Source organism: Lithobates pipiens, unplaced genomic scaffold, assembly GCF_037356315.1.
Source record: "Lithobates pipiens isolate NorthernLeopardFrog02 unplaced genomic scaffold, aLitPip1_a1.2 Scaffold_22, whole genome shotgun sequence".
NCBI classification, from domain to species: Eukaryota; Metazoa; Chordata; class Amphibia; order Anura; family Ranidae; genus Lithobates; species Lithobates pipiens.
In genome coordinates, this window is record NW_027507784.1 from 127,680,981 (window position 1) to 127,753,069 (window position 72,089).

Genomic DNA, 72,089 nt, shown 5'->3' on the forward strand with positions numbered 1-72,089 from the left:
TTCAAAAGTACGGCCAATAGTCCGGAGGACTTAGTACGCCGTATTACTCCGCTGAAAAAGTGCCGTGTGTGGGCAGGTAGCTCGTTGGGAAAGACCGGCGGACAGTCCAGCGGGAAGTCCATCAGACTAAGTTCGCCGGATAGTTGGCTATGTGTGTATGCGGCATTAGTCAACCTGTAAATTTGCACTGTACTGTGTATAGAAGCTGCTGCAGCAATAATTGCATTTATAAAGCCAAAAAAAGACATTTTCCCTGCAAGCTTTATTTATTTTGTAAGCAACAGCTTGTGGAGCCAGTCTGTATGATGAGGCTACAATGTAGTACACTGGGAATAAGATTAGAGCTTTTTTGGATAAATTCTGGTGTCTTTTCCACAGTCTTTGGATAGAAGTAACAGGTGTGGAAAAATTGGTATTTGGCTGTTGGTGGTGCCTTCACACTGTAACCTTATAGAGGTACTCTTGATGAAAGCAAGAATTGTCCTTACTGTCAAAAATTGCAATGATATGCACCTGTCAAACAGGTGTGGAAAAATTGGTCTTTGGGTGTCGTGGCACCTTCACATTGTAACCCTATAAAGGTGCTGTTGATGAAAGCAAGAATTAGCCTTGCTGTCAAAAATTGCAATGATATGCACTTGTCAAACCGGTGCGGAAAAATTGGTCTTTATTTGGGTGTTAATTGTGCCCATGAAACTACACCAAAAAAATTCTGCCAGATCAATTCAACATCCACAACACTAGGCAGCCTAGAAGTCCTGCAGAGATTCCACATCCCAAAAATGCTTAATCAGCGACATCGGCATCACGGTCTTCATAGCTGCTGGTAATCCAGGACTGATTCATTTTTATAAATGTCAGACGATACACCGAGACTTTCCCCTTGTAACGTTGGTCAAGAAGGGTTGCCAACCAATAGTGATACTTCTCCTTTATGCCACGTATTCTTGGATCCTTTGAAGTATGAAACAAATTTGCAGAGGCATGCGAAGCAGACTCCTTGAGGTAACTGAGGATTATAGCATCTGGAACTGTCTCCTCCCAGCCACATACTACTCCCAAGGGTCCTAGGGATGGAAAACCATCTCTTACTGTTTGACGTACAGTACTGGGCACTACATGGCAAATGAGGTTAAATGTAGAAAAACATAAAATAATGCATTTGGGTGGCAAAAATATGAATGCAATCTATATACTGGGGGGAGAACCTCTGGGGGAATCTAGGATGGAAAAGGACCTGGGGGTCCTAGTAGATGATAGGCTCAGCAATGGCATGCAATGCCAAGCTGCTGCTAACAAAGCAAACAGAATATTGGCATGCATTAAAAAGGGGATTAATTCCAGAGATAATATGATAATTCTCCTAATCTACAAGACTCTGGTCCGGCCGCACCTAGAGTATGCTGTGCAGTTCTGGGCACCAATCCTCGGGAAGGATGTACTGGAAATGGAACGAGTACAAAGAAGGGCAAAGCTAATAAAGGGTCTGGAGGATATTAGTTATGAGGAAAGGTTGTAATTACTGAACTTATTCTCTCTGGAGAAGAGACGCTTGAGAGGGGATATGAATTCAATATACAAATACCACAATAGGGACTTTTTTGCGGGAGTTTAACAAGACTCGTGGCCACTTAAACTACGTAGAGGGTTCTTTACTGTAAGAGCGGCAAATATGTGGAATTCCCTTCCACAGGCGGTGGTCTCAGCGGGGGGCATAGATAGTTTCAAGAAACGATTAGATAAGCACCTGAACGGCCGCAACATACAAGGATATACAATGTAATACTGACATATAATCACACACATAGGTTGGACTTGATGAACTTGTGTCTTTTTTCGACCTCACCTACTATGTAATGAAAGAGGAAGTTGCTCACTAAGCCTCCGGACCTTAACAGGTGCTCCTGCCCTACTAGGAACTCTCAGTTGCTGGCACTGCATAAGTCTCTAGAAACAAGAATGTCCTGGACTGTCGCACTCCATAGAAAAGGCATCTTTATTGTGAAAAATAAAATCCATAGCTATGAGTAAGCATCAAACGATGTGAAATGCATTAGCCATTGATCCCTGCTTTGTTAACGTTTTGATTTGATTGTATGTTGGATTTTATTTTTCACAATAAAGATGCCTTTTCTACAAATGTGGCAGTCCAGGACCGTCACCTACTATGAAACTATGTATGTCTTCCTCTGCTTCAATGCCTCCAAAACTGGCAGAATCCTCCTCCTCCTCCCTCCCCTTTTGTGTGTTCTGTGGCATAGGAACAATAGCTTCTGCATAAAGTGGGCCTGTTGCTCTGTTTTAAGTGCCCTGTCCATAATGCCACGCAGAGTCTGCTCCAGCAGGAACACAACAGGGATTGTGACACTTATGCGTGCATTGTCACTGCTCACCATCCTCATGGCCTCCTCAAATGGTGACAGCACGGTGCATGCCTCCTTTATGAGCAGCCATTGGCGTGGGGAAAAAAAAGCTGAGCCAGCCTGAGCCTGTCTTTATGCCATACTCACACAGGTACTCGTTGATGGCCCTCTGCTGCATTTTCAGCCACTGCAGCACTGCCAAAGTCGAGTTCCACCTGGTGGGCACAAATCAGGCAGTTTACGGCAGGTGGAATTCAGGCTGAATTGCAGCCAACCAAGCACTGGTTATGTATATCCACCTGACTCTTCTGGCCTGCTTTAGCAGATCTTCTAACTCTGGGTACCTGTTTAGGAAATGCTGCACCACCAAATTGAGCACACGTGTCAGACATGGCACGTGTCAAATTTTCCTGCCTGAGGGCGGACAGGAGGTTTGTGTCATTATCTAACACCACCATTCCTGGTTCTAGCTGGCATAGTGTGAACCACCTCTGGGCCTGCCCCTGCAGAGCTGCAAGAATCTTTGCTCCGGTGTGGTTCCTGTCCCCTAGACAGACCAGCTGAAGCACTGCATGGCACCTTTTAGCCTGACTCATTGAATAGCTCCTTGAACACTGAGGGGGTACTAGTGGTTCATAGGAAAATTCAGCAGAGGAGGGCATGGAGGAGGAGGAGGGGGTAGAGTCGACAAATCTCACATCATCACCACTAGCTGTATGGAGATGTGGGGGCACGACAAGCTGCAGCACTGAGCCCTGTCATGAATCCTTCCGAGTGGCAAGCAGAGTCACCCAGTGTGCTGTGAACTAAATATATGGTTCTTGACCACGCTTGCTGGTCCAAGTGTTATGCTTGAGACAAAGTTTGCAAACTGCAACAGTGCGATCAGCTGCACATGTGCTAAAAACTGCGCAGACAGCTGAGCTGTGGGAAGTGGGCTGGGAGATAACAGCTCCACAATGTGACGGGGTGGCTACTCTTCCATGATTTTGATGATATACTGCGTTAAGTGGAAGATAACGCTCTGCAATATACAGCGTTAAACTTGCCGTAATGCACTGAACTATACTGCGTTAAACGGAAGGTAACGCACTGAAATATACAGTGTTAAACTTGCAGTAATGCACTGAACTATACTGCGTTAAACAGAAGATAACGACCTGAAATATACAACGTTAAACCTCCAGTAACAAACTGAAATACACTGCATTAAGCATGCACTAACGCACAGAAATACTGCGTTAAACAGCACTTAACGCACTGAAATATACTGCGTTAAATTTGCAGTAACGCACTGAACTACACTGCATTGCACATGCATTAATGCACAGAAATGTACTGCTTTAAGCGGCACGTAACAAACTGAAATATACATTAAACTTGCTGTAACACACTGAACTACACTGCGTTGAACTGAAGATAACACAATGAAATCTACGGCGTTAAATTTGCAGTAACGCACTGAATTATACTGCATTAAACGAAAGGTAACGGACTGAAATATACTGCGTTAAGTGTGCACTAACGTACAGGAATCTACTGCGATAAACAGCACGTAACGTACTGAAATATACTGCCATAAACTTGCACTAACACACAGAAATGTACTATGTTAAATGGCACAAATGCACTGAAATACACAGCTTTAAACTTGCAGTAACGCACTGAAATATACGGCATTAAACTTGCAGTAACGCACTGAAATATACTGCATTAAGCATGCACGAAAGCACTTAAATTTACTGCGTTACATGTGCACTAGCAGAAATGTACTCTTTCAAACGGCATGTAATGCGCTGAAATATACGGCGTTAAGTTTGCAGTAATCCAACGAAATATACGGCGTTAAACTTGCAGTAATGCAATGAAATATACTGTGTTAAACGGTCACTACACTGGTGGTCACACTACACTCACACTGACTGAACTATCCCTAGTTTCACACTAATGTAAACATGAATGGTGGTCACTACACTAACACTGACTGAACTATCCCTAGATTCACACTAAACTGATATTCTAAACTGACAATAGAATCAGAATAGCACAATAACTGTCTAATAGCACTAAACTGAGCCCTGTTCTATCTCTTTCCATGCCGATATCACACTAAAAATGGCCGCTATTGAAGGAATACTTTTAGAGTGTGGGGCGGGACTAAGAGAAATGAGCTATGATTGGATAGAGTCATCATGAAAGCGTCCAATCATGTCTCCGACAGTGTTCTGTGCCCTTATTGGGCAAAGCTTTCATTGCTTCAGCCAATCATGGCTTTCAATGCACTGTGCAGCGGCGCAGTGCATTGTGGTCATTCGGCAGGCCAAACAAATGGTCAAATGACTCGATAATTTGGTTGTTCGGCAAACATGCAAACAGCCATTGTTCACCCCGAACTCATGCTTGGGCCGAACCGTTTGCCCATCCCTACAGGCTAACAAGAATTTGTTTAACCCTTTCCAGCCTGCCTCTGCGTTATTTAAAAAAATTATGAATTGCTAGGGGGTGGGAAAGATCGGCCGATCATGCCACCACTGAGACTGGCTGTCAGAGTGTTCACATGTTCAGGAACAGGCTCTGCTGGCTACTGATTATTGGTGGGGACCAAAAGCTGTCTTTGAAAGCTCAGTCTCTGTGCTTGGAGTGAACTGTCAGCACAGAAACATCGGCCGGCCCAGCAATGCATATGGGTGGCATGTGGACGCTAAAGCCCACCCTTTTGCCACTGCACACATGTGTTGCAAGGGCAGCAAACGATTAACCCCTTCCTGCCCGTGCTATAGTCAAAAGACGGCTACAACATGGCTCTTCAGTTCTTGGGGCATCAGACTACATAGATCACGGTAAAGGGCCAATCACAGCTGGTCACATGTAAACAGACTTTCCGGTTATCTGCATTCCTTTCCTCACATTCTGTCTCTGTGTGAGGAAAGGAGAACTGATACCTGGCAAGTCTGACAGGGCACAGTGAGTACATTATTTACACTGATAATCAGGTCACTGGATTATCAGTGCAGCCCCATCAGTGTCAATTAGTGCAGGTTATCAGTGCCCTTCAGTGCAGCTTATCAGTGCTGCCTCATTAGTGGCCATGAGTGCCACCTCATCAGCACACATCAGTGTGAAAAATTACTTATTTGTAACATTTTATACGAGACATTAAGAAAAGGGTTTTCATGCTCCGATGGGAGAGGGCGCTGGCAGAGGAACTCCTGAAAGAGACGTGGCAGGGGATCTGGAACCAGGCGGCAAAGAGTTCCTACTGCACTCTGTATAAGGAGAACGCATATAAAATACTGTACTTTTGGTATTTAACGCCGGACAGACTCCATGCCATATACCCCACTTGCTCATGTTGGAGGTGCCATAGAGACAGGGGCACCCTTCTTCATATATATTGCAGCTGTCCCAAGATTACACCTTTTTGGATAGAAACGCAGAATCTGATGATCCGCCTTTTGGGTACTCAGATCCCTTTATCTCCTAAACTTTTTTTGCTGGGGGCCTCGCCTCCTAGGATCTCAAAACCCGCCAGAAAGTTGCTCAGGCACATTCTTTCAGCTGCCCGGTGTCTAGTGGCTTTATACTGGAAGAGACAGGCCCCTCTCTCCCAAGCGGATCTATACTCCATAATAAAAGATATGGAAGTCATGGAAAAAATTACAGCAAGGTTGCAGGATAGGTTGGAAAAACATAACTTGGTCTGGGATGCATGGCATCGCCATGAGGATCCACCGTGAGCCAGAGGGGGGTCTTTCACCCCTACACCCTACCCACTCCCTCCCTCTACCCTCCCCCTTCTTTCTCTCTCTTTTTCCTATTCTATTTGTCTGTTTACTTGTTTCTCCCACTCCTCTGATCTTTCTTGATCTGGAGAGGGTAGCCCATAGTTCGCCTTTGCAACTGGTTGTACTGTACAGTACCATGATTTCATGTACTCACGTGTTACTATACCATAAGCTGTTATTGAGTTTGCACTGGTTAAATAACTGCTTTATTTACGTATGTATGTCATGCTATTCGGATAATGTACCACTGCCTCATGATACCTTTAATAAAATGTTATTTGAGAAAAAGAAAAGGGTTTTTTTTTTTCTCAAAAAATTCTGTCTTTTTTCATTTGTTTAGCAAAAAAAAAAAAAAAACTGTGGTTATTAACCACATCAATACAGAGCATTTCCACCCCCTTCCTGCCCAGGCCAATTTTCAACTTTCATTGCTGTAACATTTTAAATGACAATTGTGCGGTCATGCAATACTACACCCAAATAATTTTTTTTCCCCCACAAATAGAGCTTTCTTTTGCTGGTATTTATTCACCTCTGCGTTTTTTTTTTTTGCGCTATAAACAAAAAAAGAGTTACAATTTCGAAAAAAAACAATATTTTTTTACTTTTTTGCTATAATTAATATCCCCAATTTAAAAAAAACAAACACATTTCTTCATCAGTTTAGGCCAATATGTATTGTACATATTTTTGGTAAAAAAAAAAAATCGCAATAAGTGATTGGTTTGAGCAAAAGTTATGGCGCCTACAAAATAGGTTATTGCTTTATGGCATTTTTATTATTATTATTTTTTTTACTAGTAATGGCAGTGATCTGCGATTTTGACTGTGACATTTCGGCGGACGGATCGGACACTTTTGACACTGATTACTGTATAAATGTCACTGGCGGGGAAGGAGTTAACACTTTTGGGCGATCAAGGGATTAAATGTGTTACCTAGGGAGTGATTCTAAATGTGGGGGGATGGGACTGACTAGGGCAGGAGACCAATCAATGTTTCTAGATTCTAGGAACACAGGATCTGTCTCCTCTCCCCTGACAGGACATGGATCTGTGTGTTTTACACACACAGATCCACGTTCTTGCTCTGTCCGAATGATCGTGTGTGCCAGGTGGACATCGCAGCCATCGTGCATGCGCATCGGCCCCTCAGTGACAAGGCGCTCACGCCCCCTATACTGCCGGGCCCACCCAGGATGGGAGATCCCATCTGCTGACGTCATATGACTATGAGCGGAGAAGGAAGTGGTTAAATACCAACAGGAGAAAGCGCTGTCTCAAAAAAATGATAAAAATATCATATGGATACGGTGTTGCGTGAATGCCATTCAAAGTGTGAAAGCTCTGAAATCTGAAAATTGGCCTGGGCAGGAGGGGGGTTAAAGTGCCCAGTATTGAAGTGGTTAAGGTAAAACTTATTCTTTAATGGCTTAATCAGGAGTGACAACACTGGAGCACAATTGGGAGACAGTTGTCACGCTATTACAGGAAGTGCCATTATTAATAGGGGTGCACCGAATGGGTTTTTTGGTGCCGAAACCGATACCGAAAATGAAAAATACACTAGGCCGAAAACCGAAACCGAAACAGCACCTATACCGAAAATGACTGTTTTTAAAAAATATTTTCATACAGCAGATGGTCAGAGACTGGGGACATATTACAGGAGATGGTCAGAGACTGCAGGCATGGTACAGGAGATGGTCAGAGACTGAAGGCATGGTACAGGAGATGGTCAGAGACTGCAGGCATGGTACAGGAGATGGTCAGAGACTGCAGGCATGGTACAGGAGATGGTCAGAGACTGCGGACATGGTACAGGAGATGGTCAGAGACTGCGGACATGGTACAGGAGATGGTCAGAGACTGCGGACATGGTACAGGAGATGGTCAGAGACTGTGGACATGGTACAGGAGATGGTCAGAGACTGCGGACATGGTACAGGAGATGGTCAGAGACTGCGGACATGGTACAGGAGAGATCAAAGCAGCCTCACCAGTTCCCCTCAGATGCAGCCTGCCTGATAAAAATACATGCAGAGTGTTTTCCATGTATTCCAATGGCTTTAGTTCACACCATGCAGTCAGTTTCCGGTGCGGAAACTGACTGCATGGTGTGAACTTGAGCCATTGGAATACATGGAAAACACTGTGCATGCATTTTGTGCAAAAAAAAAAGCACACGGAACTGCATCTGGTGTGAACTGGCCCCAAGCAAGCTACCTGGTTCCGTTCCAACAGACTTCTATTGGGAATGCTCATATTGTTACCTCTACTAGCAATAACTTAACCCTTCCCCATTCTATCACATGGTGATAAAAACCTAGCTGGGTCAAAATCAAGATTATTTTTTTTTTTTTTTTATATATGGCCAATAAAGGGAGTACAGCCTTTGTCCTGTGACCTGGTTTATATAGCATGGCTACATTTACACAAGTGGCCAGAGGTAGATAGTTTCAGACTTGTACTTTATTTTTATTTTTTTTTGGGCCAGTTTGATATATGCAGTAAGCAGCATGTTGCATCAAGTACCAATGTGGTCTCTGCAATCAATTTGATTAGTTCTATTACTTTGTCCTAAAAAGGGATGATTAAGGCACACTGCCACCAAATATGTATTAAGGATCCAATGTAACACATGCATCTCCACTTACCCATGCCCGGATCAGTGCGGTGATCTCCGTGTGTCATGGAGCTGTGCATTGAATTTCCCGGGCAGCTGCAGTAACAATGTCCCGCCTCCTGTAATCACGTCACGCTGATTCAATGTCCCGCCATTGGATCAGTGTACCGTCTGTCACAGGAGGCGGGACATTGTTACTGCAGCCGCCCAGGCAATTCAATGCACAGCTCCGTGACACACGGAGATCACCGCACTGTCGGGTGGGAGGAAAGGAGGAGGGAGGACGGAGGAGGAGCCAGGAAAATACCCGTGCAATGGGCGGCACCAGGGGGGTGGAGCCCCGCACAGGCCCCACCCCCATTTCCGGCCCCGTTATCGGCAAGATTTTCCTTTCGGCAATTTGCCGAAAACACCATTTTCGGCCGATATGTTTTCGGTGGCCGAAATTTCGGTGCATCCCTAATTATTAACCACTTGCCAACCTGCTCACGCAGCTATATTGCGGCAGGTCGGCTCTCCTGTGCAAACTGATGTACCTGTATGTCATAAAAGCAGGATAGCGGGTACGTGCCCGCCGTGTGCTGCGGGAGCGTGCCCGCGAAACTCGATATCTGCCGGCGGTCTACGATTGTGGCAAGGAGAGGCAGAAAGGAGAACTGCCTATGTAAACAAGGCATTTCCCTGTTCTGCCTATTGACATCACAGAGATCTACTGCTCCCAGTCATCACGAGCAGTTATCTCTGTCATGTTTCATTAAGCCCACCCCCACTAGTTAGAACACGCTTAACCCCTTGATGGCACCCCCTTGATGGCACCCCCTAGGGTTAACCCCTTCCCTACCAGTGTCATTTTTACATTGATAAGTGTATTTTTACAGCACTGATCAATGTATAATGTCCTTGGTCCCCAAAAAACGTAATGTGGGGTCAGATTTGTCTGCCACAATGTCGCAGTCCCACTAAAAATCACAGATCGCCGCCATTACCTGTAAAAATAATTAAAAAAATAAAAGTCCCTAAATCTATCCCGTAGTTTGTAGACGTGATAACTTTTGCGTAAAACAATCAATATACGCCTATTGCGATTTTTTTTTTTTACCAAAAATATGTAGAACATATATGGGCCTAAACTGATGAATACATTTTTTTAGGATATGTATTATAGCAGAAAGAAAAACATCTTTTTTTTTTTCAAAATTTTATTTTTTTGTTTATAATTGTAAAAAAGAAAAACCGCAGAGGTGATCAAATACCATCAAAAAAGAAAATTCTATTTGTGGTGGAAAAAAAAAGATGTCAAAAGATTTTTTTTGGGTACAATGGCGCACGACCGCGCAATTGTCAAAGCAAAGCAGTGCAGAATCGCAAAAAAATGACCTGGTCATTAAGGGGTCAAATTCTTATGGGGCTGAAGTGGTTAAGGCTATAAAATGATTGGAAAACAAACACTGACATGCCAAGGCTCATTATAGAGGACTAAGTGATTGGGCACATGTCATGATATCCCACATTCTCTCTCAGAAGCAGCCCCACCATGACTGCTAATTACAAATATATAAAATGTAGGCAGAGATGTAACACACTATCTCTACAACACCCTCCCCCTTGTAATATCTCCACAGCGAATGTACATTGTGTCCTGTATTCTCCCGTATTATCATGCAATATGTATTTGTGTTTTAGAAAATGAAACCATTCAGCATCTCCTCCTTGTACACGAGGACGCCTGAACAGAACACCAGCTAACCCTTCTGAGGAGGAAGCGGGTGCGTTCCACGCTCTCCTCCAATCAGAGCCCACTCGCTATCACCCAATCTACAGGCGACGCTGCTGACGTGCCCTCACCCGGAAGCGGAAGTGTGCAGCTGCTGTGCAGGACGGAGGCCCTGGGGGCCCGCGGGGAAGATGCCAGTTGCCGTGATGGCGGAAAATCCGGTGTCCTATCAGAGGCTTCTAGAACAGTGCGAGGAACAGGAGCTGGAGGTGTGTGATGTGTGTTCATAGAGGGGGAGGGGTGCGTTCTCCTCTGTGGAAGTCCTGTGTACAGGGAGGGCTGGCTGTGGGAACTCACACTATGGACACATTTGTAGTAGAATGATTAGTAATAGCAAAGCTCAGTGTTCCATAGCAGCCTGTGAGAATGGATCTGTCATTGTGTGACTACTGGGCGGTGATAGGTGTGTGCTCTGTGTTAACCTTTAACCACTTGCTTACTGGGCACTTTCAGCCCCTTCCTGCCCAGGCCAACTTTCAGCCCCTTCCTGCCCAGGCCAACTTTCAGCCCCTTCCTGCCCAGGCCAACTTTCAGCCCCTTCCTGCCCAGGCCAACTTTCAGCCCCTTCCTGCCCAGGCCAACTTTCAGCCCCTTCCTGCCCAGGCCAACTTTCAGCTTTCTGCGTGTTGTCACACAAATAGAGCTATCTTTTGGTTGTATTTAATCACTTTTTTTTTTTTTAACAGATGAAAAAAGACCAAAAATCTTGAACACCCCCACCCCCCAAAAAACAAAACAAAAAAACAAAACCTTTTCATAGTTTGTTATAAACAGGTAATTTTTCTCCTTCACTGATGTGCGCTGATGAGGCTGCACTGATAGGTTGCTACTGGTGGGCAATGAGTGGCAGCACTGATGGGACTGCACTGATGTCTCTTTCACACAAGCAGCCAGTTATCGGCTCTACTCGAGCTGTAAGCGTGAGGAAAGGAATGCCGATAACTGGATTGTGTTTACGTCATGATCAGCTGTGATTGGACACAGCTGATCACATGGTAAAGGGCCACTGTTAATGGCCTTTTACCCTGATCTGTGACCTAAGGACACAGCGACCACAGAGTGTGCCGCTCAGCATATGATGTCCTCCCATACTGGCCGGCCATGCTGTAGCTGTCATGCGGTTGGCAAGTGGTTAAAGTTGAAGTTTAAAGGGATTGTAAAGTAATTTTTTTGCCTTAAAATAACAAACATGTTATACTTTCATCCACTGTGCAGCTCGTTTTGCACAGAGTGGCCCCGAACCTGCTCTTCTGGGGTCCCTCGGCGGCTGTCTCGGCTTCCTCCCTCAGGTGCTTCTCACATTCATGCAAGCTCCCTCGCATGGTGAGAAGCACCTGCGGGCGCGCTCCTGTGATACAGCCGGCGGCTATAGCCGCTCGCTGTATCACACGGCCCCGCCCCTGGCACGCCGCGTAATTGGATGTGATTGACGGCAGTGCGAGCTAATGGCTGCGCTGACTTCAATCCATCTACTCCAGCCAATCAGCGGCCAGGCTAAGTGAAGAAGAGGGGCGAGCGCAGGACTTTCGAGGGGTCAGGTAAGTATAAGGGGGGGGGGGGGGCTGGGGGCGCTGGCACTGTGAGATGGTTTTTCACTTTAATGCATAGAATGCATTAAGGTGAAAAAACATTTACCTTTACAACCCCTTTAATGTTTTGCCTTCCCTCTTCCCTTCTATTTTTATTACACACCTTATTATAAATCCTCTAATGTCTTCACTGAATCTCTGTACACCTATATGCGATACAGGCAGATCATGGCTGATGGAAGGAGCTACTAGGTGTGGGCTGGCTCTTGAGAAGAGTTATGTAAATATTAAAGGATAGGTTCACCTTTTAGTTAGGGTATAACATATTGCTTCACAGCAGCCCCCCTCCCCATGACAGCGGGTGGGGGATTCTCTCCACCTGCATAGCAGCATCATGCATTCATAGAGATCTGTGAATGAATAAACTTCAAGCCCGCCTGCCACATCGGCCTCCAGCTTGTAGTTCTCAATGGAGTACAAATGCACTGATCATTGAGCTTGTAGTCCATTCACTCCAAAATCATGTGCATTTATTATTATTTTTTTTTTTTACAAAGGTGAACTTATTCTTTAAAATGCTTTGATGTTTAAAAGTCAGTTTGGAGGAGTGGATGTTCCTAGTTAGGCTTTGTTTGAATGCAGACTATCCTAGGTAACGCCCATATGTGATGCTGAACCTCAGTGAAAGAGCTTAAATCTAATGAATGAAGGGGACAGACAGGATGGGGAGGAATGAGCCAGGAAATGAGGCAGGTCCTATATGATTTGATGCAGCTTCTAATGTACACTGCTGGCTGGGGTTCAGCTTTTAAAGTAGATTCAAAGCCAAAACTTTTCATAGGGGAAGGTTTAAAACTTCTGCCCGGTTATCTTTTTTGCTGTCTGTATGCCACTGAAGATCTTTAAAAGAGAAGTATGTTGGTTTTTAAGAATCATCCTTACCTAGGTGGATGCTGCATCTGTCCCCCGGCACCTCTAACACTGAGAGCCGAGCGATCAAACACCGCCGATGGCTCAGTTCTCACAGCTCCGTGAGCAGAGATCTGATGACTGTCAGTCAGCGGCTCTCTGCTTACCCAACATGTACAGTGTACAGCAGGGCTCGACAAACCCCAGGCGCCAAGTCACCATGGTGACAAGAAATTGCATCCTGTCGCCTGGGCTGCAGCTCAAATGCTCTACACACCCAGTGAGCACTTGAGGTAAATCATCCAATTTGTCCCATTGGATGACTTGCCTCAACATGGGAGAAGTCAAAGATCACCAGGCACAGTGTCGCCCCCTCACATCTGCTTTAAACCTCTATTTGCTGTACTACCATGTTGCAATTGCGTGCATTGCACTGCAATCATGGGTTCAAATAGGTTGTCTCCTCACCCCCCAATCGCCTTCTCATCACGTCAAGCACTGATGAGAAAGCAATACAGAGCTGCCTGCTTTAACCCCTTGTTTTTTTTATACTGCACAACATTGCAGGGCGCTTGCAGAGTGGCCTCATTCACTTTATTGGGTCATGCTTGGCAGGTGCTACACCCACCAACCATGACAGGGCGTATAACTTCTGCTGTGACATGTGTACACCCCTGGCCACTGCAGCTTAAGAGGGTGTGGTTGGGAAAGGGAAGATAATACAAAACCTCTCAACTAGGGATGAGCTCTGGCGTGTTCATACTCCAGGTCCAGAGCCTGCCAGGAAGTTGGCGCAGCTCTGCGCTAATCACAGGCAGTGAGTCATTTCCCGATTTCTGCAGCCGCGCATCGGGGCAATGTCTCACTGCCTGTGATTAGCACAGCGCTGCGCCGACTTCCTGGCGGGCTCTGCACGTGGCGTATGCGAACACGCCGGAGCTCATCCTTAATCTTAACTATGGGGTTTTACTACCCAACTGCAAATATAAATGAACCCTTACTCTTCTTAGCCCCCTTTAAGTCTGCTTTCACACTGAAGTGCTGCCAGTACATCTGCAACTTTTCTGGGTTAGCAACGCTTTGCCATAGGCTTCTACTTTATACTGCAGGTGTGGTGCACTTTCTGAAAGTGCACCAAAACTCCTGCATTCAGAAAGTGCACCAAACTTGCAGGAGATAATAGAAGTCTATTGCTAAGCACAGTAAAGCTGCGGGTACACTGCACCCGCCGTGTGGGTAAACTGCAATTTATCAGTGTGAAAGCAGCTTTATACTATTATGCCCAGTGTATTGTTTCACTGACCTGAAGATCTTTGTTTCTGCTGCTGGCACCACTCTGTAGACCGCTAGCTGAAATAAGAGGTGGAGTGCAGTTGGTATCACTCCACATGGAACAGGGGCCAGCACTACAGAGGAGGCATCGGCTTACGTGGCTGTTGCTCCCTACTACAGCTCCAACTTTATAAGTAGTCCCTCTGCATTGCATTCTGTTTGATGCTCTGGAATGGTGGGCCAGCAAGCCCAGACTGCTATCTACCAGTCACTTGTCTGCGATCTACAGGTTGCTGACCTCCGGCCTAACCCTGCCTGACAGATAAAATGTTATCTATACTTAAACGTTGAATTTTTATTTTTTTCTATCTGCAAACATAAAACAAAATAATTTCATGCAAAGACAAAGCAGATTTCATAACCAATGTTTCTAGTGAATACGTTTTTCTGCTCTCTGTGGGTAATGAGTGTTGGATCCCATTGACCTTACCATATGCATATTCAGATTATCTCCCACTGCCTTCTCTACATTGCTCAGCTTCTTTTATCTGTTTCTGTTGCCCAGGCTCCTGGAGGTGTGGCTACTCCCAACGTCTACAGCCAGCTGCTGGTTCTGTATCTTTTACACAATGATATGTAAGTGGTTTCATTACTTTATTATCTATATTAAGTTTTTTTTATAATAAATTACATTTAATGCTTTTGTGCCTTTTTATAGGAATAATGCTCGTTATTTGTGGAAAAGGATCCCACAGCCTGTTAAATCTGTAAGTATTCCATTAACCCCCCCCCCCCCCCCCCAAACAAAAACGGATTATTATCAAGGTGTGCCACGAAGTAGCGCAGCAAGGGGAAAACTATTATAAATGGCAAATTTACAAAAGCAAATCTATTGTGGGGCTCTCTGGTCATGTCAGGGGGAAAAAGGGGGTTATGTGGTGGTGCTGTACCTAAGACAATAGAAATATTAATTATTTGCAAACTTTTGGACTTTCTCCTTGATCTCTTTATATGAAGGATAGAATGCTTGTTCACAGTGAAAGACTCACTGAAGTGACTAGCTCCAGGTGATATACAACGAGGAAACAAATCCTCCTAATCCTAAGCTGTACCTGTTTATCTGCAGCTCTCTCTTCTATAGCCATCTAAAGTACACAGATCAGATGGTAGCTGCATAGGGAAACATGCACATCTAAGCCCACGTACACACGGTCAGAGATTTTGCCAACCAAATCCATCGGATTTTGCCCGTCGGATTTAGTCCGACGGATTGTGTCCGAAACTGTTGCATACACACGGTCGGGCCAAGTTGACGAAAAATCAGATCTTTCAGAACGTGATGGGACTACATTCAGGCTAGTAGCCAATAGCTTTGATGTAGGAATTTGATCTGAGCATGCGTGGCACTTGGTCCAATGAAAATGCTCTACACATGATCGGATTAGGTCCGTCCGGCCCAGTTGGTCGGGAAATATTTCCAACAAGTTGGAAAATTGGGTTGGACGGAGATTCGGACGGAATCAGTCCGATTCATACCACACACAGTCGGATTATCTGACGACACGGTCCGATAAGACTCATTCCGACAGATTCTCCGACCGTGTGTACAAGGGCTAAGAAGACAAAATAGAGGGTTAACTGCCCGTTAACACCAGAACGCTGTGCGGGAATCCCACAATCCGTGCATGTTTCTTGCACCATGTATAAAACCCATCGCAGTTGCCATCTGCAGTGGATGTCAATGTTAACACCTCATTCGTAGGTCACTAATGCAGTACAGAAGTACCATGCAATCTGGTTGCAGTGTTTTTTATTTTTTTTTTTTTTTTTATTTTTTTTATTGTAGTGCATGCACTACTTTGAGGCAGTCCAGGCAATTCAAATCATTAAAAATGACTGGGCTCAAATCACACTGCTCCACAAGCAACACGTTCATGTGAGATTCCTGGTGTGAGCCGGCCCTAATATCCCTACCACCCCCCTCATCCTCACTTTCTTATAAAGGTAAGGACTGTCACCAGTATGCACGAGGGAAAAATTAGGATGAAGCAAAACTATAAAGCAGAAAATATGGTTTTGAAATATAGACCCTGTCATGGAAGACATACAGAAATACTCTAACCAGTAAATGTAACAGTTTTTTGCTAATCGTCTTCCAGGACAGCTACCTGATATGATAAACAAGAACTTGTCATACCTTAGGGAGGGAATACAACCTGTAAAACTTTCAAAGGCCAAATCTTGGCTAGATATCAATTCCACTTGGTAACACTCTACCAAAGCACAGTTTGTAGACCATACAGTAGTTTTGGAGATCTCTTCTTAAGATAATGCTGCACTTGGACCCCTTTCACACTAGGGCATTTTGCAGGCGCTGTAGCGTTAGAAATAGCGCCTGCAATCCACCCTCAAACTGCTGCTCCATTCATTCCAGTGTGAAAGCATGAGGGCTTTCACACTGGAGCGGTGTGCTGGCAGGACGTCAGGAAAAGTCCTGCCAGCAGCTTCTTTGGAGCAGTGTGTTTACCGCTCCTCCACCGCTGCTCCCCATTGAAATCAATGGGGCAGCGCTGCATTACCTCCGGGAAAACGCTGCTATTGTGGACGGTTTTAACCCTTTCTCGGCCGCTAGCAGGGAAAAAAGTGCCCCCCGCTAGCAGCCGAAATGCGCTGCAAATCCGACAGTAAAACGGCGCTAAAAATAGCAGCGTTTTACCGCCAATGCTATGGGCGTGGCAGTGTGAAAGGGGTCTTATGGTCCACAAAGTAATCGGAGATCTTGTGGAATGTGCCTTTATCTTAGACAGAGTCTGAAGACTTGTGCTGTCATGTGCATAAAGGATCGCTTCCCTAATCCATCTAGCTTTGGAACTTTGAAAGTCTTAACCACTTCGGCTTTCACACCTCATTACCCCTTATGGACCAGAGCAATTTCCAAATTTCTGCTATGAGCCCATTTGGCGATAACTTTGTCATTACTTAAAGGGTAAGTAAGTTCACCTTTACAGAAAAATCTGTGAGGTGAACTTACACAGGACCCCCCTCCTCATCTTCTCCACCCCCCCCCCCCACACAGGACCCCCTTCTCTTCACACCCCCCCCCCTTACACAGGACCCCCCTCCTCATCTTCTCCACACCGCCCCCCCCCCCCCCCAAGTCCTGCTGACCTGCATGGCGACGATCTGCTGTTATGAGCCCTGGTATAGCCCCACCTCACGGTTCTGGGGCTTAGAAATCCCCAGAGCTTAATCTCCCAAACATACCGTATCAGGAGGGATGTTTAAGAGTATTTTAATTGGTCTGATTGATTGGCACCGATCAGTCAGAACCTGCATAACCCGCCCTCTCAGCAGTTAAGAAGGTGAGAGAAAGCTGAGGATTTCTAAGTACCGGAGCTGTGAGGTGGCTGTACCAGGGCTCATAATGTCAGATTGCTTCCATGCTGGTCAGCTGGGCTGGTGGAGGAGGAGAGGGGGTCCGGTGTAAGTTCATCTTAAAGATTTTTCTGTAAAGGTGAACTTGCACTTTAGCATAACAACGTAATACATATATTGTTTTTGTAAGGACAAACACGGCCTTTTTTGTGACTATCGCAACAATAATATTTTTTTCACGATCTTTACACAATTAAACATAATAAAGCTAAACAAAAGCATTTTTTTTGAGCAGTGTTAGTTTAAACATAGTGTTACTGCATATAAAGTGTGCCTTTTATTCTTTCATTTGTCCTGTTAAAAACAAGACTAAAATATATCATTTTGGTACAAAGCATTGCAAAGTTATTTACAAATGAAGTAAAGTGGGTTTTTTCAATTTTGCACTTTTTTTCAGTGTGATGCGTGTAAATATATGTAAAAGGTGTAAAAATATTATTAACTTTCAGACCGGACCATTTTGCTGGCTTAAGACCAGACCACTTTTTATGATTCGGCACCGCGTCGCTTTAACTGACAATTACGCGGTCGTGCGACGTGGCTCCCAAACAAAATTGACGTCTTTTTTTTCCCCCACAAATCGAGCTTTCCTGACAGACTCCATGGCAGCAACGTGTGGGTTAAGTCCCGCCTCCACTACCCTATAGGACACTACTCCCATAAATCTTTGCTCCCTGCCCATGGCCGTGTTCTTTTTTTGTCCTCCTCCGTAGGACCAGACGTATGGTCTTTCTACCTGAAGATTGCTCCCACACGGTTCCGTCGTTGGTTTGGCCGAAAAGCGACTGTGGACGAAGTTGTCGCATATCTCCGTTAAGCCCTAGCTACTAGCGGGGTATGGAGTGGGCAGTTGGATATAAGCGCTGGAGGAAAGCCAGGAGCCTAGCCACTGGCAGGCAGGCTGCGCATTTGGTCGGATAGCCCAGCTAAATAGCAGGTGACCTATTGTGCCCTAAGAAGTCCGGTATGTATTTTGCTTACCTTCGGCCTGGAGACGTTCGTGTGGGAGCGGTAAGATTGTTCCTCTTTTTTCATGGCAGCAGTTTGTGTTTGTTCTTTGCCTTCTTCCCTTCTTTTCTGTTCGTTTTTTCCTGTGTATAGGTATATGGGTTTAGACATTGCGGTCGGATTAGCCTGCGTTCCAGCCGTCGCTCACTTCCTGGTTTTTCGTTAATACGTTCGTTCTGCGCATGCGCGAGTACGACTCAGGATCGAGGCTTGGTTCGCGCATGCGCGATAGCGGCAAAGTGACGCTATTCGCGCATGCGCGGTAGCGGCGCACGGGACGCGGTGATGACGTCATTAAGGCGCCTTATTTAAACATGGGATATAGCCTGCAAGCCTTGGGAATGCTTGCAGGTTATTTCGTGACTTCCCCTTGTCCAGGTTCTCTGCTGTGGAGGTAGGTGGCCTTCTGGGAAGATGGGGGTGGGCATGTGTGTGTGTTTATAGCATCCTCAGCCTTACTTATATGTCTTTGCAGCAGTTATGGAGACCCTTAGAGATACGGAATCACATCCGCCTCTATGTGGCCAGCCCTCTCATAATAGGTACTGTCTGGGGGGGAAGTAAGGGGGGGGGGGAAGTAAGGGGGGGGGGGGGAGGGGTCCGGTATTAGTCAGTCTGTTATCTTTCCTTATCTGTATGTCTCTTCTATCTCTGTCTTAGCCCATCTAGATCAGAACAGCAACGCAGCTCAACGCACAGAGGAAGCGATTCTTCTAAATCTTACCACCGGCACTCATATTCCAAGTCTAAGCATCACGGCTCACCCTCTAGATCTGGGCGCCGTAGCGAGGATCGATCTCGCTCCTCCAGGGCTCATTCCAGCCACTCAGTTATCAACTCTTGCTGGGGATGCAGATCACAAGTTCCCATTGGAAAATCCCTGTGTGACCTCTGCTTTTCCAAAGCCTCTAGTGAGAGAGGGGGTACGGACCAGCAACTAAGATCCCTTGTGGAAAAAGTGGTGAAGGAGTCCCTCAAGGGGATCGGGGCCAATCAGACCCCTGTGCCTCAATCAGAGTCACCTCAGTCACCAGTCAGGGAGTCGCATGCTCAAGAGCTCTGGGAATCCTCTTTAACCAGCCATCATTCAGCTGCTGCTTCAGACAGTGAATCTGAGGAAGATAGTCCCTGTGTGGGTTTTGATTTTGCTTTACTTTCCCCCTTGGTGAAGGCCATCAGAGAGGCTTTGAACTGGGAAGATGAGGTGGCTAATCCTTCCAAGCAAAGGAAGTATTTTAAGCAACTTAAAAGGGAGCGTCTTAACTTTCCATTTCTGTCTGAACTTGGTGAGGTCATCACCGATGAATGGAGTAAAGTGGAGAAAAAGAATAGTATGCTCTCAAAAGTCCTAAGGTTATATCCCTTTAAGGAGGATGAGGTCAAGCATCTGGAATCGGCTCCTCTTGTGGATGCAGCGGTGATGAGACTAGTAAAACATGTGACCCTTCCTTTGGAGGATACAGTTTCATTTAAGGATGCTTTAGATAGACGGATTGATTCCGATTTAAAGAGAGTCTACCTCACTGCCGGTATGGCATGCAAGCCAGCATTGGCTTTAGCGGCAATGTCCAAAGCCATGGAAGTCTGGACGGACGGTGTGGATGATACCCTCAGAAACATTTCGGAGGAAGTCGCTAAAAGTTCTCCTATTCAGGAGTTACGGCTTGCTTCGGCTTTTCTGGGGGAGGCTTCGATTGACATCATCCGCCTAGTGTCCCGGGTTATGCTTTCGGCTGTAACCGCAAAGCGGGCCCTATGGCTCCGTCCCTGGCTGGCTGATCCAGCTTCAAAACAGGTGTGGTGCCGTATCCCTTTCGAAGGTTCTTCCCTTTTTGGGAATAAATTGGATAGCGCCATATCCCGGGCCACTGGTGGTAAATCGGGGTTTCTTCCTCAGGACAGACGTCTAAAAAGCCAGAAGAGATTTTTTCCTAAAAAACAGTATCAGGAGCAAGCCAGGGAGGCCCGTAGCTATAGACCGGGTCGGGAATATTCTAGATCATGGAAATCAAGGCAGTCATCCTTCAAGAAATCTGCCAAGAGCAGTGCGACAGGAGAGAGGGAACCAACCAAATCTTTTTGAGATTGGGCCCGCTCAGATAGGCCAGGTGGGGGCTCATCTTCTACATTTTCGGCATGTCTGGGCGGCCTCAATCAAGGACTTCTGGACCGTCAGAACGGTCTCTTCAGGCCATTCTTGGACCTTCAGCAGGTCCCCAAGACTAAAGTTTGTTCCCACCTCCCTTCCAGCCTCAGAAGAAAAAAGGCAGATCTTGTTGGCCTACGTGAAATCTTTATTGGCTCAAGGCGCTGCCGTACCCGTGCCAGACGATCAACGAGGGAGAGGAATTTATTCTCCTCTTTTTATGGTCCAAAAGAAAAACGGTTCTTGGAGACCAGTCATAGACCTTACACATCTGAATTATTTTATCAGAAAGGAAAGGTTCAAGATGGAAACCTTGTCGACAATACAACAGTCAGTCCAGTCAGGCGACTGGATGATTTCAATAGATCTAAAGGACGCGTACTTTCATGTCCCTGTGGCAGAAGATTTTCAGCAGTTTCTGCGATTTTCAGTAGGAAAACTACATCTCCAGTTCGTTTGTCTCCCGTTCGGACTTTCAACATCCCCCCCGAGTGTTTTCAAAAGTGTTGTTGGCCGTAGTGGCTCTATTGAGAACCAAGGGAATTCGTCTTCACCACTATTTAGACGATCTTCTGCTGCTAGCCCAGGACAGAGACCGTCTGTTAGTGCACAAGGAGCAGGTCATCTCCACTCTTCAAGAATTCGGTTGGATCCTGAATCTAGAAAAGAGTCAGTTAATTCCTTCCCAGTCTCTGGTATTCCTAGGCGCACTCTTCAACACAGTGAGGGGTACCATCTCATTACCCGAGGAGAAAGTAGTGGTAATTCGGGACAGAATCCGTCCGGCCCTCTCAGCCTCCCATCTTCCGGCTCTTCAGTGCTTGAGAATTATTGGCACCATGGTGGCAACGATTCCGATGGTGAAGTGGGCCCAATGGAAGATGAGACCGTTTCAAAAAGGTTTTCTTCACCAATGGCTAGGCGACAAGACTCAACCTATCCGGATCACATCTTCAATGAGAATCTCTCTGCCCTGGTGGCTTCAGAAGGTGAACCTATTCAATTGTCATTCCATTCTCCCCATCTCGTGGATAACAATAACTTCGGATGCCAGCAACAGGGGCTGGGGCGCCCACTGTTTGTCGGAAGTAGCACAAGGCACCTGGGACTTCCCTTCCAGGGGGACGGTGTCGAATATTCTAGAATTGATGGCATCCTTTCAGGCACTCCTGGCCTTTCGTCATCTGGTCTCAGGAACCTCGGTCCTACTCAGACTAGACAACACAACAGCAGTGGCATATATAAGGAGACAAGGAGGTACTCGGAGTCTCTCCCTTCTTCAGGAGGTAGAGCCAATCATGTCTTGGGCTCAGAAGAACCTGGTCAACATTACAGCAACTTATGTTCCAGGAACACAGAATGTCCAGGCGGACTTTGTCTCGAGTCAGTCTGGACAACAACGAATGGTCCCTTCACGTAGAAGTTTTCAGGTGGATTCTAACATTGTGGTTCGTCCCAGAGGTCGACCTATTTGCCTCCCCTTGCAACAAGAAACTGGCAAGATACTATTCCAGGTTTCGGGATCCTCAGGCCTACGGAGTGGATGCTCTGACGGATCGATGGTGGTTCAACAAAGCCTACGCCTTTCCTCCAACTCCTATTATTCTACAGTTCCTGCGGAGACTCAAATCAGAAGCAGTAGAGGTGATAGCTGTAATACCTTATTGGCCCAACAGGCCATGGTTTCCGCTTCTAATGCTCCTCAGTGTCAGGGATCCGATTCCCTTACCTCTCAGATCCGATCTTCTGTCCCAGGGCTCGAAGCTCCATCCCTGCCCGGCCCATCTATGTCTGAGGGTCTGGTTTTTGAGAGGGGAAGGTTAGAGGCTCTGGGTTGTCCAAAGGAGGCCATCCCTACTCTCATGAGTGCTAGAAGGAAAAGTACCAACCAGGTGTATGAGAGGATTTGGTCTAGATTCACAAATCACTTATCTTCCAGGTCTTGCTCCAACGGTAATTTGACGGTTCAGGATGTTCTGAGTTTCTTACAGTCCGGACTAGACATTCCCCTATCTGTCAGCGCTCTTCGTGTGCAAGTCTCGGCAATTTCAGCCTTTTCTGGAGTATCTTGGGCTAAACATCCTTTGGTTCAGCAATTTTTTAAAGGAGCAATTAGACTTAGACCACAGAGGAAACCCAGATTCCCCAAGTGGGATTTACCCTTAGTTCTCGACTTCTTCTCTCAACTGGACAGATCACTTTCAGTCAAAGAATTGTCCCTAATGACATCTTTTTTGGTAGCCATATCCTCAGCGAAGAGAGTCTCTGAGATTCAGTCTTTAGGATCAAAGGAACCTTTCCTCACATTCTTCCCTGACAGAGTGGTCCTAGTGCCAATGCTGGGTTCAAACCCAAAGGTTACCTCGGTCTTCCACGAAAATCAGGACATTACTCTTCCTACCTTTAATTCTGCTGGGAGTCAGGATCTTCATCCTCTCGACATGGGAATTATTCTGAAACGGTACCTGGAGGCGACAGCTTCTTTACGGCAATCGGATTACCTTTTTGTTCTTTTTCATGGCAAAAACAAAGGCCTTAGGGCTTCGGTCAGATCCATCTCCACGTGGGTGGTTCAGGCGATCCAGTGGACTTATAAAGAGAAGGGCTTGGCTCCTCCTGAGGCGGTTACGGCACATTCCACGAGAAGTCTCTCTACTTCTTGGGCAGCTTCACGTCATGTGGCTCCTGAGGTTATCTGCAAGGCTGCCTCTTGGTCGTCCATTCATACATTTATGGCTCACTATTGTGTCGAACCTGCCAGTTTATCTTCTGTTGATTTTGGTTAAAGGTGCTGTCAGTGGACAGTGTTAAATAAATCTTGATTCAGCATTTTTGCCCACCCGAGTGTGTTTGGCGAGTTATTTCCCACACGTTGCTGCCATGGAGTCTGTCAGGAAAACGGAAAATTCCTATCAAAATACTTACCGTAATTTTCCTTTCCTGATGGACTCCATGGCAGCAGGAGTTCCCTCCCAAAATGGCTGGAGTAGGCTAGTTATCGAACACGGCCATGGGCAGGCAGCAAAGATTTATGGGAGTAGTGTCCTATAGGGTAGTGGAGGCGGGACTTAACCCACACGTTGCTGCCATGGAGTCCATCAGGAAAGGAAAATTACGGTAAGTATTTTGATAGGAATTTTCCATTTTTCTTTGGGTGGTATTTGATCACCCCTGCAGTTTTTATTTTTTGCGCTATAAACAAAAATTGAGCGACAATTTTTTAAAAAACACATTATTTTTTACTTTTTGTTATAATAAATATCCCCCAAAAATATATAAAATTTTTTTTTTTCCCCTCAGTTTAGCCGATACGTATTCTTCTACATATTTTTGGTAAAAAAAATTGCAATAAGCGATTATTGATTGGTTTGCGCAAAAGTTATAGCGTTTACAAAATAGGGGATAGTTTTATGGCGTTTTTATTAATAATTTTTTTCTACTAGTAATGGTGGCGATCAGCAATTTATTTTTTATTTTTTTGTGACTGCGACATTATGGCGGACACATCGGATATTTTTGATACGTTTTTGGGACCATTGTCATTTATACAGCAATCGGTGCGATACAAATGCACTGATTACTGTGGCGACTAGAGGCGGTTCAGTTTGCACTGTGTGCTATACAAGTATTTCATTCATTCCATTCATAAATGACACTGGCAGTGAAGGAGTTAACCAGGGGGTGGCAGTGTAGGGGTTAAATGTTCCTAGGGCAGCGTGTTACTAACTGTGGGGGGCTGGACTTTGTGTTAGTGAACACTGATCTCTGCTCCAATCACATGGAGCAGAGATCAGTGTCACTTGTTGCTAGGCAGAACGGAGAGATGCTGTTTACCATGGCATCTTCCCGTTCAGCCTCCCCATGAGACGATCGCGGGTATCCCCGCGGGCGGCATATAGAAATAGACATACCTGTACGCCAATATGCCTGCCCCTGCCGTTCTGCCAACGTACATCGGCGTGGGCCGGTCGGGAACTGGTTAAATAAAGCAAACAAAAACAGAAAAAAAGTTTAACTAATGGTCAATAAAATTGACTGAAGAAGGAGAATATGGAGTTAATTATTGCTGTTTAGAGTAAACTAAGGGGTTCAACAGAGGAACTTTTAATTAGAAAAAAAAAAAACATTTTATTTTTATTTATTTTTTTTGTCAAGGTTGCTTCAACTCTCTTCATCTGCAGATCGAAGTTCATCCCTTTGATCTGTAGATGAAAAACACAAAGTTACAAATAATACAATGTTCCAATGTTACTGTCTGCATCTTTTTTTTTTGACAGCTCCTGCTGCCGACCTTCTCTCTGTACTCGGCATTGCAGCTATGATTCATTAGAGCTGGGTACTGGGACAGGGAAGTATCCAGGCAGAAGGACTGGATGTACAAGACACGCCCTGTGTACAATGATGAATTTTTTTTTGGGGGGGGGCAGTGTCTACTACACTCAGAGTCTGCAACTGGTTAAGGCCCTTATTCAGTCCACAAAATAGAAGTAGAGTTGACTAGTGATTTCAGATCTCTTGAGAAAAACCCTTTGAATCCACCCCGGATACCCAGGGACTGGCTTAAAGCGGTACTAAACCCAAAAACAAAAATGTGATATATTGCGGCTCACCAATTCTTATATGTGGTGGCTGCCTTGGTTTTATTTTTTTCCTTTTATTTTCTTCTGATGTTCCAACCAATAAGTCTGTTATTTTTGTACTTGCTTTAACAGACCAAGCTGTCTAGCAAAATAAGCAGTTAGAGGGTGCAAGCCAATTATTTAACACTGACAGGCGTGCTTACACCGGTCAGCTTTTATTTATTTATGTAAAACCTTTATTCCAAAAGCATAAAAAAAACCTGTTGCTGCTTAAAACTTGTTAGCTGGGTTTAAATTTTAATCAAGTTAATCTAATACCGTCTGCCCAGAATGACAAGACTGCTGTCCAAAAGTGTCTATGCTGATCCCCCTTCCAGAGTGCAGACACTCCAACTCAGGCAGTGTGTTAATGGCTGGATCACCAGGTAAAAGGGAAAAAAGTCTTAATAAATAAAGCAATTGCAGTCATCACATCTAAGGATTGTAAGCTGCAGTATATTACATTTTTGTTTTGGGTTTAATGCTACTTTAAGGATCACCCCATCTTTTTTGTATGTGTTCTTATTTGACAGGTTTTAAAAGTTTTCTATCCCTCAACGCATGCAACGGCTAATAAGAACATTATCTTTAAGGGTAAAACTTTTGGAGAACGCTCCCAAATGGGGTCAGAAGGGTTCTGTAGTTAGGACATACAGAAATAACAGAGTTTAATTCCAGAGAGCAGTATTCTTAATCTGTGGTGTGCAGAGTTATCTGGATAAAAAATAAACTCTTGAGAAATGGGATCCTTTGACAACTAAGCTAACAAAGAAAATTTAAAAAGGCTGATATTTGTACATGAAGGGTACTTTGTGGCAAACCTTAATCTACCTCAATTTGAAGTCTAGAATTGCAGGTATTGAACAATAAACCTTGTGTATACTTTTCACTTTCCAAGTAAAAAATGACTTCCAAGTATAGCATATATTCTCCTTGTAGTCAAATTACTACTACAAAGAAGGGTATCAAATTTGTGTCCATGAGATTACACTTTCTGGTTCTGAGAGCTTGGGTATACTACCAGTGTTTTGAGGTAGGGGATCTAGTTGAATCAGTAGAACTCCTGGATGAGAGATTGACAGACATGTTGGTTGAGAACCAACTTCTTTTGCACCATTGTGCCACTAAAATGATCTTCACCCTGTCCTGAAGTATCTTCCTGATCAGAAATGGTAGCAAAGAAAAAAGGATAAAAAGCATACCCCAGCCTGAAATCTGAGTGTTATGGAGTCCATCCTCTGAGTTGATGGCTTCCTCTCTACAGGGAAGTAATTCTCCACTTTTTTGTTGTATTAGAGGCAAAGAGATCCACATCCAGTATCTGCCATCTGTCTGTGATCCCTTTAAAAAAAAAAAACAGTGGGCTCAGTTCCTAATCTTCTTGCTGTACTTGAAAATCTGGAATGCTTCAAGAATATGTATGTTATCCTTATGCAGGGATCATGCTAGTCTTATTTGTATCATTCCAATTTTAGCATATGCCCCCCCCCCCCCCCCATCATTTTGATATACGCTGCTGTTGTGTCATTGTCTCGAGACAACTGATACTCACTGAAGGGCAACATTTCTGTACATGGAGGATTGAATAAATCACCATTAAAAAAAAAAAAGTCAGTTTCAAATGGACCTCTTATCTTGGTCAAAAGACCATTTATTTTCAGTGTTCTGGCTTTCAAAGTTCACAGAAAGTCATTTAAGACTTGTTTTGCTGACCTCAAAGTGTTTTTTGTTGGAGACTAGGAAACACAGCCATTAATGTCTAAACTGCTGGCAACAAAAGGGAGTACGCTCCTAAGTGAAAATGTCCAAATTGGGCCCAATTATCCTCTTTCCCTCTCCGGTGTCAGTGGAGAGCAGGTGTGGTAAATTTGGTGTTATTATTCTCACTCTCTCATACTGGTCACTGGAAGTTCAACATGGCACCTCATGGCTAATAACTCTGAGGATCTGAAAAAAAATAATAGTTGCTCTACATAAAGATTGCCTAGGGTGTAGGATATAAGAAGACTTGGTTCAGAGGGTGTCAAGCTTGTGTAGTGGCAACCAGGTGAGGAGTACAAAGACAAGTGTGTCTTGCCTACAGTCAAGCATGGTTGGTGGTGGGAGTGTCGTGGTCTGGGGCTGCATGAGTGCTGCCGGTACTGGGGAGCTACAGTTCATTTAGGGAACCATGAATGATCCTCTCCTTTCAGAGACTGGGCCGCAGGGCTGTATTCCACTATAACGACCCCAAACACACCTTCAAGATGACCACTGCCTTGCTAAAGAAGCTAAGGGTAAAGGTGATGGACTGGCCAAACATGTCTCCAGACCTAAGCCCTATTGAGCATCTGTGGGACATCAAACGGAAGTTGAAGGAGTGCAAGGTCTCTTAACATCCACCAGCTCTGTGATGTCGTCTTGGAGGAGTGGGAAAGGACTCCAGTGGCAGCCTGTGAAGCTCTGAACTCCATGCCCAAGAGGGTTAAGGCAGTGCTGGAAAATAATGGCCACACAAAATATTGACACTTTGGGCCCAATTTTGAAATTTTCACTTAGGGGTGTACTCACTTTTGTTGCCGGCGGTTTAGACATTTAAGGGATATTATCGTGAGACTTATTTGCAATATAATGTATAAAATAATGAGAGCCAATGTTGCTCCATATTGTGAAATTTTTATGAAAGACAAAAAGGTGTGTATATATATATATATATATATATATATATATATATATATATATATATTAATCCGCTGCTCCTGTCACTCATGTCAACTGGTCTGCTACCCAGGCGAGTGCAAGTCTGAGCACGCTCAAGTGTGAATGACTGTGACGTGCTACCATAGTGATACTCCACAGGCATTCTAGGAAATAACTTACCACACCATATATGGTCAAAAACGGACTGTGACCATAAATGTTTCTAGTTTTTGTTTACACATCCAACCGCTAATGAGTAAAACACAGCAGCGTGAAAGGGCCTATAGCATACAATACTACTGCGTTTGGATTGTATACATTACATCCATGAGCATGAGCCCTTTTTGTTTTGGAAAACACTTTTTTTTTTTTTTTTCTTGGTTTCCAGACCCATGTTCATGTTCATTGTCAGCATAGTTACAGAGGTATAAAGATTTAGATTGCTGTTAAAGTGTTACTAAACCCAGGACACTGCATTCACTATATCTGGTCTCCCACTGTACATAGAACATGGCAATGCATTTATTTTGGTAAATATAAACTGCTAAATATCTTTTCCCAGTTTCTGAAGGTTTTGTAATGGAGCCCACCGTGAGGGGTGAAGATTGGGTCTGTTGATATTACCACAGAAATCCCTGCGGTTGGAAAGACAAGTAGAGATTTCTAAGGAATTTTTAAATTTTCTTATGAAATGTCTCTTAAAAAAAGTAAATGTTGTCATGCTTTAGTCACCACTGAGGGCTGTATAGAGCACGTACCTTGTCATGCTTTCCTCAAAGAGAGGAAATGGGGGCGGGAGAAGATGAATTCCCTCAGGGGACTGTAGTGAGGCTGATTTTCGGAGGGATCAGCTTCATAATCTGTAAGATTGATGGTACAATTTCTTACTGAATGGTCCGCTCCGCATTTATGCTACTCTTAACTGAGTGTTTGGGTTCGCTAAAGCCTCCTCAAGCTGTGCATGCCTTTCCTGTCCATTCATTGCTGGAAAAGCTTTTTGTATCTGAGTGGGATCACCCAGATAAGCATTTTTTCCCTATGGGGGAAAAAAATTCACTAAAGGTGGAGATACCAGCAATTGATACTGCTATATCCTCTGTAAATACAAGTTTGACTTGTCCAGCAGACAATGCTGAAATGCTTAGGGATCCAACAGATAAAAAGTTGGAATTCCTATTAAAGAACACTTTTTTTTTTTCTCTACCAGGTTGAGTTTCAGCCTGCGCTGACAGTAATTGGTCAATCCTTGAGAGACCAGTTAAACAGTTGCTCAAGGTTATCCTGTTCAGCAGGCCCAGGATCTGGCAAGCTACCAGCAGCTTTATATTTGCAATAGTCGCTATGAGAGATTATATATTCGCTAAACGCCATGCAAGAAGCTCCTTGCTAGTTTTCATTTTGATCAGTGGAACGGCTGTTTGGGGATGATTTGGATAATACAGCCAAATAATTTCTAGTGGAAAAAGTACCCCTTTGCCATTTAATAAAAGGAGTAAATGTATTTCATTTAAACAAGCTCCTTCTCCAGTGCCAGGGGCATCAGCCTCCAGGCAGTCACGACGGCCTCCACTGTCAAGTTCAAGAGGTAATCCTCAGAGTCAACCCCAGAGACAAAAAAAGTATTGGGGGGGAATACTTCTTCAGTTCTCAAGGGTCTGGCAGGAAGAGTGTCGAGACAGATGCAGGACTTCCTCAATAATTCCAGGGTTCAAACTGGAGTTTCCATCTTCTCGTTTTCTCAGATCAAATGTTCCTAATAATCCAGAGAAAAATAAGTCTTTCTTTCAAGCATTGGACCCTCTTTTGGCAAAAAAGTGATCATGATGGTCCCTGTGAAAGAGCAGGGGTTGGGATTTTTTTTAAATTTTTTTTTTTTTTTTCAAACCTTTCTTTTTTCATGGTACCAAAACCGAATGGATATGTCAAACCCATTCTGGATCTCAAAGATCTAAACCGGTTCCTGAATATCTGCCTTTTTTTCGCATTGAGTCAATTCAGTCAGTTGTCTCCATCATACGAGGAGGAGAATGTCTGGCGTCAATCGACATCAAGGATGCATACCTCCATGTGCCTATTTCCCTGCTCACCAGTAATCTATAATTTTCAAGGTAGAAAATATTAAATTTCAGTTTGTAGCTCTGCTTTTCGGTCTAGCTACTGCACCTTGAGTGTTTTACAAAGCTTCTGGCCCCTCCTCTAGCCAGATTAAGGGCCCAAGGTATAATGATTATAGTTTACATAGATGATCTGCTCTTGATAGACCAGTCAGTAGCCTGCTTAGACCAAAGTATGGTCACCACATTCAACTACCTGGAATACCTAGGTTGGATTCTCAACCTAGAGAAATCTTCCTTAAAACCATGAAGGAGATTAAGCCCTCGTACACACGGTCGGAGAATCTGTCGGAATGAGTCTTATGGACCGTGTCGTCAAATAATCCGACTGTGTGTGGTATGCATCGGACTGATTCCGTCCGAATCTCCATCCGACCCAATTTTCCAACATGTTGGAAATATTTCCCGACCAACTGGGCTGGACGGACCTAATCCGATCATGTGTAGAGCATTTTGATCGGACCAAGTGCCACGCATGCTCAGATCAAATTCCTACATCAAAGCTATTGGCTACTAGCCTGAATGTAGTCCCATCGTAACGAAATTACGTCATCACGTTCTGAAAGATCGAATTTTTCGCCAATTTGGCCCGACCGTGTGTATGCAACAGTTTCGGACACAATCCGTGGGACTAAATCCGACGGATTTGGTTGGCAAAATCTCCGACTGTGTGTACGTGGGCTTAGACTACTTGGGTCTGATCATAGATGCATCCAGAAAAGGATATTCTTGCCCCAGGCAAAGATCAGCGCCTTAAAGGAACTGATTCAGGCGGTCGAAGCAAAGAAGAATCCTTCTATTCAGCTATGCATGAGGTTGTTGCGAAAGATGGTGGCTTCATTCAAGGCCATTCCTTATGCTCGGTTTCATTCGAGGCTGCTGTAAAACAGTATCCCATCGGCTTGGAACAAGAAGGTCCGAGCTTTAGATTTCCCAATGTGTCTGACTCCAAAGGTGCGCTGGAGCCTCCGTTTATGTTTAATAACCAAAAATCTGCAAAGGGGAAAATCCTTCCTACCTTTACCTGGGAAGTGGTAACAATATATGCCAACCTTTTTTATTTTGGGGAGCAGTCTTGGAAGATGCAACTGTCCAAGAGAAGTGGTCCAGATCAGAAATGACCTTCCCATTAGCATTTTAGAGATTCTGGCAGAGCACTTGGCCCAGAGGGCTTGAACGTTCAGTTTACGGAATTGTCCTGTCAGTATCCAATCCGACAATGCCACAGCAATGGCCTATATCAATCACCAAGGGGGCACAAGAAGTTGTGCGGCCCAAAGAGAGTTGAATCATACCTATCTTGAGCAGAAAACAATATACTTTTCCTATCGGCAGTCTTCATTTTAGGAATAGAAAATTGGCAGGCGGACTACTTGAGTCGCCAGCAGTTGTTCCCGGGAGAATGGTTCCTTCACCCTGATATCTTCCTGTCAATATGTCAAAGATGGGGGATCCCATACGTAGAACTGTGTCCAGGTTCAACAAAGAAATCAACAACTTTGTGTCAAGAACAAAGGATCTGCTAGCATGTGGAACAGATGCCTTGGTGTTCCAGTGGAATCGGTTTTCACTGATTTATACATTCCCTCCTATTGTGCCTGCATCCACGACTTCTTCGCAGGATCAAGCAGGAAGGGAAGTCAGTGATTCTTGTGGCCCAGAAGATCTTGGTATACAGAGATCATAAAGATGGCAGTCCCATGGACCCTACCACCACATCCAGACCTTCTCTCGTAAAGGTCCGGTATTCCATCCTACCTTACAAACGCTAAATTTAATGGGTTGGTTATTGAGACCCACATTGTGAAGAAACGTGGGCTGTCAAGTTCAGTGGTATCTACCTTGGTTAATGCAAGGAAGCCAGTCTCCAGAATCGCATATTATTGAGTCTAGAAGGCATATGTCTCCTGGGAGGAATTCAGGCATTGGAACCTCGGGAAGTATGTCATAGGTAAAATCCTTGACTTTCTGCAGCTGGGGTTAGAAATGAAGCTGGCCTTGAGTACTTTCAAAGGTCAGGTCTCGGCCTTATCAGTATTATTTCATCAACCACTTGCTTTGCATTCTTTGGTTTGTAGTTTTATTCAGGGGGTAACATGGCTTTATCCCCCAGTTAGGTCACCCCTGAACCCTTGGGGCTTGAATTCAGTTCTGTCGGCATTACAAAAACAGCCTTTTTGAGCCGATACGACATAGTCTATTTGTCCTTTTGACAAGGAAACTAGTTTTTCTGGTAACCATATCTTCTGCAAGAAGGGTATCAGAGTTGGCTGCTCTTGTAAAGAGCCCTATTATTATTCACAAGGATGAGGTAGTATTGTGTCCTCATCCTAACTTTTTACCAAAGGTAGTGTCAGTTTTTTTTATTTTTTTTATAAACCAGGATATTGTTCTACCTTCATTTTATTTTATTTTTTTCCAGAACCCTGTTCTATGGAAGAAAAATTACTACATTCTCTTGATGTGGTGAGAGCCGTCAAGGTCTACTTAAAGGCAACTGCTCAGATTCAAAAAACAGATTTTTTTTGTTTGTGTTGCCTGACTGTCCTAAAAGAGGACAGTCGGCATCTACTATTTCTAAATGTATTAGACAAGTAATCATTCTAGCTTATGGTTTAAAGAGGTAGATTCCACCCTCTCAAATCAAAGCGTACTCCTCCAGGGCTATTAGTGCTTCGTGGGCAGTGCATCACCAAGCCTCCATGGCTCAAATCTGCAAGGCTGCAACTTGGTCTTTAGTCTATACATTTACCAGATTCTATCAGGTGGATGTAAAAAGACATGAGGATGTCGCCTTTGGGCGCAGTGTGCTGCAGACAGCAGTATAAGTCCTCTGATCTCCTGTTGTCCTACTTTAGTTGTGTCTCCCTCCCCTCAGTTGGCATTGCTCTGGGACATTCCACATAGTAATTACTATGGCCCTGTGTCCTGTGATGTACTATTAAGAAAATAGGATTTTTATAACAGCTTACCTGTAAAATACTTTTCTTTGAAGTACATCACAGGACACACCCCTCTTTCGGGTATACTTGCGTATTGCTTTGCTACAAAACCTGAGGTACTCCCAGTAGTGAGACGGGTTATATAGAGAGGCAACTTCCTGTTTAGGATGTGCCAGTGTCCATAGCCTGAAGGTGGTCTTTAACCACTTCCCACCCGGCCAATGCATATATACGGCCGGGTGGGAGCCGTCCACTTCTGATAGGACGTTCAGGAACGTCCTTCAGAAGGAGCAGGATCGCGCACGTGCCCGCGCAGCGGCGCGATCCCGATGTGCTCGTGTCACCCGGACACGGCACATCTCAGATCGGCAGGAGGGCTCTGTGATTGGCCCTCCTGATCACATGACGGCCGTGTCCAATCACGGCCGTCATGTGATGTAAACAAACAGCCGGTTGCTAGGCAATCGGCTCCTCCTCTCCTCACACAGAAGTCATCGCTGAGGAGAGGAGAGCAGATCGCTGCAGCCGGCTGATGATCAGTGAGTATGAGCTGTTCTTACAGCTTTTTACTCACTGATCATCAGTCTAGTGTAAACACACAACACACCACACAGTGTAAACACAGACCCCACATATGTCCCCAAAACATACATGTCCCCAAATAATAAAAACACATGTCCCTAATAATAAAAACATGTCCCCCCACATATGTCCCACTAAAATCACATGTCCCAATGATTATGTGCACACATGTACATGATCATTTGCGTACATATGTCCGTGATCACACAAACCAATTATACACTTAACGGATTTTTTTTTTACCAAAAACATGTAGCAGAATACATTTTGGCTTAAATTTATGACAACATTTGATTTTATTGGATTTCTTTTAAAATAGAAAAAAGAAAATATTGTTTTTTTTCCAAATTTCCGCTTTTTTGCGCTTATATCGGAAAAAATAAAAAACGGAGTCGTGAATAAATACCACCAAAATAAAGCTCTATTTGTGCGAACAAAATGATAAAAATTTCATTTGGGAACAGTGTAGCATGACCGCGCAATTGTCACTGAAAGCGCTAGAGCGATGAAAGCTGAAAATTGGGCTGGGAAGGAAGGGGGGCGAAAGTGCCCTGTATTGAAGTGGTTAACCCACATATTAATTACTATGGCTCTGTGTCCCATGATGTACTTTAAAGAAAAGGATTTTTACAGGTAAGCTGTTATAAAAATACTATTTTTTTTGTGGGCTTATGTGTTATTCTTGTGCGCTAATATGTTTGGGCAGCTAAAAAACACAGGGATTTAGTTGATTACTCTCCTTTTGGGGGTTTATATCGGTCATCGTGAAATGATTTCTCTTAAACTTACCACTAAGATCTGTGTAATTTCTGAGTGACCCCCTCTGCTGCTCTGCATTGGCACTGTACCAGTATAGGTTATAGCCTCATAATACAGATTCATCTGATTTCAGCATAACATTGTGAAAAGAAGATAAATCTAGCCCAAATTTTGACAAAGCTGTCTTACTTTGCTGTCCAAGTTTACAGCACAAAAGTTGCGCACAGACCATGGCAAGCTCTTTGATAAATGAGGAACAGGTGGCTTTATGCTATATAACAGCCGCACTCTGTTCTTGGCTTTCTTGATAACGTTTCTTCCTTGTGTTTCCGCAAAGCTAGCATTGCTCTGCTTGGGGGCTCTGGGCTCGTGTAAGGGTTATTTGAGTCGTATGACCTGAAATAAAGCATCTGGTGCTTATTAGAATGTATTTCTAAGCTTGTTACTGTGCATAAACACAGCTCTGTTATTTTCCATAAGGCCCTTATATTTAATTTTACAATGGCTGTCGCCTAACATTGATTCTAGCCCTTTACTTGGCTTGATTTGGCCATATTACTTTATTTGCCATGTATGCTTGACTGTTAAGGGATTCCCTTTTTAAATGGAATAGTGGATCCAAGACCACAACGTTGCTATTTCAGCCAAAAATAAGATTTCATTAAGAATACTGTGGTAAGTAAAAAATGGTAACATATCCATTTATTAATTGAATACAGTTCTATTTGGACTTGGTCCTCTGCTGTAGTATATGGAGGTCTCAGTGTAACCTAAAAGGCAATTGGTAACACATCATTTTATATTAAAGTGAAAAACAATTTAAAGCATTTAGGTCTGCAACTAACAATTATTTTTCTAATCTATTAGTTGGCAGATTTTATTGTTTCGATTAATCACCTTAAAGGGGTTGTAAAGCTTTGTGTGTTTTCACCCTAATGCATCCTATGCATTTACGGTGAAAAAACACCTTCACTCTCCGCCCTCCCCGAGCCCCCAGTTTACTTACCCAAGCACTGAATCTCTGTGTGCGCGATCCTGCGTTGCTTTCCCCCAGATCCTGTGGGCTCTTCATTGGATGATAGCAATGCAGCCATTGACTCCCTCTGCTGTCAAATTAAATCAATGCTGTAGCGGGGGCGGGGCCGACTGATATACAGTCGCCGGCCATAGCTGCTAAGTGTAACACTGGAGAGCACCCGCAAGCTAACCCCCTTGGGAGAACGCTTCCCAGAGGGGGGTACGCTCTTGCGGGGAGGAGCCGAGACAGCCGCCGAGGAACCCCAGTAGATGAGGATTGGGGCCACTCGGCAAAACGAACTGCACAGTGGAGGTAAGTATGACATTTGTTATTTACAAAAAAAAATGAACCTATACAACCCCTTTCAAAAAAATTGTGGTGTATAATTTAGTTTAATATGTAAAGTTAAAAAAAAAGGCAATTTATTCTTAAATCTCTCTATGCAGTGGTAAATCTAAATAACCAACTATATGGTTAGGGAGCAAAATATCTAGTCCACTCTGAGAATAACAGACAGAGGAGATATACTGTATATACTATTAAAGAGTGATTCTGGTAAATATCATCAGACTCCGATCACATTTTTTTTATTTAAAAAAACAAATGTCTTCCTTCAAAAAAAAACATTTATTTTAAGAACGTTCGTTCGATTTTTCTAATCAGTGGGGTCAAATCGACGTTCATTTTCAACCACGGTGATGGGAATATTTGGAAATAGAAAACTTCTTGGTCAAAAGAATTTTCAGACAGGTGTATGTGGTTTTTGTTCAGAAATTACATTCATTTTAACATTCTGTTTTAAAAAAAAAGTGAAAATTTCAAACAACATTTTTTAATTCAGCGAATGTATAACAATTTTTCGTCTGAATATTCTCGTGAGCAGAAATTGATCAGTGTGGCCAGCATAAAGCTTGGTACACACCTATGCCGTTTGCTTTGGCTCTGTTTCTGCAGTTTTTTGCTGTGTGTTTTGATTTTTGCGCACATGGTTTTGCTGCGATTTGCATTTTGCCCTTTTTTAGGCCAATTTGTTGTTGGGCTGATTAAAAAACACAAATTGCTGCAAAAACTCATTACATGTGTTTCTGCAGCTTCTCCATTAAAGTATATTGAACCAAAAAGCACAGTTAAAAAAAAAAAAAAAAAAAAAAAAAAAAAAAAAAAAGGTCCCTGACCCTTTCCAAATACGCAGCGGCAGAAAAAAAAGCATAGATGTGAACGTGTCCCATAGGAAACCATGTAAATGAACTGTAGTGCGTTTCTGAAAAAATCACACAGATGTGACCCAGGCCTAACAAAATTAATAACCTAATGGGGTTAATAAAACTAAAATTAGCCCTTTATAGTACAAAAAAATCAGATAATCACTACTTTAAGTGGTTCATTTTTTTTACTGTAGAACTGTGAAAGTAATATTTACAGTAGCGATTATTTGCTCTTTTTGTACTACAAAGGGCTAATTTTAGTTTATTAACCCCATTATGTTACTGCCCGATTAATCGATTATGAAAATAGTAATCAATTTCATAATCGGTTATTAATTTCTTAATCCTGTGCATTGTGTAAAAAAGGCTGTTTGAACCTGTCTTCTCTGATCCTCCCCGTTGTTCCCTAATTATTTCTTTAGACCCCTTGCACACTGAGGTGTTTTTTCAGGCGCTTTTGGGCTAAAAATAGTTCCTGTAAAGCACCTGAAAAACGCCTCCCCTGCAGCCCCAGTGTGAGAGTCCAAGTGCTTTCACACTGGGGCGGTGCGCTTGCAGGATGCTGAAAAAGGTCAAGCAAGCAGCATCATTCAGGCGGTGCGGGAGCGGCGTATACACCGTTCCTCCCCCTGCCATTGAAATCAATGGGCAGGCGCTTAGGCAGCGGCACTTTGCAGGCGCTTTTAACCCTTTTTTCGACCGCTAGCGGGGTTTAACCCCCCCCCCCCCGATAGCATCCGAAAAGCACTGCTGTTATGGCAGTAAATTGCTGCTAAAATTAGCAGCGCTTTACCGCTAACGCCTCGCCCCATGTGAAAGCACTTGGGCTCTCACACTGCATCCCTATAGGACAATCAAGGAAGAAAGAAAACTCCTCCTACAAGCTTTTACCAGATACTGATAGAAGTTACACGATTGCTCTAACTGCTGTTGACTAAAGATATTTAGCAGTTTATATCTACTTGTATAATTGCATTTCCATGTTCTGTGTACTGTGGGAAACCAGATATAGTGAATGCAGGGTCCTGGGTTTAGTAACACTTTAAGTTTGTGTCACTGGGTATACGTGTTCATTGTTTACCTAATTTACCATTTCTTTTCTCTTTAGGCCAATGCAGAGATTGGTTGGATTTGGGATGTAGGTCAGAAGATATGGCAAAGAGATTTTCCAGGAATATATAGCTCCATAGCTGCCCATCAGTGGTCTGAAAACATACAGCCTGTCATGGAGGCAGTAAGAGGTAAGGTCCCTTTTCAGCTGTAGTCAAAGTTTCCAATTTCTTTGGTCTTTTTTTTTTTTCCATACTTTGAGGTCAATCCAAGTTCACTTTTTGCTTTCTGTTGGTTTGGTGAATGCCTTTACCACTGTATCTGAATTGTATTGTAGTCAAATCTTGAGCTCCAGCCAAATGGCTAAATACACAACTGAAATTTAATATTTTGAAATTATTTCACCAGCTGAAGAATTAAACATTCTTTTTCAACCAGCCTTGAGCTTCCGGGTAACCCTGCTAAACAACGCAGCCAGGTCTAAGACCTCTGTTTACCGTAGTGAAGCAATACACATTTGCTCAAAGCCCCACCCCTTACCCCCCACGGCCTGCTGGTACAATAACGAGGGAGCAGAAACACACTCATTAGGTCATCTGTCTGCTTTAATCTCCTGGAACAGCGTTATGACAACACTGTGTAAAACATAAGAGCCCTATTTGGCTTGGATTAACGACCTTCCTTCTAAAGTGAATGCAGCTGTGGTGAGCAGTACAGGAAGCATAGCATAGTAGAACTTTCTTAGAACAGAATGTACTCGCATCTCATGCCATCACATATGCCAAAAATAAGGGAATAAATCCTCATTTCAGAACAGTGGGGTGGAGCCATGCAAATTAATCTTTTACACTCCATGGCCTAACCTCTATCCAGAACTACTGGTGTATAGCACACATACAGCCTAATTTTAGATTTATTCCAAGCTGCTGCACACAGCCGTTTCATGCTTTTTGGCCATCATCATCGCAGTTTATGGGAGAAGTGGCTTCTATAGAGAAGGGTTTAGGGACTGGTAAGTATATCCTGAAGGTTATAGTTAGAAAGTACTAAAGGAACCAAAAACCCTCCATTAAATGAATGTGCAACACCGTAGAGCCCTCTTAGGACAAAGTATTCACGTGTCTAATTCGACCATATACTAATAATAGACAGTTGCACTTTTCAATTTAAATATTTAAAGTCGTAAGAGCAGCTGTTTCTGTTGATGGTAGTTCTCTGGTCTGGTGTTCAGACTAGGTTTGATGCTGCTGCTCTGAGTGATCTAAGCACGAGTTTATTTTATTTATATAATTTGATCACATAACCCATAAATAAGGGAATTATTTCTCAGTTCAGACAAGTGGGTGGAACAATGCACACCATTCACACCTCGTCAATTGGCCTAGTTCACATCAATGCACTGCATTGATGTGCACTGGGTGAAAATGGAAGCAGCTATATTTAAATGCACTGCAACACACACTTCCACACTACAAGATGTCACAGAATGCTGCAGTGTGTTAAGTAAAACAAACAAGTGCTTTGACGTCTAATAAAAAACAAAAAAAAATTCACATCAGCCCAGCATGTTAACCACTTTTGGACCGCTGCACGCCAATATACGTCCTTACTTTGAAGGGGGATATCGCTGTTACCCATATCCTCTTCTTCGGCCGGCGGTCCGGTTTCCGATATTAGTGGTCTCTGCATGATCATTTTTATGGGCGGCGGGAGAGGCCCCCCCCCCCTCCTGCCACGCTGCGGTGCCCTCTGCCGCTTACTGGAGGCAGCGGCGATCGAATCTTCACCCTTGCTGGGCATGGACACGAATGAGGGGAAGATGGCCCCTACCCGTCTCCATAACAATGCAGGGCGAAAGCAACGTCAAAATATCACTTCCGCCAATAGCTCTTAAAGGGCCATTTTAATTTTTTTTTTTTTCTTTTTATGTTTATATTGCATTTAAGTGTAAATATGAGAGCTGAGGTCCTGTCATGCTTTTTTTCTATTACAAGGGATGTTTACATTTCTTGTAATAGGAATAAAAGTGACACAATTTAAAAATGTTTTTTTTAAAGTGTTTAAAAAAAAAAAATGTTTTTTAAACATACCCCATCCCGCCGAGTTCTGCAGAAGCGAACGCATACGTGAGTAGCGCCCACATATGAAAATTGTGTTCAAAACCACACGTGAGATATTGCTGTGATCGGTAGAGCGAGAGCAATAATTCTAGCCCTAGACCTCCTCTGTAACTCAAAATATGCAACCTGTAGAATTTTTTTTAAATGTTGCCTATGCAGATTTTTAAGGGTAAAAGTTTGTCGCCATTCCACGAGCGGGCACAATTTTGAAGAGTGACATGTTGTTTATCAATTTACTCGGTGTAACATTCTCTTTCACAATATAAAAAAATATATAAAAATTGGGCTAACTTTACTTTTGTCTTATTTTTTAATTCAAGAAAGTGTATTTTCTCCAAAAAATAGCTCGCTTGTAAGACCGCTGCGAAAATACAGTGTGACAGAAAGTTATTGTATTCTCTAGGGTGTTAGAAAAAAAATTTATAATGTTTGGGGGTTCTAAGTAATTTTCTAGGGGGAATTTTTTTTTAACTGTTAAACAAAATTCAAAAAGAGGCTCGGTCTTTTAAGTGGTTAAAAACACTTGTCAGCTCAAGTGTGTTCAACGTGTGCTAAATGCAATGCATGTGTTGTGAATCTAGTCTAATGCCCCATGGCCAACTGTGTGCATCCTATTCCCCCCAATATAGCACAGAGGAAGACTAATATTATACATCCATTTATTGTTTTAGATTGTAAAATCTAACGAGCCGGGCCCTCTGATTCCTCCTGTATTGTAACTGTAATGTCTGCCTTCGTGTTGTAAAGCGCTGTGCAAACAGTTGGCGCTATATAAATCCCATATAATATTAATTCCAAACTGCACATAACTGCTTCAGACGTGTAAGTCATCATCAGTTTAGTGTATAGAAACAATGGCTTCTTTGAAACAAACAGTGAAGGTTGTTTTTTGATTCTTTAGTGCCTTTCCAACATAACTTTCTCATTTATACTTCTTGTTGGTCCTCAACCCCATAGAAGCCGTGGTTTCTGTACACTGTACTGCTGATGGCCAAAAAACAGCCAGGTGCAGTTTGCAATAAATGGCTCCATAATATTGGGCTAAATCTGTTCTATACACCAGCAGTTCTGGATGTATATTTAGCCAATAATGTAAAAATAATTAACATTGCCCTGCTCACTGTCTTGAAATGAGGAATAGTTATTTTATTTTTGATAATTTATGGAATGAGATGTGTAAATACCTTCTGTTTCTAAGAAGGCTCTAATGGTCTATGCACTGGTTCAAAGGGACTTTCTGGATCCTTTTTATTTTATTCTCACTTATATATATATCTATATTTTTTAGGAAGCTAATGTAAAAGAATTATTCAGAAACGTATAATTTTAATAATTGTTTTGGTGACTATAACAGAATGCAGTTGTTTTATATGTGCTTTGAGCAATAGTGATGCAGTTGTAAACAAGTTATACAACTCCATGCTTGAGCGGTATGAAGTTACTTTCGCTAATACTAGTTTCAAAATGTATATTCAATTTTGGCCACTAGAGGGAGCCCCTGGCTTACATATAACTTGAACAGAAATCATAACTTTAACTGATCTTGTTTAAAGTACTATAAAATACGAACTGCAGATTAGTGTCTGTAAATATTTGAACTCTTTTTGTATATAGAATCATTTTGTTTATAAAAAAAAAAAAAATCTAGTTATAAATAAGTTATCAGGGTGACATTATATTTTTCCTGAGCCTATTGTGGCGTTCTTCTTACTTTTCCTGCTAACTCTGTGGCAAGTCTATCACTGGAAACCATTTAATACTGTCTGGTGTTGTGGTAGGGTTTAAGTGGTTTTAAAGGTTGTTGTTTTATTTTTTTTATTTTTGTTTTAAGCAGTATTAAATCCAAAAGCAAACATTTTATTATACTACTGCTTACCAATTCATAGAAGTGATGGCTGCATTTTTTTTTTTTTTTTTTTTTTTTTTTTTATATATATTTTCATCTGGTGACCTGACTAGTAAGTCTGTTTTTCAAAAGATCCCTTCCAGATGTATCAGCTCCACTCTACCACTGGGTAACAGGCATGCTTACAATGAACAATTTTTTATTTTTTTATTTTTTTTCATGTAAACCTTTATTCCAAGAGAATAGAACATTTTGCCGTAACTGATTTATAAAGTGTGAGCTAGAGTCTTACTTCCATTTATTAGTGCATCTAACACCCCCCCCCCCCCCCCCCCTTCAAGTCTTCTTTGTCCAAAGTGGGAAAACTCTTAATACAGGAGGTGTGTTACTGGCAAGATAATCGGGTGAAAAGTCTAAAAAAAAAAAAATAAATAAATAAATAAAATGCAGCCACCACATCTAATGATTGGTAAGCTGCAAAATATTGTTTTGGGCTTTATACCTCTTGAATGCACTCTCTGCATTAAAGTAAAAAACTTTTCAGTGCAGATCCTCCTTTACCCCCCAAATACTTAACTGAGCCTGATCTTGGTTCAGCGCTGCTCTTTCTTCCTCCTCACTGGACTCGGTAAAAGCAGTGGAGTAAAATCTGCCATAGGCTCCTGCTGCTGTCAATCAAATCCAGTGATGGGGGCTGGGCCAAGCCAGACTGCGTGCAAGCCTGTATGAGTATCCTCCCCCCCCCCAAGTTTGCTAGGGGGTACTTCAAGGCACAAGTGCCGATGGGGGGGACCCCAGAAGAGGAGGATTGCAGAAAGCTGATAAGTATAACGTGTAAACAAAAAAAAAAAAAAAAAGGCTTTAAAGCGGAGGTCCACCCTAAAATGGACCTCCGCTCATCTGATCCCTCCCCCCCTCCGGCGCCACAATCGGCACCTTTCAGGGGGGAGGGGGGTGCAGTTACCTGGATAATCCAGGTAACTGCACCCACTTCCGGGCTAGCTGCCTGCGGAACGAGCGTAGGTTACGCCCCCGTTCCGCAAGCGCCCGCCCCCTTCAGGAAGTGCCCCGCTGCCTGCTGGGAAACACACAGCTCCCAGAGGCAGCGGGGACCGTCCGGATTGCGCCGCGCGGCTCGCGCATGCGCAGTAGGGAACCGGGAAATGAAGCCGAAAGGCTCCATTTCCTGATTCCCATACCCAAGATGGCGGCGGGACCCGGCCGCCGAGCGAGCGATCGGCTTCGGGTGCCGACATCGCGGGCGCGCTGGACAGGTAAGTGTCACTATTTAAAAGTCAGCAGCTGCAGTATTTGTAGCTGCTGGCTTTTAAAAAAAAAAAAAAAAAACGCGGAGTCCCGGTGGACTCCCGCTTTAATGTCTTTTTTTAGTAACCAATATTAAGGTCTTTATCTGTTTTGATTTTGAATTCCTGAGCAATTTTGCAATCCTGAAGTGAAGATGAGCCGGATCAGACCGCTAATGGCATAAGCCAACAACACACCACTTAGTTTCACATTTGTCCCTGGAGCACCCCTGAAATAAAGAAACTGTGACTTTCTGGTGGCTGCTATTTTCATAAGGAAATGCACCCTTTCCCTGTGTCCATGCTCTGCCTGGTCACTCGGGCATATTGGACTTTGTATTTTGCAGTAGAAGAAGTAACAAGTAATGCTCTTCATTACCAGTAAGTGGATGAACTGTAGGAGTTCTCTGGGTGCCCTGCAAGAAGTAACTGTAAGTAGTAGTAATTTGCTGTCAGCTGTCTGATCCTGCTGCTCATTTATATCTCCAGTGCTCCAAGGTTTGCTCTAACTTTCACATGTGCAGCAGTGGAGGCATTGAGATCTTGCACATTCTATAATTTTAGTGTTTTTGTTTTCTAATAGCTGCATTATTGCATAGGGATGAATGGGTTCTGTGCTAGCTACAGTACACATGTGTTTTCTTTTCCTTCTTCAGATGCAACACGAAGGCGAGCCTTTGTACTTGTATCACAAGCATACACGTCAATTTGTGCAGATGATTTAGCGGCATTTGTTGGACTTCCTGTTGAAGAAGCTGTAAACGGTGGGTTGTGAATAACAAAAGTCTAAGTATGAGTGTATTTATGTCAAATCATTTCACCAATGTGAAAATGCCAGTTCTCCTTTCCACGAGCATGAGTATTCTCTAGGAAATGCCCTTTCTAGAGCTTTGTAGTTTTAAAGCTCTGGAATCATTTATTTTTGTTTCTAATGATGTCATCGCCACAGTAAGTGGTACCTAATTATCTTTTCCACATGTTTTGAATATTATGAGAATAGTTGTGCTGTATGTACAGAAAAAATATATATATATTAATAATTTTGAGATTTCTTTTTATGTTGAACATCCTTTTATTTTTTTTTTTCTGATAATGGTTCTTACAGGTTTTTAGCACCTAGATGACACGTGCATAATCACTAGCCATCTATAAGCAGGATGCCAGCTTCCCCCAACTAGCCTTAAAATTGCCCCCCTCCTAATGGCTATGCCGACTAACCTTTTGTAGATGTGTGTGTATATACTTGCCTATTTTCCGGCAGCTCCAATCCAGTCATCTGATCTGTGTCGGCTAGCAGCAGCTGCAAGTAGAGCTAAGAGAAGGCTTTGATAATGACTAGTAAAGACTGTAGCAGTGGCATTACCCATAGGCTTCAATGGACCCTCCATTCTTGACGCTCCCTCCTGTCCCATGGAGCTGCTCTGGCTGACACAGGAGCTGGATCACATGACTGGAGTGGCCTGAAAATAGGTAAGTATCTACAGTACATCTTTCTTACACAAGTTAGTTAGAATAGTTGTTAGGAGGGAGGAAGCTGGAATTCCACTTTCAGGTAGCTCTACATCACATAAATCAATAGACATGCCAGCATTACCAAATCACATTATTTAATGCTGTTTTTACCTCTTTCTTACCATAAATAAAAAGATGGTGAATATAACTGACAGCCTAAGCAGCCTAGATGACATGGTATCTGGCTACTTATTACTGCAGAATATGTACTCTGGCCCATGTATACTCCATTATGTGGGCACCATTTAGTGCTGCACTAAGGATCATGTGCCTCTGTCAGAAAATAAAAGTACTTGTGATGTTATTGAACTGGCTGATAGAGCCTTGGTATAAATGGGTCTGTGTGTATGTACAGTATCTCACAACAGTGAGTACACCCCTCACATTTTTGTAAATATTTTTATTATATCTTTTCATGTGACAACACAGAATAAATTACACTTTGCTATAATGTAAAATAGTGAGTGTACAGCTTGTATAACAGTGTAACTTTACTGTCCCCTCAATATAACGCACACAGTCATTATTATCTAAACTGCTGGCAACAAAAGTGAGTACACCCCTAAGAGAAAATGTCCAAATTGGGCCCAATTAGCCATTTTCCCTCCCCGGTGTCATGTGACTGATTAGTGCTACAAGGTCTAAGGTGTGAATGGGGAGCAGGTGTGTTAAATTTGGTATTGATCCCATTCTCTAATGCTGGTCACTGGAAGTGCAACATGGCAAAGAACTCTGAGGATCTGAAAAAATAATTGTTTCTCTAAATAAAGATGGCCTAGGCCAGTGATGGTGATCCTTGACACCCCAGATGTTTTGGAACTACATTTTCCATGATGCTCTGGCAAACATCTGGGATGCCAAGATTTGCCATCACTAGCCTAGGCTATAATAAGCTTGCCAAGACCCTTAAACTGAGCTGCAGCACGATGGCCAAGACCATACAGCGGTTTAACAGGACAAGTTCCACTCGGAACAGGCCTTGCCTTGGTCGACCAAAGAAGTTGAGTGCACATGCTCAGGGTCCTATCTAGAGGTTTTCTTTGGGAAATAGATGTATGAGTGCTGCCAGCATTGATGCAGAGGTTGAAGGGGTTGGGGTCAGCATGTCAGTGCTCAGATCATACACTGCATCAAATTGGTCTGTATGGCTGTCATCCTAGAAGGAAGCCTCTTCTAAAAATTATGCACAAGAAAGCCTGTAAACAGTTTGCTGAAGACAAGCAGACTAAGGACCTGGATTACTGGAACCATGTCCTGTGTTCTGATGAGACCAAGATAAACTTATTTGGTTCAGATTGTGTCGAGCATGTGTGGGAGCAACCAGGTGAGGAGTAGTGGATCTTGCCTACATTCAAGCATGGTGGGATTGTCATGGTTTGGAACTGCATAAGTGCTGCCAGCACTGGGGAGTTTTAGTTCACTGAGGGAACCATGAATGCCAACGTGTACTGTGATATAACGACTCCAAACACACCTCCAAGAGAACCACTGTCTTGCTATAGAAGCTGAGGATAAAGATGATGGACTGACCAAGCATGTCTCCAGACCTAAACCCTAGTGAGCATCTGTGAGGACCAGCACAGCTAGAAAACTGACCACAGTGTGTTCTCCTGCTTAGCGTGGTCAGTTTTTGATAGGAAAGCTGGGGGACTGACAGGAACACCACAACGGACGCAATACAGAGAAAGGATACTTTTTCATACAAAACATGGTACAGGAGGCTCATATCAGGAATATGAAATGTTGGGTTTGCATATTCTTTGATAGTTCTGTTTTGGTAAAAATTACATTGTGCTGATTACAGTAGTTTTTTTTGGGGGGTGGGGGGGGGGATGCTGTGCTTTTTTTTAGCTTGATCTTTTACTTATCACATGGAGAGACAGGGCTAGCATTTCACAGACAGTTATATGGTTATGTAAAGTTAAAAGCTTGTTTCTGCGTAAGTTTTTCCATGAGATTTTCTTTACTTTGTTGTGTTTCCATGGTGCTGGTAAAAGGAGGTATTCTCCTACTTATGTTTTTTACACAACAGTAGGGAGATCTGTACTTCTCAATGCCTAAAATGAAAGGCTAGTGGTGCTCCTTGCCTGGTGCTATGTGTGCAAAAGAATGTCAAAGGAAAAGCACCCAGGGATCACACAAACTGAATTGTAATACTGATTTTGGAGAACTGGCATTTGATTTGTGGAAAGATTCTCTTCGATCGACCCTCTGCATGATGTTCGCAAGTAAATGTTGCACATATCTGTTTTTTATATATATATATATAATCTATCTATATATACGTTTTATTAGACTACTTTAGAGTCTTTGTTCTGTGACTGTCAATGGAGGGCCAAGGACTAATACGAAATCTGAGCCCATCTCTGAAAGCTGAGGCAGACTGTATAAGAGCAGCATGAACACCAAGATTCTGAGAAGCTTCAGCTTCAGCTTTCTTAAAGTCTTTACACCCCATTCACACCTGTGCAACTTGTCATGCTATGGACATCAAAGTCCCCTGACAAGTGGTAGCCCATCTTTTTCCGTTATAACCATTCATATATGTGTGACTTAAAGTCGCAGCTACTTCAAAGTAGTTCATGCACTATTTTGGTCTGACTTTCTTGCAACTTGAGAGCCATAGACTTCAGTGGTAACCCTCAAGTTGCATGAAAGTTACATGCAACAGTGGGTCCGACTTTGCAGAGGGACACATCTAAGTTGCACCCATCCAAAGTTGCATGGGGTCATACAAGTGTGAATGAAGCCTAAAAGTAAATTTCAGCTCCAGTTTGTAACTGATCATCCCCGATCGCCTTCCCTTGGCTTTTCACTTTGTCTCAGAATAGATGATTTCAGAGTCAGACTAAAGCCGGCCGTACACATTTTATATATATTTTTTTCTGTTGAGTCTATGAGCTATTACAGCTGTTCTGCGTAGATGGATGAATCTGCTGCTTCAGCTGATGCATTTTGACAGCTTGCCCCATTGGCTATCAAAATACCTAAACAGCAACTGCACCTGATTTAATACAGCTGCAGTTCGCCTGACAATTTTCTGCCCAGCTCCTTCAGTTTTTCAATCGAGGGATGCCAGTCCGGAGTGAATTGACAGGATCGCCCACAGGAACCAGCTGAAGTTCATAGTTTGTGTGGAGCTTTAGATTTTACATAGTCGAAAATCTGTGACTTGCAATAACTCCTTTTTCATTTTTTTTTTTTTTTTTTTTTTTTAGGAGTTCTAGAACAAGGTTGGCAGGCTGATTCTGCTACACGTATGGTAATGCCAAAGAAACCAGGTAGGTGGAGATTTAGGCGCAATGTGTGTAATTTGCAGGCTCAATATTGTACCTTTTTTTTTTTTTTTTTTTTAAATCTTTCACCTTCCCATGAATTGCTATCTTTCTACATCTCTACAGATTACTTTAGTTACGAATTTCTTAATTAACCATTAGTTTTGCATGCTTTTTTTTTTTTTTGACTGCTAGCTTTGTGCAGCTTATAAAAAAAAAAAAAAAAAAACTTGGCAAATGTTCTTTATTCTAAAGAAAGGCAGCTTCTCATAATCATGAGGAATGAGGTCACATCCGCCTTTTTCCTTAATTTAAACCACTTCTAAAAATAACCCGCAAGTTTTCTCACACACAGTCTGAGCTGGAGGGAGAAAGGCATTAAATGTTCTGTTCATAATTTCCTAAAGCGCTGCAGGTCTTAGTGGAGGGGGTGGTGGGGTGTAGCATGGTAACACTGTGTGTACATTTTGGGCGGGAGGTCGGAGTAACGGTTTGTTCTGCTTTCCACACACAGATTCTGCTCCCCTGTCTCTGATCCCCAACGAACAGCAGCTGGCGAGACTCACTGACTACGTGGCCTTCCTAGAGAACTAGCATCCCCTTCCAGCCTGACATCAAGAATGCAGGAAGCTGAGGGAGCGGCAGGCCGGGGATTCTCTGCACTTTGTTGCCCGTACCTCCAAATCCCCACATTTTATATACTCGTTACAGGCTGGGCAAACGCCTCAGCTGCTTCAGGACTGAAAGGGTTAATGTGGGAGGGAGAAGGCACCAACGGGCCAACTTGAAAACTTGGCTCGACTTGTTAACCGCTTTGCTGCCAGGAAGACTTTGCAATCATCTACACAGTAATTTGTCAAAAGTCTCTCTGGCAGAAAAGCGGTTTTAGTTATTTTACAGAAGTTTAGCAATAGATACTTGCTTTTCAGTCTAATATGACTTAGGGTAGTCTGTTATTGAATTGTCCTATTCTAGCTGTTTTACGAAGTGAGATTTTCCAGGCTTCTTTCTGGTAGTGGAATATATTAGCATCTCATTTCCTCCTAGTAATTACAGACATGTGGAACTTTCTGTTGGCTGTTTTCATAGTGACACCGCATGTGTCACAAGGTTCTTGGACAATCAGGTGTTGCCATTTCTCAACCGTTCTGTTGTGGTTATATACTGGTCAATCAGTATCTGGAATCTTTTGCAAAAACGTTGTCATCGTATACAGAGGAAAACAGTGACTGTTGCTTGTGTCACAGCAGGGAAAATGAAGCTTGAGATGTGATGCTGGAACCTTCAGCTTATTAGCCAACAGTCTGTACTGCCAAGACCACCCACTCCCTGTTTTCAAGCAGCATTTGGTTATACATGCATTTTTAAAGGGTCACTCCACCTATAACATACGGCAAAGGATTGGTGCTGGTGAGTTTATCTGCTTGCTGGCTCTGTTTTGAGGATATTAGTGATGAGGTATTCTTTAATAGGATAGCTTACTGCCATCCCTTGCTCTGGATTCCTGAAGGTCCTCTTATTTCTGGACGTTTCTCAGTGGTACATGATCTAAGTAATTCAAATAATCAAAGTCCAACTAAAAACTGAAATAGATGTCATGGGTAGATTGCTCGTTTAGTGATGCATGGAATTACCATCAAGAAAAATGTTTGTATTACGCCTAATCCCAACATGGCAAGTACATTTTGTCTAATAGCTGAAAGAACATCAGCAAAGAAGATGGAGCATATGGCACTTCAGGGTTATGGTCCCTCCAGACATTGCATGGAAGGCGAAGCGGTGTTAATTTTGTGAACTTGTATTTTGATCTTGAAGATCTTCTGAGAATGACCCATTAAAAGATGTTTATTACACATACTGTAGATGTTTGATTATTTTTTTATTTCAAAGCAGAATTTAAAACGTGTCTGAAACCATGTTCCACAGAATTGCTATAGGGAGGTATATACTGAATGGTGGTAGACTTAAAAGCTCCCCTGTCATTTAGTGGTATGAGAGAATCCAGTACAGCAATTCAGATGCATGATGATTCTTCTTTTTTTTTTTTTTTTTACGCCTTTTTGTGTTTTCAAGCTTGACCACATTTTGAATCCAAATATACATCTCATTTTTGTAATCATTTTTTTTTTTTTTTTTTTTAAATGCATTCTAGAAACCAGACGCTGACCATACTTATTAAAGCTGAGCTCCAGGCTAACAGCTAAATACACAGATGAAAAATATAAAGCAGGCTCACTGACCTAGTGCATTACCATAAATTTCTTTAAAGAATAAAAAAAAATGATCCATTCTACTTGCAAGGCGAGAATATTCACAATACAATCCACAGTGGATGTATGTCAGTCAGGTCCGGTGTGGATTGTATTGTATGCTTTAGAATATTCTCGCCTTGTGAGTACAGGCGGTCCCCGGGTTATAAACAAGATAGGGTCTGTAGGTTTGTTCTTAAGTTGAATCTGCTTGTAAGTTGGAACAGGTAAATTTTTTAAGTGTCGCTCCAGCCCAAAAAAACAACAATTTTTAAGCTTTTTTGATTGCATAGGTAAGGTTTAACACCCTTGTAATACTGGCTTTGCTGTCTGTGCCCCTGTTTAGAAGATTTCACCTCCCTTTCTGTCACAAGGACAACTGAATTAAAAAAAAAAATCTGGGTTGTTGTGGAAACAAGCCTTGGTGGTAAAGCTTCAGTGGAGATACCTTTTTCCCATAATAACTTACAGGATTGAATTTCCCTTCCTAGGGGTAGGTTTCCTCTCCCTTCCTGTTGTCTCCCTCCGTTTGGAGGTAGGAGTCGTTTGTAAGTCAGATTTTTGTAACTAGATGACCACCTGTATAATGGATTATTTTTACGTTATTCGTTAAAAGATTTGCTAATGCAATAGGTCAGTGTGCCTTCTTTCGATTTTTCCATTTTCAGTTTGGTGTCTCTGCACTCAAGAGGGCAGCAAAGCCATCCTGCATCCATTGATTAGACATGGATTACTCCAGGCAGTCCTATCTGGTAGTTCATGGTGTTTTCATCCTTTCTGGTCTCTTTAGAAGACAAAGACCACCAAGAAGAGTCCTTCATCCTAGCGTGGACTTTGTTCAATTTACAGATGAAATGTGGTTTCCCCTGCCAAAGGAGATTTGTATTTGCTTTTCTGCCCGTCCAGCACTACAGTGCTCTGTTACACAACTCAGTTCTAAAGCTGAACTCCAGCCTTACTTTTTGTATTGCATAATTGTACAAGCTCTTCTGTACTAAAATTGCTTATTCTAGTTTGGCTGCACACTGTAAGCTTCTCACACACATATATGTGTGTGGTTGAAATATGTGGAATAATGTGTCATTTCTGCTCAGCCATTTTACTGACTGGATAGGGATAAAAAAACAGCAGAAGACTCATGAAGTCCTCTCTCTGCTCACGCTTCTCTCGCCTTCTATAATCATGTTACTTGGTAGCACATTTGCACCCAGAGCACGTAATTGGCTCCCAGTTTTGTTGAATCCTTACTCAATCTTAATCCACCTGTGCAGAATAGTTCAAAAGAATGAAACCAAGTCAATTTTCAGGGGCTTATAAACCTTTAAGAAAATACACAACCACATTAGCCACTTCAATACAGGGCAGTTATACACCTTCCTGCTCCGACCAATTTTCAGCTTTCGGCACAGTCGCACTTTGAATGACAATTGCGTAGCCATGCTATACTGTACCCAAACAAAATTTTTCTCATTTTGTTCCCACAAATAGTTTTCTTTTGGTGGTACTTGATGACCTCTGGGATTTTTATTTTCTGCTAAACAAATAAAAGCCCACATTTTTTTTTCATTTGTTACAAAACTTTGTAAATACGTTTTCTCCTTCACTGATGGGCATTGATAAGGCAGCACTGATGGGCACAAATGAGGTGGCACTGATGATGTGCAGCACTGATGGGTACACATAGGTGGCATGGATGGGCACTGATGGCACTGGTGTACATTAATGGAAGGTACTGATGGATGCCAATCAGTGCCAAACAATGATGCCTGCCAATCGGTGATATCCATTGTGGGCACTGATTGGCATCCCTGGTGACTAGTGGTGGGCATCCCTGGTGGTCCAATGTGGGCATTCCCAGGGGGATGCACTGATAATCAGCACAGACCCCCCCCCCTGTCAGAAGAGCAACCAACCGGCTTGCGTCTGACAGACGCAAGTGATGAAAAGCAGATCAATGGCTCTTCCTGTTTATATTGTACTCAGCTGTGATTTGACACGTCTGATCACGTGGTAAAGAGTCTCTTTTAGAGACTCTTTACTTGGATCGGAGTTGTGGTGTGTCGGACTGAAACGCTGCAACAACGATCGCCACGATGAGCGCCCCCGGCGACGTCATATGACGTCCGGTCAGGATATCGCAACTACTTTGCCGACCTCATATTGCTATATGGCGGGTGGCAAGTGGTTAATTTTGTCTTTTATTTCTGCCTGGATTTCAGCTTTAATGTACACCTGTATTTTGCCCGTGCTAGCTAAATCTGCATCTAGAGCGCACATTGGTTGGCAATGATTTCAGCTGTGGGGAACACACTGGAATTGATTTGCTAAAACTGGAGAGTGCAAAATCTGATGCAGCTCTGCATAGAAACCAATCGGCTTTGAGGTTTTTTGTTAAAGCTTAATTGAACAAGCTGAAATTAGAAGCTGATTGGCTACCATGCACCGCTGCACCAGATTTTGCACTCTACAGTTTTAGTAAAGCAATCCCATTATATTCCCCTTGCCACTCTATATTGTACTGCTCGATGCCTGAATGGCCAGATACAAATGCTTTTATGTGAAAGTGGGGGGGGGGGGGGGGGGGCAGGGTAGCTTGGTAGATATATATTACTTAGAACCATGTCACTGTATGGGTTCACTTTAAACCACTCTGCTCTTTATTTAAATGTCAAATCTAAAAATAAAATAAATTGGATTTGTTAACATGGAACCATAGTGCCTTATTCAGTCACATGGAGTTTCTAAATGAAGACTTCAGCTGACATTTTAGAGGGTTTAGTGTAATGCAGTGAGAGTGTAGTAAGGTCAGCCCGTAGGCATGATATTGCTTGCTAGATTAACAACTATCTTTTGTAGGAATGCTCTTTCTTGTGAAATGGTAGCAATTTTCTTAGTGATTGTAAACCCTTATTTGTTAATCAAAATTAAAAAAGGGTTTATACGTATCTGCTCTGTGCAATGATATTGCACAGAGCGAACGCTTACCACTTCTTCTGTGTGTGCCTCCATAGCAAACCACTTGCTAAGGGGGCACATGTGCAGCCTCGCTCCCAAGTATTGAACACGCTAACTGAAATGTACTGAATACTTTGTACAAAATCCTTTGGTAATGACAACTTTAAGACGCCTCTTGTGTAGAGAAAATAGTCACATGCATTGCTCAGGTGTGATTTTTGGCCCATTCTTCCACACAAACAGTCTTCGCATCTTGAAGGTCCCGTGCGCCTCTTCTAAGAACTCTGATCTTTAGTTCTTTCCATAGATTTATTTATTGGATTCATATCAGGCGATTGGCTGGGCCATTCTAGCAGCTTTATTTTCTTTCTTTGAAGCCAGTTGAAAGTTTCCTTTGGCCTTCTGTTTGGGATCATTGTCTTGCTGTAATGTCCACCCTCGTTTCATCTTCATCATCCTGGTAGATGGCAGCAGATTTTTATCAAGAATGTCTTGGTTCATTTTTCCATTCATCCTTCCTTCTAACGATATGACGTTTGCCAGTACCGTATGCTGAAAAACAGCCCCCCACCATGATTTTCCCACCTCCAAACTTCGCTGTTGGTATGGGGGTGTTTTTGGAGTGATGTGCAGTGCCGTTTGACCTCTAAACATGGTATGTATTATGGCATCCAAAGAGTTCAAGTTTGGTCTCATCTGACCAGACTATATTCTCCCAGTATTTCACAGGCTTGTCTAAATGTGCAGCAAACTTCAAACCCTTTCCCCGCCAGGTCTGTACGCCGTATGGTCCTAACAGTGGAGGGATACATGCACAATCCGGTGGCTACAGCCACCGGGATTGTGTGTGACTGTGTGATTGTGTGTGACTCCTGCCTGCCTGTCGCTCACACATACCCCCCCGATACAGGTACCTATTCCCTCCCCCACGCACATGCTCTGGCGCCAAACCATGCTTACCAGGCTCCGCTTGGCAATCAGCAGGCCTGGGATCTCCACGGCAAGTGCGGGCAGGTAGAGGGTAAGAAGAGCAGACACGTGTCCGCTCTCCTCCCCTTCTTGTGACCTGGAAAGTGACATCTCTATCATCACTTCTGGGTCAAGCTCTCCGCTCACTTTGCCAGTAAAGGATGTCTTGCAATGGGATCTGCATTTCAAAAAATTCAGTGGAGCACCGGGGAAACATGCAGGGTCTTTTAGACCCTGCATATCTGAATAAAGAGAACCTGTCACCTAAAAATCATCACATAGGGGACTGTTTGTCCCCTATGTGATGAAATTTTTTTTAAGTAAAAACTAATTTTTATAATTGTTACGCCCAAACACATAAAATCTCCCCCCCCCCAGAATTTTTTTTTGAGCCCCCCTCTACCCCCCCTCTACCCCCACATATACACACGCATTAACATAAGCGCATGCGTTGGGGCGTCTACGCGTGAAAACATTGATTGCATTACACTACACACGCAATAATTCTAACACAAGACCTCCGTAACACTAAAATTATACCTTTTCAAGCGTCGCTTATAGAAGAAAATAGGACACTGAAATTTGATGCCATTTCATGGGCGCATAAAAATTTAAGGTTTGGTATCTATTTACTCTGTGCACCCTCATCTTTGTTTGCCCTAAAATTTACGTTTGTTTTTTACTGAACTTTTGCATTTCCTAGACCTTTGCAGTATAATATCAAGTGACATAAAGAATTGCAACTACCATTATTTTATTCTCTAGGGTCTCTGCTTTCAGAAAATATATATTTTGTGTTTTGTGTAATGTTCAGGCCTAAAATTATTTTTAACGTGTGCAAAAACAGCTTAAACCAGCTTCAACATGCTTTTTCTTCATCAATGGAGTCTTACATGCAGAGTAGGCACACAGGCCATGGTACTTGCGTGCATTCGTTATTGTTTTCTTTGAAACAATTGTACCTGCTCATGCCAAGTCTTTTTGAAGCTTTTCACAAGTGGTCTTTGACTCTTGGACATCTCTTCTGATAATTCTTAAGTCAGAAATCTTGCAAGGAACACCTGGTTGTGGCTGGTTTATGGTGAAATGATGTTCTTTCCACTTCCAGATTATGGCCCCAACAGTGCTCACTGGAACATTCACAAGTTTAGAAATCCTTCTGTAACCAATGCCATCGGTATGTTTTGCAGCATCAAGGTTGCAAAGGTCTTGAGAGACACCTTGGTAATGAGACACCTTTTTATAGGCCATCAGTTGAGACTGAACTAGCTGATCTTAATTTGCAAGGGGCAGGATTGCTTTCCAATTACTGATAGATTTCAGCTGGTGTCTTGGCTTTCCATGCCTTTTTGGACCTGCCTTTCTGCATGTGTTCAATACTTTTTCCTGTGTCATTCCATTTTATTACACATAACTTTATTTTCTGATCTTATTTTTTTTTTTTGTACGTATCGATTGCATGGGCTATCATGACAGGGTGAAATATTAATGGTAATAGCATCCTTAGACATATACAGTATTTATCTACAAAAATTATATATATATATATATATATATATATATATATATATATATATATATATATATATATATATATATATATATATATATATATATATAGCAAATATCTACGTATACCATTAAATTATCGAGGGGGCGGAGCTTGCCAAGGACTGGGAGGGCCGCATGAGAACGGAGCGCCTGTCTCATCAGGGATACAGCGGCACATAGCAGCCCATACAGCAGCGATCGGGACACCCCACATCGGCGACTTTACCCCACGGAACCTAGCCGACATGATCAACAAGCGGAAGGGGCATCAGAAGCCGCAGAGGCTGACGGTGTACTTCACACTGGGGCAGAAGTAAGATGGCGCCATCCGCATTCCAGCACGCCCCAGAATATGCAACAAAAAAAAAGAATACTCCTCCTAAAAGGAGCACACCACCAAGCTCTCAACACTCCCCTCAATCTGCATCTACCTCTGGGAGCCCTGAAAAGACCAGATTCAGGCTGGATGGCACGGATCCTGCACAGGAGGTGAGCGTGGCCCTAGACTCTGGGGATGACACCAGGGAGCTCCCTGACTCAATAGTTTATTTCCCCACTAATAATCAGCCGGCGTTAGACACCACTCTCAAGGATATGCTAATATCCCTTAGAAGCTCACTCCTCAATGACATGATGGTGTGTATTAATCAGTTTGGGATGGATCATGTGGAAACAAAGATGGGGGAGTTTGCTTCCACAATTAACAGTCTTATTGATGCACATGACACCCAGGAAGAGGAGATGGAGGCAGTCAGATCACAGATATTGACGATCGTTCAAGCAGGAACATTTTAAAGATTTAACGGGGGTCCCTGAATCTATCCAACAGTCTGAACTGTGCAATTATGTTGCTCAGGTGTTCATGTCCATTCTGCCTGACCTTACTGATTTGGATGTTACGGTGGACAGAGTTCATAGATTGCCAAAACCCTCTTATCTCCCAGATAAAGTGCCAAGAGACATTATCCTGTGTTTGCATTTCTTTCATGTGAAAGAACATCTATTGTCTGCTGCACGCAAAACAAGGACCTCCTACCTGAAATATATAGAGAGCTGCAATTCTTCACTGACCTGTCCCAATTTACTTTACAAAAAAGGAGGAGCTTTAACACCATTCCAAAGCCCTTAGGAACCACAAAATTGCCTAATAGATGAGGGTTCCCAACCAAATTATCACCACAGATGGCAAAGAGCACATAGTAGATTCCCTCACTAAGGGTCTAGATCTGCTGAAATCGTGGCAAATCATCCCTGAAGATCCTCTACAGGGGTCCATTAACCGCAGTCCTGACCGCTCTATGGAAGACTGGAATCTGGTCAACTCTAATGCCCCGTACACGTGATTGGACTATCCGGCGGGCCAAAGTCCGCCAGACAATCCGCCCGTGTGTGGGCTCTGGCGGACTTAGAAGTTTTGACTCAAAATTGTCTGGCGGACAATCCACCCGTCTGTGTGCTAGTACGGACTTTTGAAATGAACGGACTTGCCCACACACCGAAAAAAGTCCTTCATTTTGAACGTGACTCCAGGTAGACGTGACTAGCACAGGAAGGCAATGTCACTGCGTCCATCGGCGTGATTAACACCTCACGAGCCCTGTCACCTGGTATGAACTTAAAGGGGAAGCCCTACGCCGATAAAATGTTGTGGGGGTTCCCACCAAAGTCCATATTAGACCCTTATCCGAGCACGCAGCCTGGCCAGTCAGGAAAGGGGGTGGGGACGAGCAAGCGCCCCCCCCCCCCTCCTGAGCCATACCAGGCCACGTGCCCTCAACATGGGGGGGTGCTTTGGGGAAGGGGAGCCCTGCGGCCCCCCTTCCCAAAAGCACCTTGTTTCCATGTTGATGAGGACAAGGGCCTCTTCCCAACAACTCTGGCCCTTGGTTGTCGGGGTCTGTGGGCGCGGGGCTTATTGGAATCTGGGAGCCCCCTTTAATAAGGGGGCCCCAGATACAGGCCCCCCACCCTATGTGAATAAGTATGGGGTATGATGTACCCCTACCCATTCACCTGGCGAATTTTATTTTCTTTCCCCGTAAGTTTGAGTGGCTATTAGCTACACCCAGGTCACCATGAACTACAACAGTTTTTTGCAGACCATTGTTTGTGTTTTTCTCATTCTGTGTTCACCAACCTGTTTAACACTCTTTTCCCCAGTTAGTTACGCAGTTACTCTCCTGTCTACTCGGAGCCAAAAGAAGGAGCGCCTACCTACTTTGATGCAATTTGAAGCCGATACCTCACCCACAGAGAATTGGAGACCCTCCCCATTTGATGTAAGGGTTTTATACACATCCTACATATGTTACTACCTGTGCCCATTTTATCATGACAATCCCCTTTTTAACCATTAACGCCAAGGGTCTCAACTACCCGGCAAAGAGGAAATCATTGTGGAATGAGGCAACTCAACACAATTATGATATTCTCTGCGCCCAAGAGACCCACTTCCATAGCCAAATGATGCCCAAATGCACCCAGCCCAAATTTCCCCATGTTTTTACAGCAAATACCTCAGCCAAAAAGAGAGGGATACCAATGGCTATTAAAGACACGGGTCGCATTTGCAATGCATTAAGTAATAGCAGATCCTCTAGGGGGCTATCTCATCCTCATATGTGACATTAACTCTACTACGTATACGGTGGTCAATATTTATGCACCTAACAAGCACCAAATGTGCTTTTTACACCAAGTTTTCAAAAAGGTCAGTCAGGTGCAACAGGGTTTTCTTTTGGTCTGCAGAGATTTCAATCTCCCTCCTGATCCACAAATGGACTCTACATCCCACTCAAATAGACATCATTAATCGCAACCAATAATGCATGCTCATGAACTATACGACGCATGGAGATGACTTCGTGGCATGGAAAAAGACTATTCTATTTTTCCCAACAAGTCACAGAATCTACACAAGGTTGGATCTCTTCCTCATGGATAAATGGCTGATACCTAAAATCATAGCCTCAAAGATTAATACCATCACCTAGTCGGATCACACCTCGGTGACGCTTTTGGTTGATGATTCGCCAAGTGTTAATATTAACTTCATTTGGCGGTCCAACCCGAAGCTTTTCCAGGCTGATCCCTCCAAAAGTGCACTACAGACAGACCTAACTGTTTTTTTTCTCCCGCAATGTTAACTGTATCAGATCCCTTGGTTGTATGGAATGCTCATAAGGCATATATGAGGGGGGGTTTAATAAAACTAGGAGCAAGGGCTAAGAGACAGAGGACACAGCATGTACAAGATGTCATCTCTAAAATTCACACTCTAGAAGCCCAGTACAAAACAAACACTTCCCCGTCAGTTTCTGAACAATTGACGCAGCTCAGGCATTCACTACGCCTAACTCTACTCGATAACTTTGAAAAAGCCTCTAAATGTCTTAAAATTACCTATTATGTAAGCGGCAATAAGGCAGGGGGACTTTTAGCTAAGGGCAGGGACACAAAACAAAAATCCTATATATATTTCATCCCAAAACTCAAGAAAAATTATACCACCCACAGGCTATAGAGCTGATGCATTCAGCTGCTACTATAGCTCTCTATATAACTTACAAGAGGACTCAACTACGATCCAACCCACAAAATCCATGGTATCAGATTTTCTAGATAAAATTAAACTCCCTCACATAACAGAAGCTCAATTAGAGGATTTAAACTCCCCTTTTTCAGAAGTAGCCAAAACCATTGATTCCCTCCCCAACAACAAGTCACCGGGGCTTGATGGCTTTACGGGGGAATACTATAAAAAATTTAAAAGGACACTAGCCCCATACTTAGCAGATATTTATAACAATGCTGTCTCCTCATACTCTCTCCCACCAGAAATGCTCAGAGCAATGATAGTGGCACTTCTGAAGCCAGGGAAGGATCCCAATACACCGCAAAACTTCAGACCCATCTCGTTGTTAAACAACGATCTAAAAATTTATGCTAAGCTTTTGGCTAATAGAATGGTGGATTTACTCCCTTCTCCAATACCCCTGGACCAGTCTGGGTTTACAAAGGGTCACCAAACCGCAGATGCCACGAGAAGGCTAATCAATGTCATACATTTGGCTAACAAAACAAGAACGCCTTCTCTGCTCATAGCTTTGGTTGCAGAGACGGCGTTCGATAGAATTCATTGGGAGTACCTGGCAAAGGTGCTGACCAAATTCGGGTTTGAAGGCCGAATACATTCGGCTATCATGGCACTTTATACAACCCATCGGCTCAGGTGTACATCTCGAGGATGCTTTCCACACCATTTAACATAACTAATTATTATTATACAGGATTTATATAGCGCCGACAGTTTATGCATCACTTTACAACATTAATGGAACCCGACAAGGGTGCCCACTCTCCCTGCTCATCTTTAACTTGCTAATGGAGCCTCTGGCCACACTCATTCGTTCTCATTCTCAGTGGCTTCAAGACCAAAAATACTACGCACACCATCAGTCTCTTTGCAGACAATATCATCCTAATGCTCACTAACATTAATTCTTCCCTGGCTTCGGTTCACCAAGCCTTACAACTATTTACCTCAGTGTCTAACTACAAGGTTAATGAAACCAAATTGTATATTCTTGGCTTAGGAATTCCCAATCGAGCCAAACTTGAGCTAAGTGAGAAGTTTCCATATACATTGAAAAAGAAAGGTATATCTTACCTGGGTATAACTCTCACCTCTAATATATCTGATCTGATTAAAGAGAACTACACACCAATCTTAAGGTCACTTCATATCAAATTAGAAACATTAGCAAAATTCAAATTATGTTGGTCGGGTAGACTGGCTGCTTTGCATTTTAAAATCCTTCCACAATTAATATATATATTTAGAACCTTGCCTATACCTGTCCCTAACTCTTTTTTCTCTTCAGCACAATCTATTATCAAGTTTCTAAGGGTGGGGAAAAAAGCTTGCTGTGCATTCAGTAGAATCCTAAAGCACAGAAAGGCAAGAGGAGTTGGTCACACACATATAAAAGACTATTATATAGCCGCTATTCTAGCCCAATTAAAGGGATAGTTCAGCACTCTGCCGATTACTTTATGGGCAACTCTTGAACAACAGCAAATTCCAGGCAGGGACCTTTACGATTTCCTGTTATCTAGCCCTTTTCTTCTGCGCCATTCCCTTCCCTCGGGTTCCACTATACAAGCATCTATAGCTGCGTAGCGAATCCTTACATCACAGGTATCCCCTCAGCTCAGACATACTCCATTAAAATTCCCATTGTCAGCCTTTTCTTTCCTTATTCCGGGTATTTCCCTCACTAATTGGAAGTCTAGCAGAGTTGGAATTGGAGGATCTATTTGTGGGACCTGCTTTCAAGATGTTCAGAGCCCTCCAGTTGGAATTCTCTATTCCTTCATCGGAACATTACAGATACCTTTAAATTTCACACTTGCGCAAGCCATGCACCAGAATAAATACATCTCTCCCATGGCAAATAGCTCTGTATTACTTAGCGGAAAATGTGAATACCAAGGGAATATTGCTATTTTATTCACACCTTCAAAATAAACTAAAATGTACCAAATCTTTGCCAATGCAAGCGTGGGAAAGAGATTTCAGCATGATATACTCAGAAGATCAATGGCAAATAGCATTAAATGTAACATACTCCTCCACTAAGAGTGCTAACGTATCTTTGGGAACTCTTCCAAAAGATGGTACTACGTTGGTATCTCACACCGTAAAGGCTCTCCAAATTTGCTCCAGGGGTGTCTCCCCTGTGCTGGGGAAGTGGTACACTATTTTACCTATTATGGTCATGTCCCAACATAACACAACACTGGAAATGGACATACAACCTCATATCGCAGGTTCTAAAAATTAAACTAAAACCGTCCCCAGGTATGGCAATACTCTCTCTCAAGATGGACCTTGTCCCTCACCATATGAGAACTCTTCTATCCCACATCTGACTAGCAGCCCGTCTATCCCTGCTCAGGCATTGGAAGGATATAAAAATTCTGATTCTGATTCCAGAAATCTCTGAAGTCACACAAATAATTAATACAAATGGTACTTACAAACAACTCTTTGCTTCCGGGATGGGTAAATACTCACTAACTAATAAGATTTGGGAACCTTGGAACAAATGGTACAATAAACAAATGGATCCTGGCTTTACCTCAGGTTTGCAAACAACAGATATAGAGGCACTGCCTATAACAAATAATTGCATAAAGTAACTAATTGCGCTTATTGGCTTTAACTTCCTAGTTTTGTTTTATTCTTCATCTTTAGGTTTTGCTTTACAGTCAATGGCATACTACGATGTTGGTCTTATTCTTCACCTAGACCTTAAGGGCATATTTGACCCTATTATTCATATATGTTATATTCAACTGCGATGACTGACATTTCTCGATCTAACGTGCTGCACCATATGTCCTACAAAACAATACATCAGTAAAATGTCATGTATGTACCTGTTTACAAGATAACTGTTATATCTGTTAAAATCAAATAAAAAACGATTGAAATTAAATTATTAATTGAAATAATAACTTCATATAAATAACTTGAGGTGCAACAAATGGAATTGCAGGATGCACTTGGCCGAAAACCGAAAAAGACAGTTTGTTAAAAATATTTATAGTTTTATATTAAATTGTGTTATTCGACTTTTTAATTAATATCATCGATTTAAATTAATATGAATTTATTGTTGCCCGTTATTGGCACCTTTAGAGCAAGAAAAGCTCAAGAAAAATGTAATCCAAAGCACTTGTATATCAAAGCAAATTTCCTCCATAAGAAATCATGGAAACTCAGATGATTTGTTCCACAACTATTTATGCATAAGTCCTTCAGTTTCTAGTCTATATGAAAAAATAATAGCAATAACCATAAAATGTCCATTCACATATGGCAGCCTCCACAATGGGATTAGAAGCAAAATCCAACACGCGCTACAGAGTATAAAATAGAGAGAGCCTCTAAGTGTAGCAATATGGTTACATTTAATGAAGGTACAACATTTAGCAACTCACATGGTTAATGATTAAAAGAGGCACATCTAAGGCTGGCCATACATTCTACAATTTTCTTGTACAACTTTCCTTTAGATTTACCAAAACCATAATTTGTATGCAATCAGGCAGGCTTGTACTACATAGGTGAAGGTAAATCTGAAGAAAATTGAATAAGAAAATTGTATGGTGTATGGCCAGCTTAAGTATGCAGGCATCTGGGGTAAAGCGGTCCACATAGTCGTCCTCTGCAATCATGACCGGGAAGACTACCCTGCAGTAGAGCAATTTAAAAGTGAGGCTTGGAGGGCAACGGATAATGTATATGGCTGTGTGAAGAATGGTCTATGTGGACAGCTTTACCCCGGATGCCTGCATACTTGGATGTGCCTGTTTTTTATTTTTATTTCAAATAACGTTTTATTGAAGTTCTCAAACAGTAACTGAGCATTGTGACACACATACAGTGCTAGGACATAAGTTTAACTGGTACATATTTAGTGTCAGTACAAAACATTCTAGGTGGTAAATACACATGCTCGGCATGCTGCGACTAATATCAGTTTTTAATGATAATCCACCATCTCTGCTCTCCGGATTACAGAGGAACCGGGTAGCAAAAGGAACAGGGGACAAGACATATAGAGTAGAAAGAGAAAAGAAAATGTAGGAGAGCAAGAAGAAGGGAAAGAGGAAGGAGGTGGGGGATAGGATCGGGGATCCGTCTCTCGGCTCAAGGCGGGTGCTCATGGCGGTGCCATTCCTCCCAGACCAAGTTGTGCTCTTCCAACCTGTCTTGTAGTCTGGCTGTCATTTTTTCCATAATTTCTACATCTTTTATTCTATCATATAGGTCCTCCTGGGATGGGGGGACTTGTCTTGGATGTGCCTGTTTTAATCATCAACCATGTGAGTTTCTAAATGTTGGACATTGTGCATAACACTTGTATATCAAATCAAAATCTATTAAAAAAATTTGCAAAACGCTCTCAAACCAAGGTTTTACTGTAATTGGCATCCACCATGTTCCATATTTAATGAAATTAGACTTTGTTATTGATTTTTGATTTAGCATACTATTTTAACCACTTGGGATCCGCGCTATTGCCAAATGACGGCATTAGCGCGGATCTACTTTTCCGGGACTACGTCTATTGACGTCGTCCCGGGTACGAGCGGCCTGCGCGCGCCCTGAGGGGCGCGCGCGGCGCGCTCTGTGATCGGCGAGTCCGTGAGACTCGCCTGATCACCGATCCGTGTAAGGGGTCGATCCCGACCCCTTATCACGTGATCAGCTGTCAGTCAATGACAGCTGATCATGTGATAGAACGGAGCCGGTAATCGGCTATTATTCCTCCTCGCGCTGACAGCGCGAGGAGAGAAAAAAAAAGCCGATCACCGGCGGCCGTGATCGGGACATCAGTCCCGATCACGGCCAGCAATACAGCTGACCACCTGCCCCCTGCCAGTGCCCACCTGCCCACCGCAGTGCCATCCTGAATAAAAGTAAGTGCCCCCCAGCAGTGCCACCCAGCAGTGCCCATAGTGCCCACAGTGCCACCCACAGTGCCATCCAGCAGTGCCACCAACAGTGCCCACAATGTGCCCACAATGTGCCTCAAAGGTGCTGCACCCCAGTGCCGCCCATCAGTGCCCAGCAGTGCCGCCCATCAGTGCCCAGCAGTGCCGCCTATCAGAGCCACCTATCAGTGCCACCTATCAGTGCCCATCAGTCCCATCTATCAGTGGTACCTATCAGTGCCCATCCGTGCCACCCATCCGTGCCACTTATCCGTGCCACCCATCCATGCCATCTTATCTGTGCCCATCTTTGCCCATCAGTGCCGCCTTATCTGTGCCCATCGGTGCCGCCTTATCTGTGCCTATTAGTGCCGCCTTAACTATGCCTATCAGTGCCCACCAGTGCTGCAGCCTATCAGTGCCCACCAATGCAGCCTATCAGTGCCCACCAATGCAGCCCATCAGTGCCCACCAATGCAGCCATCAGTGCCGCCTAATCAGCGCACTTCAATGAAGGAGAAAAATTACCCGTTTGCAAAATTTTATAACAAACTATTAAAACATGATTTTTTTTTTTGCATCTTTTTTTGTTTGTTTAGCAAAAAATAAAACTCCGAGCTGTAACTAAATACCACCAAAAGAAAGCTCTATTTGTGGGAAAAAAATTATAAAAATTTCATTTGGGTACAGTGTTGTATGACCGCGCAATTGTCATTCAAAGTGCATCAGCGCTGAAAGCTGAAAATTGGTCTGGGACTGAGGGGGGTTTAAGTGCCCAGTAAGCAAGTGGTTAAATAATAAAATAAATGAGAATGTCATGGACAAAAATTATGGGACAGTTAAAGCAATATTAAACCCAAAAGCAAAAATTTCATATATTGCAGCTTACCAATCATTGGATATGGTGGCTACTTTTGTTTTCATTTTTAGGTTTTTTTCCCCTGGTTATCTGGCCAGTAACACACCACCTATATTATACAGACACCACTCTGGATGACGAAGCACAGGGGGTGGATTTGGGCAGCAGCATTGTCAGTCTGGGGGGAGGGCAGTATTAGAAGTGCTAGCAGATTTAAATACAGTAACAAATTGAATCTAAACTCTAGCTAATACTTTATAATTGTTTAGGGCTCTTTCACCCAGGCGATCTGATCAGGTCCACCTGTCTGTTTTTCATCCACCCTACTCTGCTCCGATCAGCAGAGGGATCTGTGAGTGGATCTCCTGCTGATTGGAACACAAACCACCCATGTGAAAGGGTCCTTACTATAAACAGTTTTTTCCTTTTGGGATTTTGGAAGTTTTTACATAAATAGATAAAAGCTGATCATTGTAAGTACACTTTCTGGTGTTAAACGGTCCATCTCATTTCTGAAACTGCAAGAGAGCGTCTCTGTTGAAAAACAACAGACATTTTGGCTGGATTGTCAGATAAAAATAGAAGAAGAAAGCCTAAAAAAGGAAACTAATGCAGCCATCACATCTAAGAATTGGTAAGCTGCAATACAATAAAACCTCATGCACACTGGACGTTTTTACAGCTGCTGTTTTTGCCTTGCAGACGTTTTTTTTCTGCAGCCAATAAACTGTCCAGCATGCACACACCAGCTGTTATCAGCCGTTTTTGGCAGGGGCATTTTCTGGCTTGAAAAAACCCCAGAACTAATGAGTTTTTCAGCTGTAAAAATGCTATAACTGAAAACTGCTGAAAAACACAGCTATTCTGCGTTTATCTGCGTTTTTGAGCCATAACCATTTGTGGGAGTATAATTTTGTTAAAAAAATGCTTAAAAACATTACTGCGAAAATGCTGAAAATATATTCTACATCTACAGCAATTGGATTTTTTTTTTTTATATAACGTTCAGAGTGCTTGAGGCCTAAATGTTTGCTTTTGGGTTTATTACCGCTTTAATCTTTAGTGGCAATCACAGAAAACTAGCCTTTTCTGTAGCTCCCAATAAGACTTCTGCACTTGCTAACAGCTATTTTAGCCCGTCTTTTTGAGAAAACTGTTTCAGCTATACTAGGTTTAATCCAAGGCTTCTCACAGGGCTTTTTGCTTCCTGACATATGTCTTTTAAACATACTTTGATATCTACTTAGGGATGTTCTCTATGTATGTGTCAATATTTCCTATGGCTATGATCCAAAACTCAATGGAGGAAGGATGAAAAATAAACAACCTTGTACACACTTGGCAAAATGATGCAGCTTTTCCAGTCTAGAGTCTATAGAAGGAAAATGCAGAGTTCGCTTTCCAACACGCATGGTTCCTTACATACCATACAGTTTATAGTGCACCCAGTTCGCATAGTAGCCACTCTAATGTGGTGCAGACAATTGCCTGTTTGAGGGCAAAGCCTGTAGCTAATAAATTCTTAGCCATTCAGTATATTATTATAACAGCGCCCTTTTTTCATCCTTGCTCATGGAAACATTTTCAGCTGAAAGACATTTCTTGAGAAATGATTTATATACAGGCCTTGTTAATGGCATAACAAGGCACAGAGAAGTCTACAATAATTTCTTACTCAAGCAGTACTTAAAGAGAAGCTTCAGTCGATTTGTAAAAAGTTAAAATTCAGCAGCTACAAATACTTTATCTGCTAACTTTTAATAAAAAGATACTTACCTGTCCAAAGATTCAGCTCTATCCTCACCTTGGCCAGTCTTTAGGGTCCTAGGCGCTGGCATGTTTACTGTGGGAAGCCAGCTGTGATTCTCGGCAGCTTCACAAACACCTCCCCACTGTGCATGCGTGAGCCATGCTGCTCAATCTGAATGGTCCAACAGCCTCCTAGGACCTGTGACTTACTTACCTTAAGTGGTTGCAGGTGGGCGGGTGCAAACTTCCACTCTGATCGTCTAGGCAGGGGAGAGCAGGTACCTGTCAGAACTAGGTACCTGCCCCCCCCCCCCCCCTCTTAAAAATAAAGTATTACAAATATTGTAGAAGATGAAGGGAGGAGTAAGAAAAGCAATACTTCCCCTTTTGAGTGAAGTTCTGATTTAAGTTCACTTTCATCCACACTGGATTCTCTTGTTCCTCTCACTAAACAAACTTTTAGAGTGCTTAGTCTACAACCGTCTGAGCTCCTACCTCACAGACAGCAACCTTCTTGACCCCTTACAGTCTTGCTTTTCGCTTACTACACTCCACTGAAACTGCCCAACTAAAACTCATTAATGATCTAACTGCTAAAACCAATGGCCACTACTCCATACTCATATTAATAGAACTCTCTACAGCCTTTGATACTGTTGACCATCCCCTCCTCAAAAAAAACTCCACTCTTGGCCTTAAAGAGTCTGCTTGCTTTTGGTTTGCGCTCCTTCAGTGTTACCTATAACTCTATTTCCTCCGCTCCACTTCCTCTTTCAGAGTTCTGTTCTCGGACCCCTTCTCTTCTCCATTTACACCTCCTCCCTTGGTCACTTTATAAACTCCCATGGCTTCCAGTACCATCTCTATATTGACGATACACAAATCTCTCTCTACTCCTCGCCTCCTCGAATTTTTCAAAAGTGTGTTTGTCTTATTTAACCATTTTTTACACTTTCTTTGTGAAATGGTAGGGGTACTTTTGTACCCCCTTACCATTTCAAACAGGGGGGAGGCCGGGATCTGGGGGTCCTCTTGTTAAATGGGGCTTCCAGATTCTGATAAGCCCTCCGCCCGCAGACCCCCACAACCACCGGCCTGGGTTGTGGGGATGAGGCCCATGGCCCCATCAACATGGGGACATGGTGCTTTGAGGGGTCACAGACCCCCAAAGCATCCTCCCAATGTTGAGGGCATGTGGCCTGGTACGGTTCAGGAGGGGGGGGCGCTCTCTCGTCCCCCCTCTTTTCCTGCGGCTTGCCAGGTTGTGTGCTCGGATAAAGGGTCTAGTATGGATTTTTAGGGGACCCCCATGTCAATTTCTTTTTTAAATTTGATGCAGGGTTCCCCTTAATATCCATACCAGACCTGAAGGGCCTGGTAATTTAATTTAGGGGAACCCCACGCTTTTTTTTTTTTATCAATGAATGAATTGTCGGCTCCCGTAATACAGAGAGCACTCATTGAGTGTTCTCTGTATTACGCCGCACGTGATTTTAAAATACTTTTTTTCCTGCAGAAATGACACTTTGTGCAGGGACAGTTCTAAGCACGGGAAACATGTGCCCCTTCACAGGCATACTATAGACACCCCCAAGTACGAAATGTAAAAGAATATTACACTTTTATTGTTTCACTTTAATCATTATTAAAATCACTGTTCCCGAAAAATAGTCCATTTTTAAAACTTTTTTTTGCACTGACCCATGTCCCCTGGGGCAGGACCCAGGTCCCCAAACACTTTTTAGGACAGTAACTTGCATATTAGCCTTTAAAATTAGCACTAGATTTTGAACGTTCGAGTCCCATAGACTTTAATAGGGTTCTAAAGTTCACACGAAGTTTAGGTCTGTTCGCAGGTTCTGGTGCGAACCGAACAGTCTGCATTAAGGAGTCTTTAGCGTTTTATCTGCCAGAAAAATGCCCTCAAAAACACAAACCAAAGGTTTTTTGTTTTTTTTCGGCCTCTAAATTCTGAGCTTAAAAAACACTAGACTGCCTAATGTGCATGGGCACATACATTGCCTTGAAAAAGTATTCATAACCCTTGAAATTTTCCACATTTTGTCATGTTACAACCAAAAACTTAAATTGTATTTTTTGGGGATTTTATGTGGTAGACCAACACAAAGTGGCACATAATTGTGAAGTCCCATTTGTAGTTTGTGAGAAGACATGTAGGGGACACAGCAAACATGTGGAAGAAGGTGCTCTGGTTAAATTAGAACAAAATGTAACTTTTTGGCCTAAAAGCAAAACGCTATGTGTAGCAGAAAACTAACACTGCTCATCACCCTGAACACACCATACCCACCGTGAAACATGGTGGTGGCAGCATCATGTTGTGGGGATGCTTTTCTTTAGCGGGGACAGGAAAGCTGGTCAGAGTATATGGGAAGATGGATGGAGCCAAATACAGGGCAATCTTAGAAGAAAAACTGTTATGCCCCGTACACACGACCAGACTTTTCAACATCAAAAGTCTGACGGAATGATTCCGGCAGACTATTCGAACGTGTGTGGGCTGCAGCGGACTTTTGATTTGCAAAAGTCTGTCTGACTTTAGAAATGAAACATGTTTCAAATTTTTCCGACAGAACTCTGCCGGACCCAGAAATCCGCTCGTGTGTGTGCTAGTCTGACGGACTAAAACCGACGCTAGGGCAGCTATTGGCTACTGGCTATGAACTTCCTTATTCTAGTCCAGTCATACGTCATCACGTTCGAATCCGTCGGACTTCGGTGTGATTGTGTGTGGCCAAGTCCGTTCATTCGGAAAGTCCATCAGAACTCTGTCAGAACTCCGTCAGAACTCCGTCGAAAGTCTGCCGGACTTAAGTCCTGTCGTGTGTACGCGGCATTAGAGTCTGCAAAAGACTTGAGACTGGGGCAGATGTTCAACTTCCAGCGGGACAACGACCCTAAACATACAGCTACAATGGAATAGTTTAGATCAGTGTTTCTCAACTCCAGTCCTCAAGTACCCCCAACAGGTCATGTTTTCAGGATTTCCCTCAGATAAAACGGCTGTGGTAATTATTAAGTGGTAACTGATCAAATCACCTGTGAAAAATAATAAAAAGCCTGAAAACATGACCTATTGGGGATACTTGAGGACTGGAGTTGAGAAGCATTGGTTTAGATCAAAGCATATTCATGTGTTATGCCACATACACACGATCGGAATTACGGTCGGAAAAAGCTCTGATGGTTTTCCCGACAGAATTCCACTCAAGCTGTCTTGCCTACACACGGTCACACCAAATTCCGACCGACAAGAACATGGTGACGTTCAACACTACAATGAGCAGAGAAAAAAATCAAGTTCAATGCTTCCGAACATGCGTAGGAATTTTGCAAGTCGGAATTGCTACAGACGATCAGAACTTCGGATAGAAACTTTTTCCCTCGGAAAAATTGAGAACATGCTTTTTTTTTGGTTTTAGACTACATTCTTTAAACAGAAAGGGAGTCCTGACTGCTACTGTAGGTAAGTTCAGCACCTTATGATGCTTTAGCTATACAATGTGACAGCATAGTGTGCTTTTTAGAAACCGCCTTTTGAACAGCTCTGCGGTCGATTGCTTTTTAGAGGGCGATAGAGAAGTGGCTGCCTAGCATTCAGGAAGCAATCATGCCACCTGGGTGTCTGCTCTTTTTTTTTTTTAAAAGGTAATTTTGTTATAAAATCCTGCACTGCAACCACGAACTAAGACTAGCCAAGGCTAAAATCAAAAAAGGAGAAAGAAATTATGACAGCCAAATACTGAGATGTCAAAAGCAGCATGCAAGAGGGTTGCATTCTTTCACCATTCCTCATTCTACCGATTATAGATTTTGTAATGAGGGGAGCAATAGGAGATGCCTCGTATTCTGAAATGTCATGGCTAGAACGATCCCAGCTCACATCTTGATTTTGGAGAAGACATTGAGCTACTATCAGAAATAAAATCTGTAGAAAGCAGAAAAGGTCGGCCTGCATATTAGCACATGCAAAACCACGAACTATATAAATAAACAAACAGGTTAACTTGCAATTGATTTTTGAAATCCAGAACATTGAAGATGTTGAAGACTACCTACCTTGGAAGTGTTATACCATGATGTGATGGAGGTACGGAGAAAGATGTTCAGTGCAGAGTTGGCATGCCAACAGACATGTTTCAAAATTTACATCAAATCTGGTCTACACCTTTTCTCACTACAACCATAAAGGTTTGTCTATATGCTACCATTGTTATTCCCACTGCCCTATAAGCCAGTGAAACTTGGAAGATCAATTAGAAAAAAACTCACTCAAAATGAAAAACTGAACTTATTTTACCAGAGGTGCCTACAGAGAATTCTGAGCAACACATACTGAGACCATATCAGAAATAAAGAGATCTTGAAATGCAATGGTATGCAAAACCTAGAAGATAATGTCACTGTTTAGAGACTATTGCTGGCCAGACATCTCCTGTGCCAACCCATCCACCACATACCCAAAATCATACACAAAAGCATGCTCAAAAATATCCCTTTAAAAGTGAATGGAAAAAAATTAAAACAAGGTCCAAAAAAATGTGCAATTAAAGTGATTGTAAAGGCTAGGCATTTTTATCATAATGCATTCCCTACATTAGGGTAAAAACATGTTCCAGAACCAGCAGTGCCCCCTCACCTCCCTATATACTTTGAACTTCGGAAGCTATACCAAAAAGGTGATCCTTGTTCTGCACTGTGTCTCTATATGGAGCAGTCATCTTTCTAGAGGCAAGGTTTTACTTATATGCGTCAAAGCCTCCAGAAAGGAGAACAGCATACCTCCCAACCATCCTGGATTCTGCGGGACCTTCCTGAGATTTCAAGTAAGTCATGGGGTCCCGCAGATCTGAGCTAATGTCCCAGCACCCAGTGCTGGAACATGTTCCAGCACTGGGCTCCACTTGGTGTGAGTATCATCAATTGGTGCAATGTGTGCTCTCACACAATGCAGCCATTGAGGATTACAGTTAGCAGGGCATTCCTGCCTGCTAAGCTTCTGCCCCCTTCAATCTTCTTTGCAATCATTGGTTGCTAGGACTGCCGGCATCCTAGCAAACAATGACACGCTATGCAGGTGCACATCCATACAGAGTGGTTAGTCTTCCCAGCTCTGCCCCTGACTCTGGATGCCTCTTCCTATCTCCATGTGGCCTCCACACTCAAAGGTAGGAAAGACCCTATATTGTCTGCAGTAGTCCGAAAACGAACAGTCTGTGCTGCATGAGGGACTGACTAGGGCAGTGGAGGCCCGAACAGCTGCCTCCATGATTGGAGCAGGGTGGAGAAACACAGTCTGCCCCTGGGTAAATTGCACAGGAGAGGAACACAGAAGAACCGGGCAGGTCAGACCAGAG

At 43.1% G+C, this 72,089-nt stretch overlaps 1 protein-coding gene and 1 pseudogene across 1 annotated transcript; one reads left to right on the forward strand and one right to left on the reverse strand.

The window, feature by feature from the left end:
• The first annotated feature begins 10,594 nt into the window (after window positions 1-10,594).
• On the forward strand, window positions 10,595-49,733 carry COPS8 (COP9 signalosome subunit 8). The gene is made up of 7 exons (XM_077448241.1): window positions 10,595-10,756; window positions 14,823-14,893; window positions 14,976-15,024; window positions 37,873-38,005; window positions 43,741-43,848; window positions 47,815-47,877; window positions 48,386-49,733. Exons 1-7 carry the CDS (start codon window positions 10,679-10,681, stop codon window positions 48,463-48,465), a joined length of 582 nt encoding a protein of 193 aa, XP_077304367.1. The 5' UTR covers window positions 10,595-10,678; the 3' UTR covers window positions 48,466-49,733.
• On the reverse strand, window positions 26,858-26,949 carry LOC143925840 (U6 spliceosomal RNA; annotated as a pseudogene).
• Window positions 49,734-72,089: the final 22,356 nt, after the last annotated feature.

What these genes read in the sequence shown, in the direction of transcription:
- COPS8 (XM_077448241.1), top strand. Translation starts at nt 10,679, where the DNA reads ATGCCAGTTGCCGTGATGGCGGAAAATCCGGTGTCCTATCAGAGGCTT. An exon ending in TATCTTTTACACAATGATAT is followed by an intron (nt 14,894 to 14,975) that starts GTAAGTGGTTTC and finishes GCCTTTTTATAG; the next exon opens with GAATAATGCTCGTTATTTGT. An exon ending in TCCCACAGCCTGTTAAATCT is followed by an intron (nt 15,025 to 37,872) that starts GTAAGTATTCCA and finishes TTTTCTCTTTAG; the next exon opens with GCCAATGCAGAGATTGGTTG.